Source organism: Rhinoraja longicauda, chromosome 11, assembly GCF_053455715.1.
Source record: "Rhinoraja longicauda isolate Sanriku21f chromosome 11, sRhiLon1.1, whole genome shotgun sequence".
In the NCBI taxonomy this organism is placed as follows: Eukaryota; Metazoa; Chordata; class Chondrichthyes; order Rajiformes; family Arhynchobatidae; genus Rhinoraja; species Rhinoraja longicauda.
In genome coordinates this window covers 34726883-34786731 of record NC_135963.1, presented here as the reverse complement: position 1 = coordinate 34786731, position 59849 = coordinate 34726883, and the positions used below count along the sequence as shown (strand labels likewise).

General features: G+C 43.1%; 1 protein-coding gene across 1 annotated transcript; it reads left to right on the top strand.

The window, feature by feature from the left end:
* Nucleotides 1–23021: 23021 nt before the first annotated feature.
* Nucleotides 23022–59535, top strand: il23r (interleukin 23 receptor). Its single transcript, XM_078407989.1, has 8 exons — nt 23022–23095; nt 29398–29628; nt 32995–33096; nt 35775–35930; nt 41787–41918; nt 42816–42915; nt 51745–51835; nt 58871–59535. The coding sequence occupies exons 2-8, from the start codon at nt 29403–29405 to the stop codon at nt 59489–59491; spliced, it is 1428 nt and encodes a 475-aa protein (XP_078264115.1). The 5' UTR covers nt 23022–23095; nt 29398–29402; the 3' UTR covers nt 59492–59535.
* The last annotated feature ends 314 nt before the right edge of the window (nt 59536–59849 follow it).

Here is a 59849-nt window from a genome sequence, read left to right as displayed (position 1 = left end):
ACAGACAATCCCCGTGGTCAGGATCAAACCCTAGTCACTGGTGCTGTAAGGCAGCAACTCTACCGCTGCGCCACCGTGCTACCCTGAGAACGCAGTGTCCGTTTGTTCACCTGCTGTTTCATTTTAAATTATTTTTCACTTTGTAGTTTCCCACCTTTTTAAAATATCTGTTTATATTCCTTTGTGTTTTCCCACATAATGATGCTTGTTAGCTGCATTGTGCTTCCAGTCTGCACTGTTTTATTTCAGATTTATGACATCTGCTGTTATTCATTTTTACTTTGGAACATAGTCCAATATAACATTTCTGTATTTCATACAACATATACAAAAACCTCATGCACACAGTTTCTTAACCGGTTCAATTTTGACACTAATCAGGATAATTTGTACTGTCATATTAATTAATTAATAATGGCATTGGAAGGAAGAAAAATGAGAACTTCTGAAGCTTGTTTATTAATAAACTGTGTATGTATTTAATATCATTAATTTGAAAAATCAAAACAACAAATCTATCTTAATTAAATGGCTGCTCTTAATTCAAAACAGCACAAACTATCGTTTGTAACAAAGTGGAAGCATTTTTTCTATTGTTACGAAGGTTGTGTAAATAATATACTCTTTTTTACAGGAAGGATTGATGGATTCACCATGGGTATAGCTAGTTTAATAAAGAAGGTATCTGCAATGATGTTATGTATTACATCAAATGGTGAGTCTTATGTTTCTAGTTCATGTTGTTTATTGAAATGTGAGTAAATAATGAATATATAAAAGACATCCAAAAGCATTTCAAAGACAATAATATTTAAAATGTATTGTTTAATTCAGGAAAATACTGTAACAAATTTTATTTAAATAGATCTCAACCTGTACATGGTCCATATCTCTCTTTTCCCTGCACAAAAGCCTCTTAAAAGCCACTAAAATATCTGCCTCTACCAGCACCCCTGGCAATGTGTTCCAGGCCCCCTACCACTCTCTGCATAAATACCTTGAACCATACATCTCTATTAAACTTTCCCCCACTCACCTTTTAGCTATGCCCGCTAGTGTTGGACATTTCCACCCTGGATAAAAGGTTATGACTGTCTACCCGATCTATGCCTCTCATAATTATATTAATTGATGTAGGTGTGTGGAAAATAAAATGGTTTAGGGTGAGATTGGTGTAAAGAAGCATGCTTAATGGTTGACATGGACTTGGTGGCCTCAGAGACTTGTTTCTATGTTGTATCTCTCTCTGAGACTTTAAGAGATGATTATTTTTCCACTTACCCTGGGAGATGGGAACTCCTCCCTCAAGGGGCTCTTACCTCTGGCTGGAAGTGCCTCTACGGGTTATAGAGTTATAGTCTCAGAGTCATACAGCATGAAAACAGGCCCTTCAGCCCTGCTTGCAAATGACAAGTAAGGTGCTCCATTTATACTAGTCCCACCTGCCTGCGTTTGGCCCATATCCTTCTAAACCTTTCTTATGAGCTGTTCAAATCTGTGGCTCTCTGTAACCATGGTCGATCTTTCATTTTAGTATCACCTTCCGGGACTAATCCTATAGCCTTAGTTTTCCTCAAGTCCTTAAACTCTCAGCTGTATCTCAAATATATTTAGTGACCGAACCGTGGTAATTTCCTTGTGTAAAGAATTCCAAAGATTCACAATCTTTCAGGTGAAGAAATTTCTCCTCATCTTCGTCCTGAAAGGCCACTCTATATTTTGGCATGGTGACCACTGATTCCAGGCTCCCTAGCCAGAGAAAACATCATCCTTGCTTCCACTCTACAGCCCCATAAAAAAATCTTATGTTTCAATCAGATCACCGTTCATTCTTCTCATCTCTAGAGTTTATGTCCATAGGTGGCGAATATGGGCAGCAACCCCACACTGTAAACAGTTAATGTTTCTGATGGATGATCTTCTCATCTCTGTTTTTTTTCATATCAGTTTCAGGTATTTCCCTTGTTCAATTTCCTGGTATAGTTGTGGTAAAACCAGCTCCAATCTTCTTGGTGGGTTCAAACATTTCGATCACCTATGTGTCCGGGAAACAGCATTGCAGTATTGCTGAATTTAAACTTGTTATTAATAAAGAGAAAGTACAAATGAAGCGCTTTAATAATACGGCAGCTCATTACTGGATAACTAACGTTACGACCCACGACCTCATAATACACTGCTATGTCGAATGCGTTGATGGGACCAATATGCTGGTGTGTCGAGAAAACCTTCAATCTGGTTGTAAGTATTTGTTATAAAATTGCTATCACCTAATGTGGTTACATAAAGTTGCAAAAGATGTTTCTCCCTCTACATTTTCCTTCCTTCATATTTTCATGTTCATAAGTGATAGTGGCAGAATTAGGCCATTCGGCCCATCAAGTCTACTCCGCCACTCAATCATGGTTGATTTAACTCTCCCCCTCAACCCCATTCTCCTGCCTTATCCCATAACCCCTGACACCCATACTAATCAAGAATCTATCTATCTTTGTCTTAAAAATATCCATTGACTTGGTCTCCACAGCCTTCCATGCCAATGAATTCCACAGATTCACCACCCTTGCACTGAAGAAGTTCCTCCTCATCTCCTTCCCAAAGGAATGTCCTTTTATTCTGAGGCTATGACCTCTGGTCCTAGACTCCCATTCATGGAAACATCATCTCCACATCCACTTCATCCAAGCCTTTATGGCAAGCACTATGTATCGACACAACAGAACGGCCATTTTAAGCCATCAGGCCCCGAATATGATAATGATGGCTGTCCTTGATTTAGGTAGATGTTAAAGAAGCCCAAGTAAAGTCCCAATCCAAGAGCCATTATATAATGTGGGAACAGGACAGCAAGTGATTGATTATAGCTCCAGGAATGCCGTGGCGAGGCAGCTGCTGGAATACGCCACTTTCCTGTTGGCAGGAAAGCTGGTCTGAGAAATGGGTTACATTTCCTTGCTGCCACAAAATGCACACTTTAGATTGGTGTTCCATTGCAACCTTCGTCTGCTGTACTATCAAGCAACAGAGTGCAAATCTCGACAAATGACAATCTTTAATAGAAGGAATCAAGTCCAGATCAGCAGCAGTCCACTTTGTATTTAGGAGCCATGGGGAGAATTCCTATTTCTTATAGTGTGACAGAATTAGTTATTTACCTACATTTACATTTTCTGTGCAGTTTAACCGACTGGAGCATACAGGGCAAAAAGTTCTGCCCAATTACCCAGGAAAGTAGCATGGAAATCGTATGTACATCACAGATTCCCATTTGTAGGAATCGAAGGTAGACACAAAATGCTGGAGTAACTCAGCAGGATAGGCAGCATCTCTGGAGAGAAGGAATGGGTGAATGGGTGACATTTCAGGTCAATTTGAGTCTGAAGAAGGGACTCGACCCGAAACGTCACCAATTCCTTCTCTCCAGAGATGCTGCCTAACCCACTGACTTAGTCCAGCATTTTGTGTCTATCACAGATACCATGTTTTGTCATTTAATGAAGTTCCATTAATTCAGGCAGGTTCTGAATTGCTCATCCAAAGACCCCAGCAAATGTGATGGCGTAATATTAATGGAACAGTACAGAAAAGTGTAGTGGTTTTCATTTGTCTACCCCATTTGTCACTGGTTTTGTTGTCTTATATGTTGCTCCCTTGTATTGTTGAATCAACACATATAGGATCCTGATGATAGAAAGCACTTTTTCAAGAGCTGTTTAAACATTTTTAAATATCTGTCACTATTTAGTAATTCTTGAGTAAAATTAGGCTCTATAGTTATTGATTTAAATTCTGGCAAATGCATTTTGATCCTTTTATTTGCAATCACATTGGCTACAATTAATTGTGTGTTGTGCATGAACTTCTGATCATAGCTTTTGTTTAAAGCTGAGCAATCCTGTCAAAGCTGAAGTCAATTCCTCAAGATAACCATTGTCAAAACTGTATTGTTTCAGAGTAGCCTCAGAAAACCATTCTGCTTCATTTATATTATAGAACTACCACTGAAATGACACCTGGATGCAAACTGCTAGAGCTCAAACTAAGCAAAAACCTTAACAATGCTGTGATTTACATTGTTAGACCCTCCAAGTCAGCCAAGTGATCCGAAGTGTGTATGGAGACATAACTGCATGCAATGCAGTTGGATAGCAGGGGAACAGACGTTTCTAGCGACACAATATACGCTTCATATCCAAAGGTGAGTGAATGCTTATAGTTTATGCATCTGAGAACTTGAATGTCAGCTATGTGGCTTCACGAGAATATTGAATGTGATTTTGTAGAAACAAGGCAGATGCTCGCTTACAAAAAAAGACAAAGTGCTGGAGTAACTCAGCGGGTCAGGCAGCATCCCTGAAGATCATGGATAGGTGACATCTCAGGTCGGGATCCTTCTTCAGACTGATTGTAGGGAAGGGAAAGGAAGCTTGAAGAAAGGGGGGACAGGACAAAGCATGGCAGGTAATAGGTGAACATGGGCAAGGGGAGGTTTTGATAAGCAGATGAATGGACAAAGGCCAGAGATGGGGAAAAAAGGTGTGAGACAAAAGTATTGAAGGGTTGTGAACTGTGAAGCCAGAAGAAGGAATGTAGGTAGAGGGGGAGGGGGAGGGGAGAAATAGGTGCAAGTCCGGGTGGGGCATGGGACAGGAGAGGGAAGAAAGGTGTGGGGGAGAAAGAGGAGGGGGTGGGCGGTTATTAGATGTTACCTAAAATTGGAGAATTAAATTGGGTCGTAAGATACCTAAGCAGAACATCCATGGAGGTAGAAACTCTCAGCACATTTCCCAAAGCTACAAACTGAACTGGAAATGGGACACGTTTTTTTTATAGCATTGATGTACTGAAATTAATGACCTCTCTTTGTGCCCTAACTTACTCATTCTGTTCCACACCAATGTTAGGTAATGTGCATGAGCATATATTTGGAGAATTGGAAGACTTTTCCTCTCACGAAATGCACATTGTGTGGGAATATTTCTAGACAAAATATGAGCATGAACAAACACTAACCACAAATTGCTTTTTGTGTAGGCAAACGCAGCCTCGGCGATCGTTTCGCTCAACACCTTCGCTCAGTCCACCTTAACCAACCTGATCTCCCGGTGGCTGAGCACTTCAACTCCCCCTCCCACTCCCAGTCTGACCTTTCTGTCATGGGCCTCCTCCAGTGCCATAGTGAGGCCCACCGGAAATTGGCAGCCTACAGCCCAGCGGTATGAACATTGACTTCTCCAACTTTAGATAGTTCCTCTGTCCCTCTCTTCCCCCCCTCCCCCTTCCCAGTTCTCCTGTCTTCCTGTCTCCATCTATATCCTCTCTTTGTCCCGCCCCCCCTGACATCAGTCTGAAGAAAGGTCTTGACCTGAAACGTCACCCATTCCCTCTCTCCTAGATGCTGCCTGACCTGCTGAGTTATTCCAGCATTTTGTGATACCTATAAATTGCTTTTTCATTATTATCCTTATTATTGTCACTTACTGTACAATGCTGTTCTGGAGAAAGATGCATTGTGCTCAGAGATGTTGTATCTGCAAAACACAAAGAATATTTTGTATACACAGCATTCTGAATGCTGTAGTGGTAATTTGATCATGGTAACTTTATTAGGTTCCTTTATTAATCTTTCTCTGGCATTTAATTGCCTCTTTTAAAACGGAATCTGTGGCCAGGACAATTCTAGCCACAAAACCAAGCTGTCATCGCACTTCAATTTTCATTTGAAGTTCTGATTTCAAGAGTAACTAATCAAGTGTTAAACCGTGAGTTCCTCTGGTAATTAACCTCAACTGCAGGCTTGCAAATGTGAAAGTGAAAGTCTCCAAATGGTAACTTGGATTTTTTAATCTATCTGCAAGTAATATTGAGTGAACATTTACAACCAAGATGTGTAAATGTTCATGGGATCAGGGGATAGATTCACATGGGGAATGGCGAAGGCAGACAGCCTCTCCATTGTCCAAGTACAAATCTCTGAGGCGGTGTACGGATTAAAAAAATGCAAATGTTGCAAGGGATGATGTTGAGGAGCTTCATGCAAAAAAAGGCAACAAAACTCTCTTCACCAAAATAAAAACTGTTGAGATTAAGTCAAATGAAAATTTCAAAACCGATTTACGAATTTTTCTTATGAAACCAAAAATGGTCCATTGAGTAAAATTAGGGGCATCATCTAAAAACCTGCATCAGTTTCTAACAACATGGGCATTACAGTGGCACAATGGTAAATCTGCCTCCTCACGGCACCACAGACACGGATTCGATCCTGGCTACATGTGCTGTCCGTGCGGAGTTTGTACGTTTTATATATGACCGCTTGGATTTTCTCCGAAAACTCCAGTTTGCTCCCTCATTCTAAAGATGTTCAGATTTGTGGGTTAATTAGCTTCTGTAAATTGCACCTAGTGCGTAAGGTTGCGAAGTGGGAAAACATGGAAATAGTGTACGGGTGAACGATGGTCTTCAATACCTTCTATACCTTTTTCCAAATGGAGAGGGGAGAAGAGGGAGTGGCCAGGGTGCGACTCTTCCTTGATTATGCTGGTGGTTTTGCCGAGGCAGCGTGAGATGTAAATAGAGACAATGGAATGCAGCTTAGTTTGTGTGATGGTCTGGGCTCCAGGGCCGTTTTTACAGCATTATGGGCCCCCGGGCAAAGCAGTGTACTGGGGCCCCTACCGTTACTTTCCCCCACCCCCCTTTCCCTACCAGCCGGCGAAAAGCACTTACCGAAAAGCACTTGGCGATGGACTTAGGGTGCTACATTGTTGCGAAAAGCACTTACAGAATCGCTGTGAGAAGCACTTAGTGACCGAAAATGTTGCGAAAAAAGCACTTATTGAACCTACATTTTTAAAGTAGTATTTATTTATTGCAAGTCACTTAACATACACAGATCAGCTTGGGGCCCCTATGCTCGTGGGCCCCCTGGCAAGTGCCCATCAGGCCCATGCGTTAAGACGGCCCTGCTAGGCTCCATCCACATATCTCTGTAATTTCTTGCAGTCTTGGATGCTGTCATTCATCCTGATAAAATGCTTTTTATGGCACATCTGTAGAAGTTGGTGAGAGTTGTTGGGGACATGCCGAACTTCAAGTCAAGTCAAGTCAAGTCAAATTTATTTTTCACATACACATACTCGATGTGCAGTGAAATGAAAGTGGCAATGCCTGCGGGTTGTGCACAAAAAGAATTACAGTTACAGCATATAAATAAAGTTAATAAGTTACTAAACATAACACAAAAAGTGTAGACAAAAATTTAGTCTCTGGGGTTATAAAAGTTGACAGTCCTGATGGCCTGTGGGAAGAAGCTCCGTCTCATCCTCTCCGTTTTCACAGCGTGACAGCGGAGGCGTTTGCCTGATCGTAGCATCTGGAACAGTCCGTTACTGGGGTGGCAGGGGTCCCTCATGATCTTGTTTGCTCTGGATCTGCACCTCCTGATGTATAGGTCCTGCAGGGGGACGAGTGTAGTTCCCATGGTGCGTTCTGCCGAACGCACTACTCTCTGCAGGGCCATCCTGTCCTGGGCAGAGCTGTTCCCAAACCAGACTGTAATGTTGCCGGACAGGATGCTCTCTACAGCCCCAGAGTAGAAGCAATGAAGGATCCTCCGCGACACTCTGAATTTCCTCAGTTGTCTAAGGTGGTAAAGGCGCTGCTTAGCCTTACCCACCAGTGCGGCAATGTGCGTTGCCCACGTCAGATCCTCTGCGATGCGGACTCCCAAGTATTTAAAACTGCTCACCCTATCCACAATAGATCCATTTATCTCCAGTGGCGTGTACGTCCTTGGATGTTTAGCCTTTCTGAAGTCCACAATCAGCTCCTTTGTTTTAGTGACATTCAAGAGGAGGCTATTGTCCTAACACCAGAGTGCCAGATCAGCCACCTCCTCCCGGTAGGCCTTCTCATCGTTGTTGGAGATCCGGCCCACCACCACAGTGTCATCAGCAAACTTGATGATGGAGTTTGAGCTGAACCTGGCCCCACAGTCATGTGTGTACAGGGAGTACAGTAGGGAGCTAAGGACGCAGCCCTGGGGGGATCCTATGTTCAGGGTGAGGGAGCTAGATGTGTGTTCCCCCATCCTGACCACTTGGGGCCTGGCAGTGAGAAAGTCCAGGACCCAGGCACACAGAGGAGTGCTAAGCCCCAGTTCCAGCAGCTTCTCAACCAGTCTGCTGGGGACTATTGTGTTGAATGCTGAACTAAAGTCAATGAACAGCATCCTCACATAGCCCCCCTGGCTGTCCAGATGAGAGAGAGCGGTGTGTAGAACCTGGGAGACCGCATCATCCGTGGACCTGTTCGGACGGTATGCGAACTGTAGTGGGTCCATGTTGCGAGGAAGGAGGGCGCAGATGTGCTTCTTGACTAGCCTCTCAAAGCATTTCATGACAACCGAGGTGAGGGCCACCGGTCGGTAGTCATTTAAACACCCTGGAGAGGCATTCTTTGGCACCGGTACAATGATGGATCTTTTGAAGCATGCAGGGACCACGGACTTTGCCAAGGAGAGATTGAATATTGTGGTGAGCACTGGAGCAAGCTGAGTAGCACAAGACTTTAGTACTCGCCCAGATATACCATCTGGGCCTCCAGCTTTCCTCGTGTTCACACGCGTCAGAGCCCACCTCACCTCATGCTCGGACACCGAGAATGTGTGCACATCCCCGGCGGTGGATCCCCCTCCAGCCTCGCTAGCCTCATATGTTCCTAAGCCTTCTTAAGAAAGTAGAGGCGTTGGTGTGCTTTCTTGGCTAGTGCTTCAATATGAGTGGTCCAGGAGAAGTTTTTGGTGATATTTACTCTTATGAATTTGAAACATTCAACCATCTCTACTTCGGCGCCATCAATGCAAACTGGGGTATGTGTCCACATCGCTTCCTGAATTCGATCACAATCTCCTTTGTCTTGCTGACTTTGAGAGAAAGGTTGTTGTCACGATACAAAGCCACGAGGTTCTCAATCCCCTTCATGTACTTCTTGTCATTATTTGATAATCGGCCCACAATGGTGATGTCGTCTGCGAATTTGTAAATTGAAATAGATTTGTCCATGGCTACACAATCGTGGATGACAAGGGGTAAAGAAGGGAGCTGAGAACACATCCTTGTGGAGCACAACCACATTGAATAATGATCTGAAGCCAATATACAAAGGCATATGATGTCACGTATTAAATATCAGCAGCTAACAAATTTTAAAGTAAGGATTGGACTTTCTTTGATACCAGTTGGGAGCCTTTCATCATAAGCCCATTGTCATGATATTGCAGAACTAGAAAAAATTTGAACTAAATCTTTGATATTTATGGATTATTTTTATGCTGATTCTAAGAAAGTTTGTGACCTTTTGGTTTCATGAAAGTGACTGAACAGTTGTTACACGGCATGAGATCTGTATTTATCTTGTATTACAGTGTGAAAACAGGTGAAGAACAGAGATTTTCAGCAGAATCCGGAACCAGCATTGTCACTGTCCCAGGACATCATCTTCAAGAAGCCTTGAAATACAAGGTTTGGGTGGAAGCTCTGAATGCATTAGGGATTGCAACATCCAAGGATTTAACTTTTGAGCTCAATGATATAGGTACAGCATTATAATTTATACAGTTACTAATGTATTTGACTTTCATTTCTAGGCTTGCACTACTCGCGTTCAGTAGTTTTACATTTAAGTAAACTGCTACTGAGCCACCTAGTTAGAAATGTGCTGTTTTCTCATCAATCTGTTGCACAACTCTCCTGATGGTAAACACATTTTGTGAATGTTAGGTGCGGACAAGATTAGAGTGAATCACAAAAGTGAACAAATAAAGGGGCTTAAACAGTATGGTGATCCCAACTTATTCTTGCTGTCACTTTGGCACATAAAATAAGTTAATTTTAGGGGAGGATGTATATAGGTCATAAGGTCATAAAGAATAGTAGAATTTGGCCATTCGGCCCATCACTACTCTCCCATTTAATCATGGCTGATCTATCTCTCCCACCTAACCCCTTTCTCCTGCATTCTCCCCATAACCTCCAACACAATACATACAGTTCTGGTCCAACGATGATTCTTTAGGGCTCACTCCTCCACCTACCCCAGACAGGCTATCAGCAGGGGAAAGTGAGGCCAGGTCGTAACCCTGTACATCAGGAGGCCAGGTCGTAACCCTGTACATCTGCGGACATCTGAAGAAACCACACATTTGGCCAAGTGACGGTCAGTGGATCAATTAGGAAACTAAGAGTCAAGCTTGACTTCCTGTTCACGAGCCAAGTGTTACTTTTCTAAAAATAACATTTATTTGAATATGCTGCCTTACAGCATATCAAGACATTTCCAAGCCAGTCCAAATGTCACCCTGATACAACACCCATGTCAACACTTGTTTCTAAATGTTGCAACTATATGTGCACCCACTGGTATGGGAATCTGCTCATTCTCTCCATTTCAAAGAACCCTCTGACTCCACAGATGTTAGTCCGGATTACTGATAGAACTTGCTCGTGGTTGTGATCTAGATGTAATTTCAGGATTTCAAGATTTCAAGATCAATTTATTGTCACATGTACCAATTAAGGTTGCCTAATTTTGCCTAAAATCAGCCTAATTTTGGGGCCTAATTCAATCAATTATCATATCATATCATATCATATATATACAGCGCGGAAACAGGCCTTTTCGGCCCACCAAGTCCGCGCCGCCCAGCGATCCCCACACATTAACACTATCCTACACCCACTAGGGACAATTTTTTACATTTACCCAGTCAATTAACCTACATACCTGTACGTCTTTGGACAAACATCATGGAGATAAATGCAAACAGCTGAAAACACATCCTACGCAAACCTCTGAAATGTCCCTGTAGCACTGCCAATAACTGTGGCAGAAGATTAAAAAGCCTGAAGCATTGTTCAAATCGATTTCTGCCCTGGTAACTAATCCAAAAGAAATTCCCCAAGGCCTTCTTCTATAGGGGAGGGGAGGAAGATGGGAAAATTATTCATCTAATTTTAATGCTAATTTGTAACAATGTCTTCTGTTCAAATAGCTATACCCGACACTCCGAAAATCCTAAAAGTTGAATTTATAAACAATTCTGCATCCAAGACCATTATTCACTGGAAAAATTCAACACCAAGTGCAAAGTATGATTTTGAAGCGAAATATAAAATAAAATCTGATCCAGATGTCAACTGGACTCTGGTAAGTTCCAGATTTGCTGCAGAGTCAATGTTTACGTTGCTTGCATTATTCCTCTTTGTCTTTCCAGACCTCCCTGGCCACTCTTGAGATCAGTTTGTATCAAGAGCCATATCTGGAGTCAGATAAGCTTTAGACGCACTTCCTCTGCCATCTTTCCAGCACAAATATCAGACCTCTTGCAAAGTCAGGCTGAAAAATGAAGTAATTGCTGAACACGTTACAAAGAAACAGCAAAATACTCTTGACACTCGAAACTTGAAATAAGAGTAGACCAAGCATATCTGAGCTGTTGAGTATTTCCAATGCTTTTTGTTGTAGTTCAACACAAAGGAAATATCCAGACACCAGGAGGAGAACACAAATTAACACCAATTAATACCAAAAAATTGTGTTCTTTGCAAAAGAGAAATAAGGTGTGTGCCAGAAGCAAAGGATTGTTGTGAATAAATAAATTATTCACTTCATTAGCATAAGAAGGAAACTGGGTCACACTGGACAATGGGAATACTGGCAAAGATTGTTTCAGTAATCATATCATATCATATCATATATATACAGCCGGAAACAGGCCTTTTCGGCCCACCAAGTCCGTGCCGCCCAGTGATCCCCGTATATTAACACTATCCTACACCCACTAGGGACAATTTTTTTTTACATTTACCCAGCCAATTAACCTACATACCTGCAAGTCTTTGGAGTGTGGGAGGAAACCGAAGATCTCGGAGAAAACCCACGCAGGTCACGGGGAGAACGTACAAACTCCTTACAGTGCAGCACCCGTAGTCAGGATCGAACCTGAGTCTCCGGCGCTGCATTCGCTGTAAAGCAGCAACTCTACCGCTGCGCTACCGTGCCGCCCATTGTAATGACAATGGTGTATTCCTAGACCTGGACTTTTGTGCAGTCTAAATGTTTGCATGGTTTAGAAAGCCATCAACAATTGCTCAGTCGCAATTCCTGATTCAATAATTTGTTTCTTCCTTTGTATCCATCCTTGGTGTTCAGCATAGAATCACAGAGATGTGGCTCAAAAACAAGCCTGTTGGCCCACTGAGTCTGTGCCAACCATCAACCATATGCTGCCAACGCATCACATCCCAATTTTGGCATTTTCCCCTCCATGCCTTGGAACTTCCTTTCCAAGAATGACTGGACAGTCCTGGTGCACTGAACTCTTTCACGATAAGAAATTTGTGGTTATTCCTAGATCAATCTACAGCAAATGGACTTCTGCCCTGTCGTACGTTGAAAGACTGGAGCGACTGGGCTTGTATACTGTAGAATTTAGAAGGATGAGAGGGGATCTTATTGAAACATATAAGATTATTAAGGGATTGGACACGCTAGAGGCAGGAAACATGGTCCCGATGTTGCGGGAGTCCCGAACCAGGAGCCACAGTTTAAGAATAAGGGGTAGGCCATTTAGAACGGAGATGAGGAAACACTTTTGAGTTGTGAAGCTGTGGTATTCTCTGCCTCAGAAGGCAGCGGAGGCCAATTCTCTGGATGCTTTCAAGAGAGAGCTAGATAGAGCTCTGAATGATAGCGGAGTCAAGGGATATGGGGAGAAGGCAGGAACGGGGTACTGATTGTGGATGATTAGCCATGATCACGGTGAATGGCGGTGCTGGCTCAAAGGGCTGAATGGCCTACTCCTACACCTATTGTCTATTGTCTATTGTCTAAATGCTGGAAATCTGAAAACAGACCGGAAACTTATGGTTATTTCCTGATATTAACTACACCTTGAATATTCAGGGAACTAATCCTTTCCTGGATGTAGATGAAGAATATTTTACATCAAAACAAGAGCCAGAGTAGGCTATTCAGCCCTTTGAGTCCTCTCCGACATTTAATGCAGTCATGGCTGATCTTAATGCAACATTCCTGCACTCCTTCTATAGTCCTTGATGCCATTTCAATAGTCGTTTATTTGTCACATACACATAAATGTGTAGTGAAATGAAACATTACCCGCAGTTGAACAATAAGACCAATAAGAATAATCAATAAAAATGCAATAACACATACAATCATAAACTAACACCAAACAAAAAGAAACATCCATCACAGTCAGTCTCCTCCAATCCCTCCTCACTGTGATGGAAGGCCAGAATGTCTTTTCTCTTCCCCTGCCGACTTCTCCCGCGGCCAGGCTGTTGAAGTTGCCACTTCGGGGCGGTCGGGGCGGTCGGGGCTCCCGACATTGAAGCCCCCGCCGGGTGGAGAAATTCCCGCGGTGAAAGGTCCGCGGCGGGCCGACCCAAGCCCCACGATTCGGGGCGGGCGAAGACGCTGTCGCTGCCGCTGCCGGAGCTCCCGATGTCGGCGCCCACCCTGGGTCCTGCGGGCTTCCGACGTCCACGCGGCCCGCGCCGGACCCTCCGGAGACGAGTCACAGCCGCTCCCGCAGCCTCCGCAGGCAGCCAGTGCCGCAGGTGGTGAGTCCGGGCCGCAGGCTCTGCGAACCAGAGCCCCAGGTGGTCCCAGGTGCATGGCCGGTGGTAGGCCGCAGCGGGAACGAAGACACGACACAGAAACAAAGGTCGGGTCTCCGTTTGGGAGAGACAATGTTACAGTTCCCGTTCCCTCCCACCCACCCCCCCACACTTAACATACAAACACTACACCATATTAAAACTACAATTCATACAATAACAACAAAAAAACACAAAAGACAGACGGACTGCAGGCAAGCCACAGCTGCGAGGGCAGCGCTGGTATACTTAATTCTGTATTCTGTATTCATATTCTGTATTCATCTGAATATAATCAGTGACTTGATCTGTACAGCCTTCTGCAAGAGTGAGTTCTACAGCTTCACCACCGAGTGAAGATGTTTCTTCCATTCTCAGTTCTGAATCTCTTGGACATGAACATGGGAATATAACGGTTATATTAGATTTAGCTCTTGGGGCTAACGGGATCAAGGAAGATGGGGAAAAAGCAGGAACGGGGTGCTGATTTTGGATGATCAGCCATGATCATATTGAATGGCGGTGGTGACTTGAAGGGCCGAATGACCTACTCCAATTTTCTATGTTTCTGTTTCTATGGTTCATATTGGAGGCCCCAACCAGGGGAAACGCCTTCCCCACATCATATTTGTCTAGCTCTGTTAGAATTCTTGATGAGATTCCCTCTCGTTCTTCTGAACGCTGATGCATACAAATCCAGTTTCCTTAAGGTGTCCTGATGTAGCAGCGCTGCCATGCCAGAAATCAGACTTTTGTACCTTAATTTAATTCACTTCATGACAAATATATCCATTCTTGGGTACAGAGACCAAAATGGCACAAAATGCCATTTTGTGGTCGCACCCCATATAAATGTCATAAGACATCCTTGCTCCTATACTTAAATCTTCATGTTATTAAGGCCAAGGTCAGGATTGAACCCAGGTCTCTGGTGCTGTGAGGTAGCAGCTCTACCAGCTGAGCCATGCTGCCTCCTTATTATGAATAGTTGGGACCTTTTGCTGAGCCTTGTGACATCCACTCGTTACCATTGGCCATCCTGAGAAAGATCTACGTGCTTCTAATCTCTGTTTCCTGTCAACCAATATTCAATCCGTGCCTGGGCATTACTCACATAATCATGCACTCTACCTTTATATCTTTACATAACCTTTATTTTCTGACTTTATCAAAATTCAAGTACATACTTTAATCAGATTTGCTTATCTATTCTACTAATTACAATGTTAAAAAAACTCACGTAGGTTTATCAAACATGATCTCCCTTTCAGAAATCCATCTTAATTTTGTCTATGTTTTAGTTTCGAGACGCAGCACGGAAACAGGCCCTTCGACGCACCAAGTCCGCACCGACATGCGATCCCCGCACATGAACACTATCCTACACACACTAGGGATCATCGACATTTTTCAAAATGACTTGCTATGTCGACCTTTATAGTAGCCTCTATCACTACTGATGTTCAACTAGAGAATCTGTAGACTCTTCCCCAGTCTTTTTAAATGTGGGGAGGTGGTGGGGGGGACATTTGCCACCTCCCATTCTTCCCATCTATGGAAAGTATTATATGATCTGTTGAATTCTGAGCCGATGCACCCATTATTTCCACAGCGACTCCTTCAATATGCTGGAATGAAAATTATAAGGCTTTGGAAATTAATTGCCTTTCCGTGTCATTAATTTTTCCACCACTATGTTCTTACTAATACTAATTTCCTTTAGTTCCGCATCTTCATTAGATTCCCTAACATTTTTGGAATGTTACTTAAGGTCTCTTCAGTGAGGACAGAACTCATGAATTGCTTTGACATCTCCCTGTTCCACATTATGAATACTTTCATTCTTGATAATTGACAATGTACCCCTTTCTTTCTTTTATATATATTCATCTAAGCTTTAGCAATTGTCTTTTATGTTCCCTCTAAATTTGCAGTCTATGTTTTGCTCTCTTAATCAATATCGTTGTCCCTCTGCTCTGAAATAGAAACTGCTCTCGACATCTAGGTTAATTAGCAAACACAGATCTCTGGAGGTGCTCAGCGGAATAGGCAACATCTGTGCAGGAAAATAGGCTGAAGATAATTTGATTGGGACCCGCCTTCAGATTTTATCTGGCAGTCTTATATGATTTCATATAAAACTATCCTTCACGTTTTGTTAGCCATGGTTACATCACTCTTTCTTTGTATATTCTTACTCTAGGCAGCAGAAGAACAGTTGCAGTTCTGAGTAGGAAGGAACGGCAGATGCTGGTTTAAACTGCAGATAAACACAAAATGCTGGAGTAACTCAGCGGGTCAGGCAGCATCTCTGGAGAGAAGGAATGGGTGACATTTCAGTTCTGAAGAAGGGTCTCAACCCGAAACGTCACCCATTCCTTCTCTCCAGTCTGTCCCTCTGCGTTACTTCAGCATTTTGTGTCTATTTCCATTTGTTGTTCTGTGTTTGTTTCTGGAATGTTAACCATTGTCTACCCTACCCTCAGGCCTTTTAACAAAGCTGTCTTATTTGTCATGGCCTATTCACTACTCATATCTTCATGGTTTCCTTTCTTTAGATTTATGATCCTACTTTCTTTTTGAATACTGCATTTTCCATCTTAATGAAGAATTCTATCATGTGAAGAGCACTCTTTCCTGGGACTGATAAATGCACAAACTACATACAAAATGTACTGCAAATGTTTTGCGTTTTTGTATGGAGATGATCATTTCTAATGATTTAAAATTATGCTTGTTAGACTTGCTGCAGGCTATTGCACTGGAGCGTGTGGTTACTTGAAATTCAAAGAGTACAAGAAATTATCTACAAAACAACTGAATAGGAAGCAGAAATTCTAAAGAGCAGAAATCCATGATCATAATTCTTAAGGAATAGGAGTAAAATTAGGCCATTTGGCCCATCAAGTCTACTCCGCCATTCAATCAGGGCTGACCTATCTCTCCTTCCTAACCCCATTCTCCTGCCTTCTCCCCATAGCCTCTGATATCTGTACTAATCAAGAATCTATCTCTCTCTAGCTTAAAAATATCCACTGGACAGCCTCCACAGTGGCAAAAAAATCCACAGATTCACCACCCTTTGATTAAAGAAATTTCTCCTCATCTCCTTCCTAAAAGAACATCCTTTAATTCTGAGGCTATGACCTCTAGTCCTAGACTCTCCCACTAGTGGAAACATCCTCTCCACATCCACTCTATCCAAGCCTTTCACTATTCTGTATATTTCAATGAGGTCCCCCCTCATTCTTCTAAACTCCAGCAAGTACAGGCCCAGTACCGACAAACGCTCATCATAGGTTAACCTACTCATTCCTGGGATCATTCTTGTAATCCTCCTCTGGACCCTCTCCAGAGCCAGCACATCCTTCCTCACATATGGTACCCAAAATTGCTCACAATATTCCAAATGCGGCCCTACCAGCACCTTATAGAGCCTCGACATTACATCCCTGTTTTTGTATACAAGCCCTCTTAAAATAAATGTTAGCATTGAGTTTGCTTTCTTTACTACCACTTCGACTTGCAGATTAACATTTTGGGAATCCTGCACCAGCACTCCCAAGTCCCTTTGCACCTCCGATTTCTGGATTCTCACCCCATTTAGAAAATAGTCTACGCCTTTATTCCTACTACCAAAATGCACGACTCCACACTTTGCTACACTATATTCCATCTGCCACTTCTCTGTCCACTCCCCAACCTGCCTAAGTCGTTCTGCAGAGGCCCTTCTTTCTCTACGCTACCTGCCCCTCCACCTATTTTCGAATCATCTGCAAACTTGGCCACAAAGCCTTCAATCCCCTCTTCCAAATCATTAATATACAACGTGGAGAGTAGTGGCCCCGAGCACTGACCCTTGCGGAACTCCACCAGTCACTGGTAGCCAACCAGAAAAAGCCCCCTTTATTGCCACCCTTCGTCTTCTGCCATGCAGCCAACCTGCTATCCATGCTAGTATCTGCCCTTTGATACCATGGATTCCCAATTTCCTAAGCTGTCTAACGTGTGGCACCTCATCAAAGGCTTTCTGAAAATCTAAGTAAACAACATCCACTGACTCTCCTTTGTCTGTCCTACTATTTCTTCAAAGAATTCCTGCAAATTTGTCAAGCAAGACCTCCCCTTCACAAAGCCATGCTGGCTTCGGCCTATTTTATCATGAACTTCTAAGTAACCTCATCCTTTATAATGAACTCTAAAATCATACCAACCAGCGAAGTCAGACTAAACAGCCTATAGTTCCCACTATTCTGCTTTGCTCCCATCTTGTGCAGCGGGGTAATATTGGCAATTTTCCAATCATCTGGGACCACTCCTGACTCTAGTGATTCCTGTAATATCACTAACAATGCCTCCACAATCTCTAAAGCCACCTCTTTCAGAACTAAGAATTTACAGAGATTCTATTTCCTTGCAAGTAATATTATAATAGGATGCAGATTTTATCATCTACATTTGTATTTTCAGAGGTATTTACCTGTTGTGTGAAAATTTAGTATCAGTACTTAAAATTGGTACCTTTTTCAAAACAAACCTACTTTTTTTTATAAGCAGAAAAGTGACACCAAACTGTTCAACTACTCACCATTCTGTTATGGGGTAGACTGACTGACTCCGCTTACAGTCAACAACCCCTGACAACTCCTCCCCCCCCCCCCCCTCCCCAATCTTTGCACATCCCCAATCCTTTCCACTCGTCACTTTAATTTCATATTTCACGTATTTTGTGTTTTTATGACTGTTGGCAGATCAATTTCTTCCATGACACACTGGTCATCCTGAGGAGTACCTTCAGCAACAGACTGGTTCCACCTAGATGTAGGACAGAACGTCACAGGAGATCCTTCTTCCCTGTGGCTATCAAACTGTACAACTCTCACTTCTGTCATGGGATAGACTGAGACTGACTCCCCCCCCATCTCCACTCCACAATCTTTGCACATCCCCAATCCTTTCCACTCATCACTTTAATTTCGTGTTTCATGTATTTTTATTTTTTTTTACTGTTGGCAGATCAATTTCTCTCCTGTGATAAATAAAGATCTATTGTATCGTACCGTATCGCGATGCACCTTTGAACAGATAACTAAATTACATGCATGCGTACTTTGCTAACCAAGGCACTGTTGCTGCAAGATTGAATTACGTGGCAAATGCTGTGGTATAAACTGTTTATATTTTTTAATATCTTAGATTTGAAATGTGTAACAACAGATGGTGTCAAATATTTTTTTCCTGTCACCAATTTTAGATAGCTAAAAATGACATCATTGGCAATTTATGCTATCTCAACCACTGTGAGCCCTTCAGGGAATATGAGTTTCGGATCCGCAACAAACATGTTCAAGGCAGTAAACAATGGAGTGAATGGAGCAGCTCATTTATCACCATATCCCCTGAGGCAGGTGAGTGAGTGAAATCCTGGCATGCATATAGTGGTGAGATAATAGAAATTCACATATACACAGCTGCGCCTTGTTGTAAATATGAACAGAACATTTGATCCTTGTGCAAATTTGTTGCTCCAAAATGTATGTGCGTGTGTGCGCTTGCTGCAAATGCTGGTTTATACCAAAAATAGGCATAAAACTGCTGACAGGAGAGGATGGGGAGATCAGATTTAGTCAGCAAATTTAATATTGTGCACAATAGTGCCAATTTCTTAAAAATGAATCTCTTAATACATTTGGTGGCATTAGATTACATACTTGGGCGACCTTTCCCTTCAGACTGTGAAAGGCTGCTATTTCTCACCCTTAATATTAATCCATAGCAATTTTTATACACCACCTCCCTTAATGACACACCATCATCCCTCCAAATCCTTCAGTTTTCTGTGGCACTCTCCTTCCCTTTCATCCCACTCTGCTCCACATTACCCCTTGCTATCTTTACAAGTGGAATCATTGTGCAGGAATCTTTCTGAGATGATGTGAGATCGGGTGCCTGGAATAGTTGCACCTATTCCGGGGGGGGGTGGGTAAAGAGCTGGAGGTGAGAAAAGACCAATACCAATGGCTCAAATGACCTCAGGCAGGGTGGTGCCCTGGTAGGTCCATTGTTGGCTGAGGAAGGTGTGATCTCAGGAGGGCAAGTCTGGGTTAAAGCATGGTTGTAGAGCCAGGGTGCAGTAGGAATCACAGAGGGGGAGCAGTGAGGGAGGGTCTTGCAGACATTCTGTTGGAGAGAGGAAGAGAACGTCTTTAATATAGGCATATCTTGATGAGATTTTGCAGTGGAGTAAGCCAAAATGCAGAAACAAAGAACTGCAAATGCTGGTTTATACGAAAGATAGACACAAAGTGTTGTAGTAACTCAGTGGGTCAGGCAGTATGTCTGGAGAAAAAGGCTTGACCTAGAGCTCTGCCAATGTTGATCTTCAGCTCGGAACTGCTGGGGTAAGAATGATAAGAACAACAAGTAAGTTCTGAGCTACTGAGCAGCAGTAGTTTCACAATAGACAATAGACAATAGGTGCAGGAGGAGGTCATTCGGCCCTTCGAGCCAGCACCGCCATTCAATGTCGGTGCTGGCTCGAAGGGCCGAATGACCTCCTCCTGCACCTATCATTCAATGTGGCTGATCATTCTCAATCAGTACCCCGTTCCTGCCTTCTCCCCATACCCCCTGACTCCGCTATCCTTAAGAGCTCTATCTAGCTCTCTCTTGAATGCATTCAGAGAATTGGCCTCCACTTCCTTCTGAGGCAGAGAATTCCACGGTCAAACTTTGGGAATTGGGTTATGAGGCAGTGGAATCCATTCCTGGGCAACTCCTTTCCACCCCGTGGTAAATATCTGCTTCAACTATGTCTGCCGGACAAAATGTACCTTGTTTGTTCATTAATCCCTCTCACTCAGAAACCACAGGGTAGTTGAAGTAGAATTGGAAACATTTCACGTGCAGAAAAGGAGAGGCTGAGACTTGTATACGGGATGGTTTTTTAAACCAATGTGTAGAAGAACCGATTAGAGGACAGGGTATTGTGTAATGAGGAAGGGTTAGTTAGTGATCTTGTTGTGCAACGCCCCTTGGGAAACAGTGACCATAATATGGTGGAATTCTGCATTAAGATGGAAAGTGACACTGTTAATTCAGAGACTAGGGTCCTGAAAAAGAAAGGAGACTTTGAAGGTATAAGATGGGAATTGGCTCGGGCAGACTGGCAAATTATACTTAAAGGGTTGACAGTGGAGATGCAATGGCAAAGATTTAAAGACTGCATGGATTTAAAAACTCCAAAAATTGTTCATCCCTGTCTGGCAAAAAAATAAAATGTGGAAGGCTGCTCAACCGTGGCTAACGAGGGAAATCAAGGATAGTGTTAAATCCAAGGAAAAGGGGAAAAAATTGGCCAGAGGAAGCAGCAAACCAGAGGACTGGGAGAAATTTAGAACAACAGAGAAGGACAAAGGGGTTAATTAAGAGGGGGAAAAAAAAGAGCATGAAAGAAAGCTTGCGGGGAATATAAAAACTGACTCTAAAAGTTTCTTTAGATATGTAAAAAGGAAAAGATTAGTGAAGACAAATGTAGGTCTCTTACAATCAGAGACAGGTGAATTTATAATGGGGAAAAAAGAAATGGCAGAACAGTTAAACGAGTACTTTGGTTCTGTCCTCACTAAGGAAAACACACACAATCTCCTAGAAATATTAGGGGACTGAGGATCTAGTGGGAACGAGGAACTGGAATCCACATTAGTCAGGAAATGGCGTTAGGTAAACTGTTGGGACGGAAGGCAGTTAAATCCCTAGGGCCAGATGGTCTGCATCCCAGAGTACTCAAAGAGGTGGCCCTAGAAATCGTGGATGCATTGGTGATCATTTTCCAATGTTCTCTTGACTATGGATCCGTTCCTGTGGTCAGGAGGGTAACCAATGTAACCCCACTTTTTAAGAAAGGAGGGAGAGAGAAAATGGGGAATTATCGACCAGTTAGCCTTACATCGGTAGTAGGGAAGATGCTTGAGGCGATTGTTAAAGATGTAATAGCAGCGCATTTGGAAAGCAGTGACAAGATCGGTCAAAATCAGCATGGATTTATGAAGGAGAAATCATGCTTGTCTAATCTTCTGGAATTTTTTTGAGGGTGTACCAAGTAGAATGGATAAAGGAGAGCCAGTGGATGTGGTGTATCTAGACTTTCAAAAAGCCTTTGACAAGGTCCCACACAAGATGTGAGCAAAATTAGGTATTGGGGGGTAGGGTATTGACATGGATAGAGAACTGGTTGGCAGACAGGAAGCAAAGAATAGGAATTAACGGGTCCTTTTCAGAATGGCAGGCAGTGACAAGTGGGGTGCTGCAAGGCTTGGTGCTGGGACCACAGTTATTTACAATATAAATTAACAATTTAGACAAGGGAATTAAATGTGACATCTCCAAGTTTGCGGATGACACAAAGCTGGGTGGCAGTGTGAGCTGCAATTAGGATGCTATGAGGCTGCAGGGTGACTTGGATAGATTGGGTGAGTGGGCAGATGCATGGCAGATGCAGTATAATGCCCTCCAATTTTCCCATATGGGCTGAGCTTTGAAGGATTCTGACAACATTTATGGGCTCACACCCTTATGGTACAACCAGCTAGCAGTGTTATTATCCTTCCAGGCATTATACCTCATGGACTCCCATCCCTTTACCATTAAGCAAAAATGCTTGGTAATTAATGTTACCCTCTCACCCCCCCCCCCCCCCCCGCCCAAGGCTTGCTGTCCTCCACCTCCCATTTTCACAACATTTTCAAGACATTAAGAGCTATTTTGGGTATAGTTACAATATTGTACCATTACCAAACTTGATGATATTTGTTGGTCCAGGTGTCAGAGGTCATGGGGAGAAGGCAGGAGAATGGGGTTAGGAGGGAGAGATAGATCAGCAATGATTGAATGGCGGAGTAGACTTGATGGGCCGAATGGCCTAATTCTACTATTCCTTATGCCCTTATGACCTTCTACTCATTAATGACTCTTTTTTCTATCAAAAGATAGTGCTCATAGTTTGCTTAACATCATAACATCAAGATTTACAAATCCACCCAAATTGGGGGCAATTCATCCTTTCCATTACGAATAATGATCTCTGTCCAACAACCCAAATATGTAAATAGACCTTGGGCAAAGATAATGAATGTCCATGCATCTACATTCACTGCCTGTTTAACCTGCTAGAGGGCATATGGGAAGAAGTGTATTGTGGCATGGAAGGCAAGGAAAGGTAACATTTAAAATGCATTGTGTAGTTGTGCAATTAATAAATTGTGTTTTTGTTAAAAGCCAATATTCTAGCAAGAAACATCATTTTTCATTTGCAATGATTCTTTGCAGAACCAGTGGGAGTTTTGGATGCATGGAGTTTACGTGAGTCAGTTGATCTGAACAAACATGGAAGAATAATCATCTACTGGAAGGTTTGTGGAACATATCATACCTACTGTAGAGTGTTAGAATCATAGAGCATGGAAACAGGCTGTGCGGCTTAATGCATCCATGACAACCAAGATGCCCCATCCAAGCTGGCCCCATTTGCTCACATTTGGCCCCTCTCTCTTTAAACCTGTCCTCTCCAGGTACCTGTCCAAGTGTATTTTAAGTGCTGTTATAGTAAGTGCTTCAACTACCTCTTCTGCAGCTCATTCCATATACCCATCACCCTTTGTGTAAAAAGGTTACCCCTCAGTTTCTTATTAAATCTTTCCCCCCTCATGATAATCCTATGTCCTCTGACAAAAGACTGTGCATTTACCCAATCTATTCTTCGCATGATCTTGTACACCTCTATAAGATCACCCCTCATCCTCCTGCACTCTAAGGAATAAAATCCTAGCCTGCTCAATCTAACTTTATAGCTCAGGCCCTCGAGTACAGGCAACATCCTCGTAAATCTTCTCTGTACTTTTTCCAGCTTGACAACATCATTCCTATAACATGGTGATCAAAACTGAACACGGTACTCTAAAAGTACTGTAGCTCCACCAGTGTCTTATACAACTTTAATATGATCTCCCAACTTCTATCCTCAATACTCTGACTGATGAAGGCAAATGTGCCAAAATCCTATCTATACCTGTGTTACCTCTTTCAAGGAACTATGTTTAGTTTAGTTTATTGTCATATAGTGAAAAGCTGTACTTGCACTCCTAGATCCCTCTGCAACACTCCCCAGACCCCTGCCATTTACTGTGTACGTCCTGCCCTTATTAGATTTCCCACAATGCAACACCTTGCATTTCTCTGTATTAAATTCCATGAACCATTCCTCAGCCCACCTGCCCAACTGATCAAGATCCTGCTACAATATTTGACCACCCACTTCACTATCTACAATACCTCCCGCTTTTGTGTAATCTGCAAACTTGCTAATCATGTCTTGTACATTCTCATCCAAATCCATTGATATGGATGACAAACAGCAATGGGCCACACTGTACCCTGTGGCACACCACTAGTCACAGGCCTCCAGTCCGAAAAGCAATCTTCCACCATCACCCTCGGCTTCCTTCCATGAAGCCAAATTTCTATCCATTCAGCTATCTCTCCTTGGTTTATACCAAAGATAGACACAGAAAGCTGGAGTAACTCAACAGGTCAGGCAGAATCTCTGGAGAAAAGGAATAGGTGATGTTTCAGGTCGGAACCCTTCTTCAGATTGAAAGGGTGGAGATCACCCTTCCTGAGATCATCTGTTGCTGACCCCAATTTTGGTCCGGCCTTCCCTATCTTTCAATCTGAAGCAGGGTTCCGACCCAAAATGTCACCTATTCCTTTTCCCCAGAGATGCTGCCTGACCCGCTGGGTTACTCCAGCATTTTGAATCACGCAAATTAGGTTAATTTCAGTTAGGTTCCTTCGCGGTTCCTTGTGGACTCGAACGTCCGGTTTGCAATGGTCAGAGAAAGCAGTCCTGCTCCAGGTCCTGCCCTTTTTGTAACCAGGTGAACCTTCAGCAGCATTTGAAGGTAATATTTTGCAGCGGTGTTTTATTTTTGAAGAGCAGCTCAGTTTCTGGTATCCAATTACTATCCAACCTGAACACTTTGTGCACACAAATTGATTGGCTTAACACACCCACACTAATTAACACGAATTGACTAGAGGAAAAATCAATTCTCCATGGTACTATTCCAAAATGGGTCCATAGAGTGTGATCTCACTGACACGTCTATCTTTAGCCCCTGTTCTGTCTGCCGGCCACTTTTACAGGCATTTCTCCATGCACAGAATCTGGAGAAAAAGGATCGGTGATATCTCGAGGGGGAAAAAGGATAGGTGATTTTTTATGTGGGGACCCTCCTTTGGACTGACTTCAAACAAAGTTTTTCTGCGGCTGGATTGGAAGGATGTTGAGGGGATGGGGACAGTACCATTTCAGTAGGATAGGAGTATCGCAGAAAAATGATCTCTTGTGGACCAAAGGTAATTTCACATAGATGGCTGATTTTAAGAGGTCTCCCTCTTGTGACAAGTTGTGTGATTACATTATAACAGTTTCAGATCGAACTTTATTTTTGACTTCTGCCAACCCTTTTTCAGTTTCACTGTGAAGGCAGAGAGCTCATCATTTTGTGCAACTCTATAGAGGGTGGAAATTATGATGAGTCATGTCTTCCACGAGGCCAATTTTAATGCAAGCATAAGATATGCACAGGGCTTGCTGCTGTCCCCACTCCAACCCATAATCTCCTTTTGTGCTTTTTCATTTGTGGCTTTGAAAGGGAGTTGTTTGAGTACTTGAGTACAGAAACATACAAGATCCTCACTAATGTATGCCCCCTGACTTCAGCAGGCCCCTGTTGTAACATTGAAACAGCAATGGGTGGAGTAGGAGCCATGGTCATTCTGGCCATTGACAGTTTTTGTTTACTTTCCAGAACATTGCTGACCAGATCAGCCTTTATTGCCCGTCCTTAGAAGTGACAGCAGTAAGTTGTTGCTTTGAACCATTGGAGTCCTTCAGTAACATTGGAGTGGATGTTCTATGAAGGAATAATGAATGAACAATAATGTTTACAAGTCAGGCTAGTTTTTGGCCCGGGAGGAAAATTAGTGTCTAATGTGTGTTGGTTGCTCAGAAAAAGGGAAAAAGCCTTCTCCTGTTTATTTTTACATTGTTATAAACCACATAACAATGAGGTTCTGCAAAGGCCAATACTCCAATGTTGTTCTCAGAATAGATTCTGACTGGCTATGTTCTGTGCTGAGCCCTTGTGTCCTTCATCACTGAACCACCAGATGGCATGATCTGCTCCAGATGGCATAATTTGAGGCTAAAGAACAAACATTGTTTACGTCTTGACTCCAACTTCCCTATAGCCCCAGAAAATTAAAGTTTAAAATCCACTCCACCCCTTTTTAAAACATGCAGGTAATCCTAAGTCTTCCCTTCCACAATTCATTTTATAAGTGCACCAGTCAAAGCTCAAATTTGAAGGAAAACCTTGAATGTGGAAACCTGAAATTCACAGTCATAAATTAACTTTGTTTCAACTCTCCACGGATGTCGCCTGACCTGTTGAGTATTTCCAGCATTTTTGTTTCAAGCGTCAATACTCAGTCATTTTTTAGCAAATGCAATAATAGGATTCTTTGTCTTTTCCCCTCTCATGCAGAAGCTGATAATTTACAGGAGTACCTATATTCCTATACTGGTTTACTCAATTAAACTGCTAATAGCAATGATTAAATTACAGTGCAAACTACAGCAAACCCACTAGTGTTCTACAAATGTAACCCTTGGTTAAGGAAGCTCTAAGATACTTTTTTGCTAAGATTTTTCTGTTGTCTATTTATATATATTTTTCCTATTCCTAGCCTCTCCACCACCCTCAGGAAACCAGGGGAATTATTCTCGGTTATCATATTTATTATGAACAAAATGGACAGAAAACGATCATCCAGTTGTGTAATGCATCAGCAACCCGGTACATCTGGCGAACACCATGGGTACCAGACACTATCTTTGTGACTGCATTTAACTCCAAGGGAAACTCTCCACCCACTGTGCTCCACATAGGAGAAGCAAGTAATTCTTATTATTTACAGGGTGTCTTTCCCTACAGCCAAGCACATCATTTATGTTTTTTATTTACACATAAAACCTTTTCAGGACTGTTATTTCTTGCCACAGGTTGGAATCTGATATCGATTCTCCTCCCACTCAGTTCACAGTGTACCCCATATTGAACAGGAAGGTGTTGATTTTAATCTGTTCCAAAGCAAGGGAAATAGTCATACTTGAACATCCTGTAACCTTTATTTGTAGATAATTACAGAATGACAGTGGCAGATATTAGATCCTGCACCTGTTCCCTGAGAGTAAGGCCAGAGTCACTAACAATTGTTATTGCCCAGAAAATGATTTTAAAAATCAGCATGCTTGGCACTGTTATTGAATTAACTCTCAGTTATTAGAAATTTCAAATGCAGCATTGACTGTAAGTCTGTTTCATTGATCACTTATGTGGGAATCATCTTTTATTCTTGTCTTTCAATGACCAAAAATAACACACCTATTGTATTTCCAAGAGAGCGCACCAAACAGGTCAAACCCACACTTTGAGAAACTACAGCAGAGAAACCAAAGGCTAATTGTAGTAAATTTCCTGATGTGAAACACAATTGTATTTGGTGCTGCGTAGAGTATGCACGTAACAGATTAGAAGGAACATTTCTCTGCAGCCGAAGATAGACGCAAAAAGCTGGAGTAACTCAGCGGGACAGGCAGCATCTCTGGAGAGAAGGAATGGGTGACGTTTCGGGTCGAGACCCTTCTTCAGACTTGACCCGACCCGAAATCACAATCAGAATCACAATCACAATCATACTTTATTAGCCAAGTATGTTTTGTAACATGCGAGGAATTTCATTTGCCATACAGTCACAAAATACATTTTAACATGAACATCCACCATAGCGACTCCTCCACATTCCTCACTGTGATGGAAGGCAAAAAAAAGTTCAATCTCTCCCTTCTTTGTCCTCCAGCGATCGGGGGCCTCTAACCTTCTGTTGACGGGACGACCTTGACTCCCGTAGCCGGTGGCGGGCCTTCCTCATCGGGGCGTTCAAGCTCCTGCAAGGGGGGGGGGGGATCTCAGCTCCCCCGCGCCGGGCGATCTACCCCATGTTGGGGCTTGTCAAACGTCATGCAGCTTGGTGCTCCCGACTTCGGTCTCAACCTGAAATTGCGAGCTCCTTGATGTTAAAGTCCACAGGCCGTGGTTGGAGCGTCGATCCAGGCAAGGGATCGCATGCTCAGATGGTACGTCCATGCCCCGGGGGGGCTCAGAGTCAGTCCCAGGCAAGGCCTCCAGCTCCACAATGTTAGGCCGCAGAGCGACCGGAGATACGATCCAGAAAACAATCGCATCTCCGGCAAGGTAAGAGACTGAAAAAAAGTTTCTCCCGACCCCCTCCCCATCCCCCACATAAAACAAACCAGGGAACATTAACACAGATTTTAAAACTCACCAAAAATAACAAAAAAAGGACGAAAAGGACAGACTGTAGGCGAGGCTGTCATCATGGCGCCACCCGGTGGTGAAGAGGTGTTGAAAACGCCACCCATTCCTTCTCTCCAGAGATGCTGCCTGTTCCGCTGAGTTACTCCAGCTTTTTGTGTCTATCTTTGGTTTAAACCAGCACCTGCAGTTCCTTCTTACACATTTCTCTGCAGCCGTCTGAGCTGAAGAAAGCCTGAGAGTGTTAACTTCTAATAAAGATTTTCTCTGCAACTCTTTCACCATCCCATCCATTCACAGGTAAGAAAGCGTCTATAATAAAAGACTTATTTTTGTAGATTCTAACTCCTGCACCGTATGATACCCGCATCAAACAGATACCTGATTCATTAAGGGAGTTTAGTTTGGATAAGTGTGAGGTGTTGCATTTTGTAAAGTCAAATCAGAGTTGGATTTTCACAGTGAATGGTAAGGCCCTGGGGAGTGTTGTAGAGTAGAGGGAGTACAAGTACATAGTTCCCTGAAAGTGGTGTCACAGATAAATAAGACGGTGAAGAAAGCTTTTGGCACACTGGCCTTCGTCATTTAGGGAATTAGGTGTAGAAGTTGGGACATTATGTTACAGTCGTACAAGACATTGGTGAGGCCGCACTTGGAGTATTGGATTCAGTTTTAGTCACCCTGCTTTGGAAAAGGTGCTATTAAGCTGGAAACACTATAGAGTAGATTTATGAGGATGTGAGCAGGACTCAAGAGTTAAGTATTGGGAGAGGTTGGGTAGGAGAGGACTTTGTTTCATGGAGTGCAGAGAACTGAGGGATGATCTAGATGTGTATAAAATCACAAGGGGAATAAATAGGCTGAATCCTCAGTTCTTATTTTACACAGTTTAGGGGAATCAAGAACTGGAGACCATCGGTTTAACGTAAGAGGGGAAAATGTAATAGGACCCTGAGGGGCTTCTTTTCCACACAGAGGATGGTGTACATATAGAACAAGCTGCCAGAGGGTGTAGATGAGACAAGTACAATAACATCATTTAAAATATATTTGGACAACTACAGGTATAGGAAAGGTTTAGAGGGATATGGACCAAATGTGGGTAAGTGGGACTAGCTTAGATGGGGCATCTTGCTGGTCATGGCAAGTTGGTCCAAGGGGCCTTTGTGCGTACTGTGACTCTATGACTCTAACATGGATGGAGACTAGTTTAATTTGAACAATACTGTTGTACTTTTTCTATCACCAAACAGAACTAATGGCTCCCAAAAACCTGAAGGTGTTACCTGCTGGAGCCTCTGGAATATTTGTCAAATGGGAACCGCCGGATGAAACCAGTGAACCAGTGCTTGCTTATGTAGTCGACTGGATCAAGGTAGCTGAGAGCAACAAGGAGCTGCTTGATTGGAAAAGGCTGCCTTGGGAAAATCATTCTTTATTTACGGGACAAACCTCCTCACCTCAAGAATTTCTAATAGCAGGAAGTAAGTTTACAATAAACTGCATTGTAGAATTTCATGAATAACTAGATGGGTGTGCACCCATTGGGTGCAAAACACTGCTGCAGGCGGTCCAGCGAGCGCGGCAACCCCCGTTGGATGGAAACCTCTCCTGCAACCCTACCGATCCGTGGACCCATTGCTGGGCAGGGTGTGTCCCCCGGGGCCATGGGCGGGTGAGGGGGGACAGGAAATGGGAGAGGAAGCCACTCACAACGGCCCCGTGTTGGCCAGAGCGAGCCGTGGACCCGAAAGCTCTCCTGCAGCGAACGGCAGCGACGGCCATCTTGTTGGACCCTGTTGGACCCTCTGCCGCCGCGCTGCACCACGAGAGGAAGGTCAGGCGCAGGGCATGCCAGGATGGCCTCCGGGGTGGGGGGGGGGGAGCGCATTTGTTAACGTTTATGGTAAATTGTTTTTAAAAAGTAACAAAAGTCAATCTATTGAGACCACGGGGGAATGGTGAGAAGGGTGGGCCTAAAATTGTCGCGCTATCGGGTACCGTTTTTTTTCTGGATGAAAACCGCACAAAGAAACATACGGGACAAGGACAAACAAACATACGGGGGAACAAACAAGATGAGAGTTTTGTTAATATATCGATGTATGTATAATTTATTTTAAAATTATGTTTTTGGTTGTTTGTCTAAGTGATACAGCTGCAAGCAAGATTTTCATTGCAACAGTATCGCATGGTTATTACTCGACAACATGACTATTGAATGCCATTTTCCAAAACACAGCGGCACAGTGGTACAATGCCAGGATCAATCCTGACTAGGATGCTGTCTGTACGGAGTTTGTACTTTCTCCCCATGACTGCATGGGTTTTTTCTGGGTACTCCTGTTAACATATACCATAGAGCAGGACTGCAAAGGCCCACAATATATGTGCCAAACATAATGTTTAGCTGAACTGGTCCAATCTGCCGACACATGACCTATATCCCACTATTCTCTGCATTTCCATGTGCCTATCTGAATGCCTCTTAAATACCACTATCATATATGCCTCCACCACCACCCCAGTTAATGTTATCCAGGCCCCCAATCACTTACGGTGTAAAAAAAATTGCCCCGCACATCGTTATTAAACCTTCCCCCTCTTACCTTAAAGCTATATCCTCTACCGTTGGACATTTCCTCCCTGAACAAAAAGATTTTGATTGTTTACCCTATCTATGTCTCCCATATTTTTATACAGTTCTATCTAGTCTCCCCTCAAACTCCGACGCTCCTGAGAAAACAATCCAAATCTATCCAACCTCAATGCACATCAATGCTGTTCAGGGTCTTGCTACTAACTGTATACTCTCTTCATACCTTCAACTTTCCAAAGTGCAATAACTCGCACTTTTCGGGTTAAACCTCAGCTGCCATTTCTCTGCTCAATCACATTAGTGAGATTCGACCTGCCACGTACAAAGCCATGCTGGCTATCCCTAATTAGCTCATTCGCTTCCAAATTGGTGTAAAACCTATCGCGAAGTATTCTCTCCAATAGTTTCTCTACCATTGGTGTGAGCTTCAGTGGTCTATAGCTTCCTGGATTTTCTCAACTTCCTTTATTGAACAAAGGAACAACATTGGCCACTCTCCAGTCTTCCGGGACCTTGCCTGTGGCTGAAGAAGCAACAAAGATTCTTGTCAAGGCGCCCGCAATCTCCTCTCTTGCCTCCCTCAAAAACCTGGGATAGATCCCATCAGGTCCTGGGGACTTATCCACCTTCATGTTCACCAAGATTTGCTCCCACATTCCAATCATGTGCAGGTTTATAGGCTATTGGCTAATGTAAATTGTCCCTTCTGTGTAAGATAGAACTAGTGTCTGAATGATTGTTGGTCGGCGTGGACTCTGTGGGCCAAATGCTCTGTTTCCATGCTGTATCTCTAAGCTAATAAGAAAGGAATTTGTGATGTCCCTGAATAAAATTGGATTGATGAGAATTGTAGGGATTGGTCTTGGCAGATTGGGTTGGATTCTATCATAGAAATATCATTGACGCAGAATAATGAAGATGTGAAAGTGGGTAAATTCCAAATCCAAAAATCCAAATCCAAAATAGCTTTATTTGTCATTCGTACAGAACGAGATTACTTAGCCAGCAGTACAAAAAAACCCCACAAGATACAACCCCAACACAAACATCCATCACAGTGACTGCAAACACCCCCTCACTGTGATGGAGGCATAAAAACTTCCCCTCTCTCTTCCCCCATGCCCCTCCCACGTACAGACAACTCAACCCCTACCGAGACGACCGACCCGCACTGCCCCCGCAAGGAGATGGATAGTCCCCGCGGCCGAGCCGCACCGGGCGCTGTTCAGTCCCGTGGCCAAGCCGCACCGGGCGGTGGAAGGCCCCGCGGCCGCACCGGGCGCTGTTCAGTCCCGCGGCCAAGCCGCGCCAGGCGGTGGAAGGCCCCGCGGCCGCACCGGGCGCTGTTCAGTCCCGCGGCCGAGCCGCGCCGGGCGATGGAAGGCCCCGCGGTCGCACCGGGCGCTGTTCAGTCCCGCGGCCAAGCCGCGCCGGGCGATGGAAGGCCCCGCGGCCGAGCCGCACCGGGCGCTGTTCAGTCCCGCGGCCAAGCCGCGCCGGGCGATGGAAGGCCCCGCGGCCGCACCGGGCGCTGTTCAGTCCCGTGGCCGAGCCGCACCGGGCGATGGAAGGCCCCGTGGCCGAACCGCACCGGGCACTGTTCAGTCCCGCGGCCGAGCCGCGCCGGGCGATGGAAGGCCCCGCGGCCGCACCGGGCGCTGTTCAGTCCCGTGGCCGAGCCGCACCGGGCGATGGAAGGCCCCGTGGCCGAACCGCACCGGGCGCTGTTCAGTCCCGTGGCCGAGCCGCACCGGGCGATGGAAGGCCCCGTGGCCGAACAGCACCGGGCACTGTTCAGTCCCGCGGCCGAGCCACGCCGGGCGATGGAAGGCCCTGCGGCCGAGCCGCACCAGGCGATGGAAGGCCCCGCGGCCAAGCCTCGCCCCGAGGAAGAGACCTAAAAAAATTAAGATTTCCCCCACCCCCCCCCCACATACCCCCCCCCCCACACATACACCCCCCCCCCCCACACATACACAACCAAAACAAAACACCCCAACACTAACACACAAACAAAAAGGACAAAGGACAAACAGACTGCCAGCGAGCCGCAGCCGTTAGGCTCCGCCACACGCCACCACAATTGGCATCAAATTTTCTTTTTAGGTAGAAGTCATTCTGGGGTCGATTGTACCTGTTTTGTTTTTAGTGTAGATTTGTATGGAATGTTTATTTTATGCGCTCCTGCATGTTCTGTTGGTCATAAAGCAGATTGGTTTAATGTGACAAATTATCTTTATCATTTCTTTAGAAAGCATTATGCCAAGGAAACGCTACAATATATCTGTTACTGCAGTTTACCAGAATGAACGAGGAAGATCGTGTTTAGCCCAGGGATATTCCGTTGAAGGAAGTAAGTAGTCAGTATAATAACCATCCTTTCCTTCTATTCCTTCTACTTTTTCAATTATCTTTCAGTTTTCCTAAAGAAAGTAGAGATTGACCGATTTTCAGACTTTATTCCCTTGTCTTCTAAGTTATGGATTCATATAATAATATATTTTGGAAACATACCCTTCACTACCCTGAGCAACCAACCATAAACCATCCATTTACACTAAGCCTGCATTAATCTCACTATTTTTTTGTTTTCTCTATATTGCAATCATCATCTCCAGATTCTACCACTCACTTATACACTGGAGACATTTTACCGTGGTCAGTTAATCTACCAAACCACACATCGCTGCAATGTGGGAGGAAACTGGAGCACCTGGAGGAAACCCATGCAGTCACAGAGAGAACAATAAAAGTCCACACAGACAGCACCCAAGGTCAGGATTGAATCTGGGTCTCTGGCACTGAGGTTGCCGTTCTATTAGCTGTGCCTGTGTGCTGCCCTCTGGTGTCCAGGAACAGCACAATCAGTCCAATCATCCTCACACACTAGGATTCCAGTTGTTTATCTGTATGAATATCTCAGCAACCTGCAGAACTCCAACTGTTAAACTGGCTGGCACAGGTAAGGTTCAAATGTGGAAACTGTCTGCATGACTCAGTATTAGCCACATAGTGCACTGACAAGCCCAGTGCTTGCCTAAACACTCCTCTGTGCCATTGGGAGGAAACTGGCCTTCCATCACAGTGAGGAGAGGACTGGAGGAGACTCACTGTGATGGATGTTTCTTTTTTTGTGTGTTTTGGGGTTGTGTAATTTGCCTATTTTAATGCTTTATTGTGTAATCTGCCTATTTTAATGCTTTTATTGTTGGACTGTGGGTCGTCCACATTTCGTCCAAAAAACTTGTTTTTTGGATGACAAATAAAGCTATCTTGAATCTTGTTCCTTCATTTCACTCATTTCCCAGAACCAGGTCTCAACTTGACCAGGAGGACAGGATGTTTCTGCAGCTATGGTTAATACCTGCCTTGCCAATTATAGGCGGTGTATTTCACAACATGAACACGTTCTCCTTTGTGATTTTCAAAAGTATTCTCAGTGTTAAGAACAGAGTATATTCTCAGCAGTCTGTAGTGAATATGAAGCTTCTTGACAGGTTTTTTTTAGTTTGTTTGTTGTCAAGTTACTTGAAGGAAACATAGAAACATAATTGAAATAACATGTTTTCTGGGGAAAATCGACAGATTCAAGGAAATACTGAAAGTAAGAAAAGTAAGAATGTTTGTTGGCCACCAAGTGTTTGTCTTAAATATATACCTGCATAGGCCTGTGTCACAAAGGTGTACTTTAACCCTTGCCCCTCCAATTACTAACCTGGAGTACATTAAATTGGCAATCTATGAAACCTGCCTGGTTCCGTTTTAACTCAGGAACATGAATAATCTGCTCTGTGTGGGAGGCCATAATCATAATGTTCAATTCAGGCTCTGTTCTAATATTTTGGCTCGTTTAAATTTAATGTTTCCTACTTGGCATTTCTAGGCTATGGGAATCCTTGACAGCTGAAAAGAGATGTCAGCTGGAACTAGCAAATAGGGGGTTTGCTGGCACTGTTTGTGAACAATGTAAAGCATGTGCGCACCCATTGCTGTTGGGTAAATACATTACACCACCACTCCCTCCAAGCTCTACCTGTCCTGGTTTTCATTACATCACAACCCAGCCTACTCAGCTCCTCCAAAGACACAACTTATCCTCATTCATATGTATGCCCTCTTGTGTGAGAAGGTTCCCAGTTATTGCGGACTCTTGCTCCCACCGGCCAGTCTGTCAACTAATCTATTAAATTTGTCAGGACTTGATTTGTCCACATTTCCCTCACAAACATGCTCACCTATGCAAACACCTATGCACACACCTATGCACACTCCCCGCATCCCCATTATATTGCAGTCAGGATGATTAATAAAAAATGGGGAAAAGAAAGGAAAGCCTGAAAAGAATCTCTTATAGGAAAAAGAGGATTGATCAAGCCCATTGCTAAGTTACAAAATGAACAACTGTCTCAAAAGTCTAAAGAAAATCCAATCTATCTGAAGCTAGAAGTTTTGATATAAATCCCAAGGAGTATAAGAACCCAGAGAAATATTACATTGAAATTAGGTATCGTAGCGGTTTTGATGGTTGAAAATAGAGAACGTGGAAGTTCTACTTCAGCCCAGAATATTTGTGTCGTTCATGATGCCTAGTTAAAATGATCACATTGGGCACCTCGTATGGGCCGAACAATGATTCATAAATCTCATCTAGGGCTCCTGAAATTTCTTCTCTAGCTTCCCACAGTGGCCTCAGATATATCTGATCAGGCCTGGGAGATTTATCACCCTAAGGACGTGTAGTACCTTTTCCAGCCTAATAAAGATTTTCCTCAAGCTATCAACTGTCCCATGTTCCCTAACCTTCATGTTTTTCTTCACAGTAAAAACTGAGGAGAAATCTTCATTGAAGACCTTGCTATCTTCTGTGGCTCCACACTTAGATGACCACTTGGGTTTCTGAGGTGCCCATTTCTCGCTCTAGTTGCTCTCTTTCCCCAAATGTATCTGTAAAATCTTTTTTAATTCTCCTTCATTTTATCTGCCATAACTATCTCCTGCCCCTATTTTGATTTTATGTCCTTCTTCTTTCAGAACCTACAGCAGGACCAGATGTGTTACTGATGAAATTTGATGGAACCAAAATGCAAGTAAAATGGGAGGAGATTCCACTTAAAAGCCGGCAAGGGTTTATCACCAGTTATACCATCTACGTAGAGAAGGGGTCCGATGGATCCAGCCTTGTTCTGTGTAAGTGTGTTTCCTTGAAACATTTTTATATAGCTTCTGTATTTTATTTTTCTGCTCTTTCTGTCTTGAGAAAATAAAAGGTTATAGCTCAGTTCCTGCTGCTACAAAGCTTCTCTTTGCAGGTTCCATAACAGGAGTGGGGTCATTTTTAAACTCTTCCCTGTGGGAGAATAGTTTATAAATGGCCCCAGTCTGGAAGATTCACTCTGGGACATAGTTCTGTATGGTAGAACCGTTTAAAAATGACCACGGTCTTGGAAATTCACACTGGGACATAACACCGTCGTCTTCTGTACTCCTGTGGTGAATGTACTTGTGTATGAAGTTACTTCAACTCCATCGGCAGCAACTCTTTAATAACAATCTTACACGTCATATTGATTACTGGTGTAAACGGTATGTGAGGCTAATTAATCCAAAGCAACAAAGTAGTATCACAAGTGCACTAATTCTTTGTGTAAACTGCCACAACAGGAAATGACCCTTATTGTCAATTCCCTAGTGAAATATACATTCTGTATAGATCATTCTCAAACAAGTGCTCAGAATTATTAGATTAGGAGGCAGTTATGTAAAATTAAGTTTCTTAGGAATCTCCAAAATATTTAATACTGGAGGGTTGTGGAGGCTAATCTTTGGGTGTACTTAAAGTGGAAGTAGATAAGTTATTAAAAGATCGACCGCCCCGACGTGGGAGATTCGATCGCAAGTTGCGGGAGGTTTGATCGCCCCGACTGCGGATGGTTCAACTGCCCCGACCTCGGGAGAATAAAGAGGAAGAAGTTTGGAATTTACTGCCTTCCATCACAGTGAGGAATGTGGGGAATCCGCTGTGGTGGATGTTTACGTTAACTTTTATGTAGTTGTGTGTCGGTGCTTTTGTTTATTATGGCTGTATGGTTATTCGAGTCTCACTGTACCTTAATTGGCACATGCGACAATAAACTGACCTCTGAACCTTTGAAAAGATGACGGAATTGATGGCTGGGAAACCAGCATAGAAGAGCAGACGAGGACTGGGGAGGATCAGCCATGATCATATTGTTTGGCAGAACAGGCTTGAAGGGACACGTGACCTACCTGCACTTGTTTTCTTGTTTTAACACAACCAGGTTGCTGTTACAAAATGTAAATTGTTTGCATAGAAGCCAATGCAGATCACCTCCTTTCAGCTGAGTTCCCTTAGCAACAAGCAAAACTGGTTTTCTATCATATCTTCTGAGAATCGGGCGAGAACAAAATAAATGTGAAAGTGCAAAGAGCACTGCTGAGTATTTCAGATTCTCCACTTCTGGCTTGTAAAATGGTATTTATACGAATGAATATTTTTCTCTGTTCACCCGGATATTTCTGTCAATGCAACGGAGGCCTCCAGTTTGTTACACGATTTGTTGCAGCAGTTGCATTCTGCAACATCATCCTCCAGGCAAAGAAAAAGCAACATTAACGCATTCGTTTTCTGCCAGCTGGCCAAGACCTTTGTGGTGCCTATGTCAGACTACTCAAAGAGCAACTCATCTATTTGCATGCATGAGCAACATTTACCAGACAGTGATATCAACATGGGTTAAAGCTCAAGTGTTAATTTCCACTCACGTCCGAAATGTCAAGAGTCACCAATACCATCAATGGTAAAAAGCGGTAATCCGCAACTGGCTACATATTGCAAGTGACAGTAGTGCCTTGTAAGGTGGCCTCCCTATTTAATCATGTGCTGTTCACGCCCAAAGTGATGCAATCCTGATTCTGCTCTGGGCGATTGCAGGATTGTGGGCCAGAAATTGAGTCATAGAACCGTGCAGCGTAGAAACAGGCCCTTCAGCCCATCTTGCCCATGCCGACCAAGTTGGCATATTGGGTTAGCCCCATTTGCCTGCCTTGGCCCAATGTCCATCTTAATCCTTCCTATCTATATATCTGTCCAAAGGACTTTTTAAACATTTGTAATTATGTCCTCTTCAATACCTTTCTTTGGCAATTCATTCCAGATATGGAATACGCTGCCCCTGTGGTCCCTCTTAAACATCTCCCCTTTAATAAGCTTATACTCTCTAGTTTTTTAATCCTCTACCCAGAGAAAAAGAATGCATGTGTTCAATTTCTCTATGCCCCTCACAATCTTGTACATCTCAATAAGGTCACCCCTCAGCCTCCTAAGAAAAAGCCCCAGAATATTAAAACTCTCCCTGTAAACCCAGGCAACATACTGGTGAATCTTTCTGCACTCTTTCTGACTTTATGACATCCTTCCTAAAGCTGGGCCACCAGAAATGCACACACAGCTCCAAATGGGCTCTCACCAACAACTTGTAATGCTGCATCATGATGTCCCAACTTTTATACTCAATACCCCTCTCAATGAAGCAAGCGTTTAAAATGCCTTCTTCACCATATTGTTCACCTGACTCGCTACTTTTAAGAACCATGCTCCTGGACTCCCAGATCTCTCCTTTATGCAACATTCTCCAGGGCTCTACAAATTTACTGGATAAGTCCTGCCCGGGTTTGACATACCAAAGTGCAACACCTCACATTTGTCAGAGTTAAATTCCAACTGCCATTCTTTGACCCACCTTCCCAACTGAACTAGATCTTGTTGTAAACAAAGACAACATTCCTCCATGTCTACTATATCGCCAATTTTGGTGGTATCTGCAGTTTTGCTAGCATTAACCACATTGTCATCCAAATCATTAATGTTTATAACAAACATCCGCGTAGGCAGCATCAACCATTGCAGCACTCCAGTGGTCACTTTCTCTGAGGGATAGGATGGCAGTGAAGCAGGCCACAGTTGGAGTGAAATGTTGGCAGTGGGAATGGCAATCCAGATGCAGTTGTAGAAGTAGTAGGCAATAGGATGAAACAGTACTATGAATGTGGGACTCATATAATGCAAGTAAGATATCAAGGCTTGAGTATGTGAAATTAAAAAGGATTTATCTCCTCTTGGAAGAACAATCCATTCTGTTCAATATTGGATCCGTTCTAACCTGGTGCAGCAATGTCACATTCATGGTAAACTGAATTTCTTGTAATGCCTCATCACACCAGCTTTTAATTAGGCTAAGAGATTCCTTGCATGGACACAGATTTTGCATTTATATAGTGCCTTTCCCAAGAGGGAGCATGACTGGAAATGGCCAGTGGCCATAGTTTAGAACCAGCGGCTGAGAAGTTTATATGGTGGGGGGGGTGGGGGGGGGGGGGTGGTGATGAAAGAAAGACATAATAGGCAGGTGAAAGTTAGGGAGCGAGGAAGGAATGTTGGTTTGAATTGCACATATTTTAATGCAAGAAGCCTGACGGGTAAGGCAGATGAACATAGGGCATGGATAGGTACGCGCGACTGGGACATTGTAACTATTACATTGTAGCTCTCTGGTTAAGAGAGGGGCTGCACCGCAGCTCATAGTTCCAGGCTACAGGTGCTTCAGGTGGGGGTAAAAGAGGAGGGGGTGTTGCATTATTGGTGAATTGTCACGGCAGTGGTCAGAGGTGATATTACAGATGGTTCGTCTGGTGAGGCTAGATGGGTGGATTTGAGGAACAAGAAAGGGATGATCACCCAGAAAGGGAAATAGAGGCTCTGGTCAAGAGTAAGAAGGAGGCATGGGGCAGGTATAAGCAACTGGGATTAAGTGTATCTCTGGAGGAATTCCGGGAACTAAGAAGCAAGCTAAAAAAGGAAATCAGAAGGGCAAAAAAAGGAACAGATATTTTTGAAAATCAGTCGTGATGCATGTCTAAGTACTGCATGATTGAATTATAGTCTAAAATTAACTGCTAATTGTATTTGATACCTAATAAAAATAAAATGCACAATATATTAAATGAATTAATTGAATGGCAGTGCTGGCTCAAAGGGCAGAATGGCCTACTCCTGCACTTATTTTCTATGTTTCTATGTTTAATACAGCTATCAACTGCATGGTTTCTTGCTTACATAAGTATGTGAGGGGTATCATCAGTCCTCTTTAGACACAAGGAGAATCCAACTCACTAGCTCACAAACACAGAGAAAGGTTAACTATAGCCAAATACAACAAAACCTCAGTGTCATTTAGATGAGACATTGGGGTCATTAAACTTTATTCAGCACAGCTTAATGACAGCCCTTGATGGCTTCCTAGATCCTTGATATACAGGACCTCTCTCTTTGACCAGGACATCAATGAAGCACAGTGCCCAGGTAGACACAAAATGCTGGAGTAACTCAGCGGGACGGGCAGCATCTCTGGAGAGAAGGAATGGGTGACATTTCGGGTCGAGACCCTTCTTCAGACTGATCTCGACCCGAAAGGTCACCCATTCCTTCTCTCCAGAGATGCTGCCCGTCCCGCTGAGTTACTCCAGCATTTTGTGTCTACCTTCGATTTAAAGCAGTATCTGCAGTTCTTTCCTAAGCACAGTGCCCACTCTGATGTGAACGTTGCCATCCTCCTTGCCAGTTTTTCAAGATGCAGAATGACTTCCGGCAATAATTAAATTTGTTGCTCACCTCCCATGAAAAGATGAAGGGATGATGTCAATTGGCTGGCTTTTGTTCCTGAACCTATATGTGCATGAAGACACATTTGTGATGGGCATTTTTTAACTGTTCAAGTACTTGTACAGAGCTGTCACAAAATCATGTTCCACAGGTAATGGGACAAATTGGCATGAATGCTATGCAAATTACCATTTTAGCACATGTTTAATGGACTTATGGATTTTAGCGAAGGTTTAATGGCCCCTGTAAATGTTCAGACTTTGGAGAAGTACGCATTTATTTCCTCTGAATTGTTCTGAGCATTTCTGTTCTGGATACACAGGAATGCACTGACTGAAAGGGTGTGGAAGCAGATTTAGTGATAACTAGACCAAGTGGACTCGTTGGGCCCAACCCTCTTCTGCATTGGTGCAGCACCCTCTCCTCCCGCTCTCCCCACTCTCCTCTCCCCCCCTCCAACCCCTCCCTCCTCCCCTACCCCTCCCTCCTCCCAACTCCCTATCTCCTCCTCCCCTCTCCTTCTCCCTCCTCCCCCTCCCCCTCCCGATCCCCACTCCCCCTTCCCTCCCCTCTCCCCGTCCTCCCAACTCCTTCCCTCCCCCTCCCCCTCCCCTCCCCCTCCCTCCTCTCCCTCCCTCCTCCCTCCCTCCTCTCTTCCTCCCTCTTCCCTCCTCCCCTCCCCATCCCCTCCCCCTTCCCTCCTCCCCTCCCTCCTCCCTTCCCCCTCTTCCCTCCCTCCTCCCCCCTCCCCCTCCCCCCCTCCTCCCTCCTCCCCCTCCCTTCCCCGCCCCCTTCCCCTGCCCCCCCCCACTCCATCCCCCTCAACCTCCCTTGTCGTACCCCCTCCCTCCCTCCCCCCCCGATCCCTCCACCCCCTCACTCCGTCCCCCTTCCCACCCTAGGAGATAGATTTAATCTTTAAAATGTGAATAACTAAAAATATAACACCGATTTCAATGAAACTTCTTCCATTAGCACCAAAGGGACGACGGTGAGAAAAGGTGGGCCTAAAATTTTTGCGCTATCGTCTAGCGTTTTGGCTGTCGTTCAGGAACAAACAAACAAACAAACGAGAGTTTTAGTGTATAGATTTACAAAATGGGAATTGAATAAATACTTTAAAGGAACTCATGTGCTCAGCTCTGGAGAACGAGTAGCGGAGTGAGAATAATAGAGATGGCGATTTTGCTTTGCTCCTGATGAATTTTATAGCAGGACCCGATTAATCATTTTTTGATTCTATCTCCTGATATTTGCTCCATTTACCGTATCATGAGAAAATTAAGTCAGAAACTTTAACAGAGTTATATTTAAAAACCTCAGTGGCATTCTTAGGACATTAAGGATTCATTTTACCTTTATAGATAATGTCACCAATGTTGCTGCAAGGAGCTACGGGCTGACACTGGAATTGGACACAGTTTACACCATTCATATGACTGCCACAACTGCGGCAGGAGAAGGGGAGATGGGAGCAAGGACACCCATCAAACTTGGTGAGTAAAAATGGAGGGGTTTGTAACCCACAAGAATTAAACACACCAGGATTTGTGAGGACAGGTTAAAAATTAAAATGTTAATTTTATCATCACAATAAGCCAGCTCCAATCTGCCTGTAAATAACTTAGGTGACAAATCACACTCTATGATAATCCTCAACACTGGTGCCCCGCAAGTATATGTGTTCCCAACCCGTATCTATACTCCATGACTATGCAGCCAAATGCCAATCCAACTCAATTTGCAAGTTTGCAGGCAACACCACCGTAGAGGGCAAGTATCAAAAAATGACAAGAAGGAATATGGGAAGGAGATTGAGAACCTTGTAACGTGGTGCTAAGACAAGAACCTCTCCCTCAATGTCCTCATTGAAACATACAGAATAGTGAAAGGGTTGGACAGAGTGGATGTGGTGAGGATGTTTCCACTAGTGGGAGAGTCTAGGACTAGAGGTTATAGCCTCAGAATTAAAAGACGTTCTTTTAGGAAGGAGATGAAGAGAAATTTCTTTAGGCAGAGGGTGATGAATCTGTGGAATTCTTTGCCACATAAGGTTGTGGAGGCTGTCAGTGGATATTTTTAAGGCAGAGATAGATAGATTCTTGATTAGTACAGATGTCAGAGGTTATGGGGAGAAGGCAGGAGAATGGGGTAAGGAGGGAGATATAGATCAGCCATGATTGAATGGCGGAGTCGACTTGATGGGCCGAATGGCCTAATTCTACTCCTTTTACTTACGACCTGATGACATTTCGGCTTGTGTCTTTAAATCCCTAATACTATGAAAAACTTGTTTGTTTCTACTTGTATGTTCTTTTTAAATAATCAAAATGTATTCAAGGAAAGGTGAAAACGATTTTATATATAATTAACTTTATTATTGGTATTTTTAGACTATCATGGCATCGCCCTTCCACTGCAGGTCAGCCTGGGAATAAGCATTCCATTAGCCTTCCTTTTAGCTCTGACACTTGCAAAATCTGTCAGGCAAAGGTGAGTACTTCACTTGATCAACAATATCTTCAAACAAATTATTAAATAGAAAATATTATTGTTAAAATAAATGCTTCCCTTAAAGTAAATATTGGTGTGGGAGAAGTGGGTTTGGATTTGTGGTACATTGGCATTTGTATTGGGGAAGGAGGAAGCTGTTCTGATAGGACAGACTCCACTTGAACCGGGCTGGGACTAGGGTCCTGGCAAATTGCATAACTATGGGCATGGATAGGGGGATGGGGGATCAACAAATTGGAAATGTATGGATGAAGTTAAAGGTAAGCAGAGTGCAGGAGAGGTTACTGAAGTCTCTAAATGGCGAGAGGAATCAGAAATCAGAGATGCAAAGGGAATTGGGAGTGCAGGTGCAGGATTCCCAAAAGGTTCATTTGCAAGTTTACAATAGACAATAGGCAATAGGTGCAGGAGTAGGCCATTCGGCCCTACGAGCCAGCACCGCCATTCAATGTGATCATGGCTGATCATCCACAATCAGTACCCCGTTCCTGCCTTCTCCCCATACTTTTTGTGCACAACCCGCAGGCATTGCCACTTTCATTTCACTGCACATCGTGTATGTGTATGTGACAAATAAATTTGACTTGACTTGACCCCATGACTCCGCTATCCTTAAGAGCTCTATCTAGCTCTCTCTTGAAAACATCCAGAGAATTGGCCTCCACTGCCTTCTGAGGCAGAGAATTCCACAGATTTACAACTCTCTTTATTGAAAAAGTTTTTCCTCATCTCCATTCTAAATGGCCTACCCCTTATTCTTAAACTGTGGCCCCTAGTTCTGGACTCCCATAACATTGGGAACTTGTTTCCTGCCTCTAATGTGTCCAATCCCTTAATAATCTTATATGTTTCAATAAGATCCCCTCTCATCCTTCTAAATTCCAGTGTATACAAGCCTAGTCGCTCCAGACTTTCAACATACGACAGTCCCGCCATTCCGGGACTATGCTGCACGCCCTCATTAGCAAGAATATCCTTCCTCAAATTTGGAGAACAAAACTGCACACAGTACTCCAGGTGCGGTCTTACTAGGGCCCTATACAAATGCAGAAGGACCTCTTTGCTCCTATACACAACTCCTCTTGTTACGAAGGCCAGCATTCCATTGGCTTTCTTCACTGCCTGCTGTACCTGCATGCTTCCTTTCAGTGACTGATGCACTAGGACACCCAGATCTCGTTGTACGTCCCCTTTTCCTAACTTGACACCATTCAGATAATAATCTGCCTTCCTATTCTTACCACCAAAGTGGATAACCTCACATCTATACACATTAAACTGCATCTGCCATGCATTCGCCCACTCACACAACCTGTCCAAGAAACCCTGCAACCTCATAGCATCTTCCTCACAGTTCACACTGACTGCCACCCAGTTTTGTGTCATCTGCAAAATTGCTAATGTTACTTTTAATCCCTTCATCCAAGTCATTAATGTATATTGTAAATAGCTGCGGTCCCAGCACCGAGCCTTGCGGTACCCCACTAGTCACTGCCTGCCATTCTGAAAGGGACCCATTTATCCCCACTCTTTGCTTTCTGTCTGCCAACCAGTTTTCTATCCATGTCAGTACCCTACCCCCAATACCATGTGCTCTAATTTTGCCCACTAATCTCCTATGTGGAATCTTGTCGAAGGCTTTCTGAAAGTCAAGGTACACTACATCCACTGGCTCTCCCCTGTCCATTTTCCTAGTTACATCCTCAAAGAAATTCCAGAAGATTAGTCAAGCATGATTTCCCCTTTATAAATCCATGCTGACTCGGAACGATCCTGTTACTGCTATCCAAATGCTCCGCAATTTCATCTTTTATAATTGACTCCAGCATCTTCCCCACCACTGATGTCAGACTAACTGGTCTATAATTTCCTGTTTTCTCTCTCCCTCCTTTCTTAAAAAGTGGGATAACATTAGCTACCCTCCAATCCACAGGAACTGATTCTGAATTTATAGAACATTGGAAAATGATCATCAATGTGTCCACGATTTCTAGAGCCATCTCCTTAAGTACCCTGGGATGCAGACCATCAGGCCCTGGGGATTTATCAGCCTTCAGTCCCATCAGTCTACCCAACACCATTTCCTGCCTAATGTGAATTTCCTTCAGTTCCTCCGTCACCCTAGGATCTCTGGCTACTAGAACATCTGGGAAATACTTTGTATCTTCATTAGTGAAGACAGATCCAAAGTACCGGTTCAACTCATCTGCCATTTCCTTGTTCCCCATAATAAATTCACCTGCTTCTGTCTTCAAGGGACCCACATTTGCCTTAACTATTTTTTCCCTCTTCACCTACCTAAAGAAGCTTTTACTATCCTCCTTTATATTATTGGCTAGCTTACCTTCGTACCTCATCTTTTCTCCCCGTATTGCCTTTTTAATTATCTTCTGTTGCTCTTTAAAAGAGCCCGAATCCTCTGGCTTCCTGCTCTTCTTTGCTATGTTGTACTTCTTCTCTTCTATTTTAATGCTGTCCTTGACTTCCCTTGTCAGCCACGGGTGCCTCTTACTCCCCCTAGAATCTTTCCTCCTCTTTGGGATGAATTGATCCTGCACCTTCTGCATTGTTCCCAGGAATACCTGCCATTGCTGTTCCACCGTCTTCCCTGCTAGGGTCTCCTTCCAGTCAAATCTGGCCAGCTCCTGCCTCATGCCTCTGTAATCCCCTTTGCTATACCGTAATACTGACACTTCTGATTTTCCCTTCTCCCTCTCAATTTGTAGATTAAAACTTATCATATTATGATCACTGCCTCCTAATGGCTCTTTTACCTTGAGTTCCCTTATCAAATCAGGTTCATTACACAACACTAAATCCAGAATTGCCTTCTCCCTGGTAGGCTCCAGTACAAGCTGTTCTAAGAATCCGTCTCGGAGATACTCCACAAACTCCCATTCCTGGGGAAATACTTAATTGATAGTATGGAAGGCAAATGCACTGTTAGCAGTTATTTTGAGAGAACTAGATTATAAAAAACAGGGATGTAATGCTGAGGCTTTATAAAGCACTGGTCAGACCACATTTGGATTATTGTGAGCAGTTTTGGGGCCCATATCAAGAAGAATGTGCTGGTGTTGGAAATTTACGAGAGTGATCCCGGGGATGAATAAGTTAATGTCAGATGAGAGTTTTATGGCACTGGGCCTGTACTCGCTGGAGTTTAGAAGGATGAGGGGGACCTCATTGAAACTACCGAATAGTCAAAGGCTATGGATAGAGTGTCTATGGAAGAATGTTTCCACGAGTGGGTCTAGAACCGAAAGGCACAGCCTCAGAATAAAAGGACGTACCTTTAGAAAGTAGATAAGAAGGAATTTCTTTAGTGAGAGAGTGGTGAATCTGTGGTAATCATTGCCACAGACGTCTGTGGAGGCTGTCATTGGATATTTTTAAGGCAGAGATTGACAGATGCTTGATTGGTAAGGGTGTCAAAGGTTACGGGGAGAAGGCAAGAGAATGGGGTTGAGAGAGAAAGATAGATCAGCCATGATTGAATCACAGAATAGACTCGATGTGTCGAATGGCCTAATTCTGCTCCTATGACGTATGAACTAATGACTTTGCCAAAGTTGAAACTGAGCCTTGGGGACTGAGAAACAAAGGCACCATTATCCATTCTATGTCAATATGGCTGACTTCAGCCGAGCTGTTCAGCCGAACTTCAAATCCAATGTCCAAACGATAAACCAGGACACAGATCTTTGTTCCGTAATTTTGTTCAATTCAATTCAATTCAATTCATTTCCAGCCGAACTCACCACTGAAACTGAGTTGAGAGGGTGGTTTTGACTTAATTCAGTCTGCGGGCAAGAAAGTCTGATTAACTGCCTATTTTGCAATTCAAATCTTGATGGATTTTAATTTTCACCTCCTCTCAGAATTTGTTGTTACTGCTAGAATTATGTGTTTTCCTTGTCAACCACTCAAGTTCCCAAAAACTAGGCATAGTTGTAATTGCCCAAGTAGAATCTCCAAACTTTGTTATTCAGTTTCACCCATTGAAAATGGCCATTAAATGGGAGGCACGGTGGCGCAGCGGTAGAATTGCTGCCTTACAGCGAATGCAGCGCCGGAGACTCAGGTTCGATCCTGACTACGGGCGCTGTCTATACAGAGTTTGTACGTTCTCCCCGTGACCTGTGTGGGTTTTCTCCGAGATCTTCGGTTTCCTCCCACACTCCAAAGAAGTACAGGTTTGTAAGTTAATTGACTGGGTAAATATTTTTAAAAATTGTCCCTAGTGTGTGTAGGATAGTGTTAATGTGCGGGGATCGCTGGGCGGCACGGACTCGGTGGGCCGAAGGGCCTGTTTCTGCGCTGTACCTCTAAATCTAAAAAAAATCTAAATCTAAATCTAAAAAATTAATGCAATGAATAAACACCCATGTATCAAGAGTTCACACCTGGAAAGGGAAAGGGAATGTTGATAGAGAAACAACTTTTTGTGTTGATGAATATTAAGTTAAAAATACACAATATGGCTGTAGAATCCTCCTAGATTCATAAATTAAAAGTAAGTAAAGATCCACAAAGGGCTCCAGTAATACTTTGCTAGGATATAGCTGAAAGGTAACTCAAAATTAATCATCAGTATTGGAGTCACACAGTACGTTATTAGTGGTGTAATGGAAAATATGTTAAACATTTGGTTGATTTGCCCCTGAAAATGTATCCTTGATGGCTTTGACTACATAGAATTATTGACTTTTTGATATTTCAAAATATCTATTTTTTCATCTCCAACTATTGCACTCAATTTTACTGAACGAACAATAATTCATTAAACCCCCAGGAAAATGAAATGTACGTCTAAACACCAGCTTGTTTATTGTGGGTTCCCCTCTTGTAAGCATAGACCACTCCTTCTGGGAACAGGAAGTTCAACAGGAAATAAGACACATACAACAACACGAATTAGCAGTTCTGAACTTGATTCTTGGTATTTTGTTTTCCTCGTCAACATGAAAGATGTTTGTAAGAAATAGAAATGTTCACTTATTCCACATCCAATATTCACAAATGGATATAGTGACACTTTAAAAGCCAGCATTTATTGCAGATTCCTAATTACCACTGAGAAGGTGATATTGAACTAACTTCATGAGACTTTGAAGTATGTTTGGTGAAGCCACCCCCACAGTTGTTGGCTAAGGACTTCTTGGCTTTAGACCTGCAATCCAAGTGACTTTTATTTTTTAGCGTTTTGAGACCCAGTCATTACTCACAGGGCCACCATTTATTACCCATCTCTAATTGCTCATGAGAAGATGTTTGTGAGCCATACCCTGAACGCTGATGAAGATATTCACACAGTGTGTTTGGGGGGGAAATTCAAAGATTTGGACCCAGCAATAATGAAGGGCCAACAGGGGAGAAAATGTAGGCGGTAGTGTCCCCGTGTGCCTAAAGCTCCTATCCTTCTTAGTGGTAGAGGCTGTGGATTTGGATGGTGCTGTTGGGGTAGCCTAGATTTGTAATTGCAGTGCATTTTGTAAATTGTGTGCTGCAGTCACTATGTGCTGATACCATTAGGCAGGAGCCATTCAGCCCGTTGAGTCTGCTTTGTCATTCAATCATGGCTGATCTATTTTTCCCTCTCAACCAGTCAAAATGGACATTTTATTTTTCCAACATCATGCTCCATTTCCCACTCTTTGTCTCTTTACATATCCATTTGCAGCCTCGTTATTTCTTCTTCACAACCTACTTTCCCACCTGTCTTCATGTTAGCAGCAAATTTAGCAAATGCACTTTTGGTGGCTTCATCCGGGTCATATATAAAAATTGAGGCCCGAGCATCAGTTCCTGTGGCGCACCACTTGTCACTGTTTCCTGTTGGCCAGGCAACCTTCTATCCATGACACATATTACCTTTCATAGTTAACCGTTGATATGCCACCTTACCAAATGGTTTCTGAAAGTCAAATATAGTAAATGTGTCAGTTCTTTAACTCTTAGGGGAGGCACAGTGGTGCAGCGGTAGAGTTGTTGCCCTACAGTACCAGAGATTGTCTGTGGGTGCTGTCCGTATGGAGTTTTCACGTTCTCCCTGTGATCGTGTGGGTTTTCTCCAGACCCGCCGGTTTCCTGGGTTAATTGCCTTCCGTAAATTGTCCCTAGTGTGTAGGATAGAACTAGTGTATGGGTGATTGCCAGTCGGTGCAGACTTGGTGGTCTGAAGGGTTTGTTTCCACACTGTATCACTAAACTAAAGTAAACTAAACTAAATTCGGGAGTTTCTGTAACTTCTTCAAAAGAAGTGCAATAAATTGGTCAAACATGATTTCCCTTTCCCAAACCATTCTGACTCTACCCAATTAAAATACTAAATTGGGGCAAAACCAACTTTGGGGGTATGATCCAGGAACTTGCACAAGTTGATTGGAGTAGGTTGTTTGAAGGAAAAGGAACGTCAGGAAAGTGGGATGTTTTTAAGAGTGTGCTGACAAGAGTTCAGGACATGCACATCCCTGCTTGAGTGAACGGCAAGACAGGCAAATAGAAGGAACCTTGAATGACTAATGAAATTGAGGCTTTGGTCAAGAGTAAGCAGGAGGCCTAGGCCAGGTATAGGCAGCTGGGGTCAAGTGTAACCCTGGAGGAGTTTCAAAAACTAAGGAACAAGCTATTAAAAGAAATTAGAAAGGCATAAAAGGGGACAGGTGATAGCTCTTGCAGATAGCATTAAGGATAATCCCAAGGGATTTCATAAGTACATAAAGGGAAAGATTGTGGAGAAAGACAGGAATACTGAGAAACTTGGGGAAGTCACTGGAAGAGACTTGGGAGCAGTCACTATTACGGTCGAAGAGGTGGTGAAGGTCCAGAAGCGGATGAAAGTAGACAAATCTGAGGGGTGATCTTATAGAGATATACAAAATCATGAAAGGATAGATTGTTTACACGCACAGAGCCTCTTGCCCAAAGTAGGAGAATCAAGAACCAGAGGACATATGTTTAAGGTAAAGAGGAAAGATTTAATAGGAACCTGAGGGGTAAATTTTTCCACGCAAAGGGTGGTGGGTTTATAGAATTGGTAACTGAGACAGGTACTAATGCAATGTTTAAGAAACATTTAGACAGGTACATGGATTGGGCAAGGTTAGAGGGATATAAGATAAATGCAGGCTGATAGGATTAGTCTAGATGGACATGTAAGGGCGGCACGGTAGCGCAGCGGTAGAGTTGCTGCTTTACAGCGAATGCAGCGCCGGAGACTCAGGTTCGATCCTGACTACGGGTGCTGCACTGTAAGGAGTTTGTACGTTCTCCCCGTGACCTGCGTGGGTTTTCTCCGAGATCTTCGGTTTCCTCCCACACTCCAAAGACGTACAGGTATGTAGGTTAATTGGCTGGGTAAATGTAAAAATTGTCCCTAGTGGGTGTAGGATAGTGTTAATGTACGCGGATCGCTGGGCGGCACGGACTTGGTGGGCCGAAAAGGCCTGTTTCCGGCTGTATATATATGATATGATATGATGATATGATATGTTGGCTGGTGTGGACAAGTTGGGCTGAAGGGCCTGTTTCCATGCTGTATGACTCTATGACTATAATTATCTTGCTTTTGTACCCTACTGTAATGTCTTTAACAATACCTGTCACCATTTTCCCTATAACAGAAGTACACTTGTAGACATTTGGTCCACATGCTCTGGATATAAGAATGAAAGCATTTTTCTAATATATTGAGTTCCTGAAGAGGGTAGAATAATTATTTTAAAGTTTAATTCTCCTGGGAAATGTAATCAGCTACAGAACAATCAATTCTCTTTCCAATGTGCAGCTACAATGATTTTTCATCTCATTGTTGTGGGGATTGCCATCAGTTGTCACTTTGTCTCTCTTCCTCATTCAGAGGTAAATTCCTCAATGCAAGCTGGAGGCTAGAAGCCCACGCGTGTGACTTCAGCATATTTGATGATTGGTGGGGTGTCGTGGCTCACTCCATTGAAGTTGTATATAGTTTTGACAGAAGCAGAGATTCCCATTTAGCTTGAGACAGTTTCAGTCTCAGTGACAATGCCTTGCATAAGATCATAAGGAAGAGGAGTAGAATCAGGCCATTCGGCCCATCGTTTACTCCGCCATTCAATCATGACTGATCTATCTTTCCCTCCTAACCCCATTCTCCTGCCATCTCCCCATAACCTCTGACACCTGACGCATGTTTGAACAGCATATCAAAACCAATGGTAAGCTCACATCTAAAATATTAAAATGTAAGCAGAGCAAGAGAGGACTGCTGTGCTTCTTAGGGCCATTATTCTTGTGTCTCCGCAAGAGGAAGGTACAAGAACACACAACCGTGAATAGCTTCTACACAAATGAATACATTACTCTCTGATTTGGGAAGCTATGCTTGTGTCCCCGCGGTTATGATAATTCCTTGGTAGGCAAAAGATGTCAAAACGATTATCACTGAGAAAAACAAAAAGAAAATTAAAGGGAAGGAGAACTCAAGTTTGTTAAGTAGCGATGTACAGTCTGGCTGGTGTGCTCAACTAAATGAAGACACAACCTGCACTTCTCTTGCCTGCTGGCATATGTAATCAACAACTGCCAACTGCACTTGATATAGTTTGAATATTTTAAAAGTGTTTTTAAGGTTTCAGATACAAATAATTGCACGATAGAGGAAACAAGATAAGATGAATAGGCTTTGTTCATTGGAGTTTTATTACATAACAAATTAGGTCACAATATTCAGTTAATGATGATTTTAAAAAGTACAATTTTCTGTATTGTAATTTCCTGTATTATAAGGTTTTATATTTCAATACAAATGATCTGTTTATCTTTTAGAATTAAAACAATGTGCAAAATGCTCTTGCCTGGCTGGGTTCAGGAAGAATTTCCAGACGTGGAGAACAGCAAAGTGGCTAAAGAACTCGAGGTAAACTATTAAGGGACAAATGTTCTTTGTAATTTATGTTAGTACAATAACATTCCACAACGGTTACATGAACACTGAAACTGGAAGGCCAGGGCAAATTGCTGTCAAGGAAAATTATACATGGGCTAGAAATTAAGTGCGTTACTCCAGCACTTGGTGTATTTTTTTTAAAGAAGTAATCAACATTGGAACATAACCGTAGAACAGAAAAACGTACAACACAAGAACCGGCCCATTGGCCCACAAAATCTGTGCCGTACATTATGCCAAGCTAAATTGATCCCATCTGCCTGCACATAATCCATACCCCTCCATTCCCAGCATATCCACGTGCCTACATAGGCTTGTTAAACACCACTATCGTATCTGCCTCCACCAACACCTAATTTGGATGAGAATGTACAAAGCATGATTAACAGGTTCGCAGATGAAATTAATATGGGAGGTATCGTGGATAGTGAAGCTGGTTATCAACAATTACAGCAAGATTATGATCAGCTAGGCAAGTGAGCTGAGTTTAATGGAGTTTAATGTGAATAAGTGTATGGTGTTGCATTTTGGAAAATCAAACCAGGGCAGGACCTTCATGGTGAATGGCAGGGCCCTGGGGAGTTTTATAGAGCAGAAGGAGTACAAGCACATAGTTCCCCGAAAGTAGTATCACAGGTAAATATGGTGGTTAAGAATGCTTTTGATACATTAGCCGTCATCAGTCAGGATACTGAATATGGAAGTTGAGATGTTATATTACAGTTGTGGGCCTGCATCTGGATTATTGTGTTCAGCTTTGGTCACCCTGCTATAGGAAGGATGTCTTTAAGCTGTGAAGAGTACAGAGGAGATTTATGAGAATATTGCCAGGACTTGAGTGCCTCAGCTATAGGGAGAGGTATGACTTTATTCCTTGGAGGGCAGGAGGCTGAAGGGTGGTCTTATAGAGGTATATAAAATCATGAGGGGAATAAATATGGTAAATGCACCTCCTTTACCCAGAGTTGGGGAATCAAGAATCAGAGGACATAGGTTTAAGGTGAGAGGGGAATGATTTAATAGGAACTTGAGGGGCAACATTTTCACATACGGTGGGCATAAGGAATGAACTGCCAAAGGAGGTGGTTGAGGCAGATACTATAAAATTTAAAAGACATTTGGACAGGTACATGGATAGGAAAGCCTTGAATGGATATGGGTCAAACGCAGGCAGGAGGGACTAGTGTAGATGGGGTATCTTGGTCGGCATGCACAAGTTGGGTCGAAAGGCCTGTTTCTGAGCTGTATGACTGTATAACCGTCTGCGGAAGGTGTACATCAAAGGGGATGAATGAGTTCAGAGGAGAGTGTTTAAAAACGAATCAATAGATTGTTTCCTTCTTTATTCTTTAACATATAACTTGATTTTTTAAAAAGCTGCATAGTTAGGCTTGACTCTCAATAGCACCAGACTCCTGCAAGAATCAAACTCTCCTTCCTTAAACATATTTCTTCAAGGGCGACGTCCTCATTTGTATTCAGCCTCTTGTCAATTTATCCCTGGCCTCTTAGATTTATTGGTATCTTGATACCTGTTCTTAAGTCTGATATGTGTAAGTAGGAACTGCAGATGCTGGTTTAAACCGAAGATAGACTCAAAATGCCGGAGTAACTCAGCAGGGCAGGCAGCATCTCTGGAGAGAAGGAATGGGCGACTTTTCGGGTCCAGACCCTTCTTCAGACTGGTTAGGGATAAGGGAAACGAGAGATATAGACGGTGATGTGGAGAGATAAAGAACAATGAATGAAAGAAATGAATGAATGAAAGATATGCCAAAAAGTAACGATGATAACGGAAACAGGTCATTGTAAGGTGTTTGCAGGGTGAAAATGAGAAGCTAGTGCAACTTGGGTGGGGAGGGATAGAGAGAGAGGGAATGCCGGGGTTACTTGAAGTGAGAAAAATCAATATTCATACCATTGGGCTGCAAGCTGCCCAAGCGAAATATGAGATGCTGTTCCTCCAATTTGCATTTAGCCTCACTCTGACAATAGAGGAGACCGAGGACAGAAAGGTCTGTGTAAGAATGGGAAGAAGAATTAAAGTGACCAGCAACCGGGAGATCAGGTTGGTTCAGGCGTTCCCCGAAGGTGTTCCCCGAAACGATCGCCCAGTCTGCGTTTGGTATCGCCGATGTTCACATCTTGAATAATGGATACAGTAGATGAGGTTGGAGGAGGTGCATGTCTGATATATTCATTTCAGCATGTTCACTGTTGCTCTTTACTGACAAGACTAACTGAATACTAGCTTTAGTAATTGATCTTGTTTACTCCTACTGGAGCATATTTGCTATGTTGATTTATGAAACTCATTTATTCTTCCTGTGCAAGTTTCAAATGACCAATTATTATATCACTGCATCTTCTCTAATGATTGAACATGGCCAAGAATGTGCAAACAAAGTTGTACGTGTGCAGTATTGCACACATTCACCCTCTTTGTAACCTGAGGTGCAACATTTTCATACAGAGGGTGATGGAATATGGAATGAACTACCAGAGGAGATAGTTGAGGCAGACACTATAACATTTAAAAGACATTTGGACAGGTACATGGATAGCAAAGGTTTAAAGCGATATGGACCAAATGCCAGCAGATGGGACTAGCATAGATTGGGCATCTTGATTGGCATAGGCAAGTTGGGCCGAAGAGCTTCTTTTCCTTGCTGTTTGACTTTGTCTCTCTGGCCCCACTAGGTAGTCCATTCCAGGCACCCACCACCATCTCAGTAACAAAGCCCCTGCCCTGCACATCTCCTTTAAACATTACCCCTTTCACTTTAAAGCTATATCCTATAAACATTGACATTTCCACGCTGGAAAAAAAGTTCTGATCATCTCTGCCCTGTTTATTCTCTCGTAATTTTATATACTTCTTTCACGTCTCCCCTCAACCTTCAGCATTCCAGAATAAACAATCCAAGTAAATTATACTGAAGGTGTGTGGTGGTACAGATCTTAGTCTTCTGGTAAAATAGGGTGTGAGCTTTTGCCAAGATCAACTGGAGAGGCAAATTTTGGTCAGCCACTGGGAGTCCCTTGTCAGCCAAGGTGCAGTATGGCAATATGTTCATTAGATGAGTCATACATGGCAGGCAATTTGTCGCTTTTGGTATCACAGAGATGGTAGCAAAATACTGCACATTGTTATGAGGTTGCTTATTTCTTCCCAGATACAAAGGCAATAAATAGCACCTCTATTGATTGGTGAAATTTGTACACAAACCCCTGAATCGCATAAGAGGCAAAGGCTGAGAGAGGCAGAGGCTGAGGTCTGGGCTATGTCCACAATTATCTGCAATTTCTTGTGGTCTTGGAAGGAACTGTTCCCAAACCAGGCCGTGATGCATGCTGATAAAATGCTTTCTCTGGTGCATCTGCAGACTTTGGTGAGAGTTGTCGGGGATACGCTGAACTTCCTAAACCTTCTAAGGAAGTAGAGGTGTTGGTATGCTTTCTTGGCCGTAGCTTTAATGTAGCTGGTCCAGGACAAATTGCTGGTGATATTTATTCCAAAGAACTTGAAGCTGTCGACCATCTCTCCTTCGGCACCATCAGTGTAGATGGGGTACTCTACTTCCTGAAGTCAATCACAATCTCCTTTGTCTCTGACATTGAGGGAGGGATTGTTGGCTTGGCACCAAGTTACAAGGTTCTCAATCTCCATTCTGTACTCTGTCTCATCATTATTCGATACTGGCCAACTACATCTGCAAACTTATAGATTGAGTTGGATTGGTATTTGGTTGCCCTGTCCAAAGTGTATAAGGAGAATATAGTAAGGGGTTGAGAATGCATCTCCGTGGGGCACCAGTATTGAGAATTATCGTAGAGGATGATATGCCACATATCCTCACTGATTGTGGCCTGTTGCTCAGGAAGTCAAGGATCCAGTTTCAGAACAAAATCCTCATATATCCTCAAATCTTCTCTGCATCCTTTCCAGCTGAATGGTATCTTTCCTATAATTTGATAACCAGAACCCAATACTCCACCTGTGGTCTCACCAATGTCTTGTACAAGTGTAGATTGGGTGGACAGGAGGTGTGGGGAGGGGATAGTATTTGGATGGGATTGGGAGGAGGCTGGCTTGCGTGATGGGCTGCACTGCATCCACAACTCTCTGCCGTTTCCTGTGGCCATGCATCGGGCAGTTGCCATACCAAGCTGTGTGGCAACGCAACAGGATGCTTTCAGTGGTGCTTCTGTGGAAATTGGTAAGAGACAATTTAGGGACATGCCAAATCTCCTGAGTTTCTTTATATCGGCTATCTTCCATCTCCACACACAGTCTTGATGCAGGGTTTTGACCTGAAATGTCGACCAATCCTTTCCTTCCACAGATGTACGTGACCCACTGAGTTCCTCCAGCAGGTTGTTGCTCCAGATTCAAGCATCTGCACTATCTTGCATCCCTGTTTCTCCTGTCTAACTTTTTCTAATCTCAACATTTATTCATTTCATTTCAACAGCCTTCTTGTTTCTATATCAAAAGCCACAAATGTGCTTTCCTTTGCTCCTGTGGTGAAATACTGGCCAGTTAGTACTTAAGAGCTTAATTATTGCTGTGCTTAGTTGTTTTTACACGAGAATGTTGTTTGTAAAACATTTAATTTAGGAATTTAATACAAGCACCTTTGGCTATCTCATGAGTTTCACTTTACTGTTCACACTTTGGTGGAATGAGCAACTGATAATGCTCTCTTAGGGGAAATGAAACCTGTTTTTTGCAAACAATAGTTGCAAAATGCAATGAGTTATATTTATCTTCCCATTACATCAACTAGTATGCTAAATAAATTGAGAAAGAAACTGAATCCAAACTTTTTTTCCACATTAATCATTATGCTCATACTTTGTCTAAAACAAAAAATAAATCTGTTACAGCAGTATTTGTGCCAGTATTTACTAAAGTCAGGGGGTATGGGGAGAGGGCAGGAACGGGGTACTGATTGAGAATGATCAGCCATGATCACATTGAATGGCGGTGCTGGCTCGAAGGGCCGAATGGCCTACTCCTGTCTATTCTTTAAACATTATGTCTCAGAAGTGAGATGTATAATGAATTAGATAATGACTACTAACCTCAAGTGCAAGGTACTGAATTTAAACCAATGAACAGATATCAGATGGATTCCACACCATTGTATGATCCTCTCAATTTATTTTCATCATTGTACTTCCAAGAAATCTTGTAGAATAGGGCGGCACGGTGGCATAGAGGTAGAGCTACTGCCTTACAGCACCAGAGACCCGGGTTCGATCCTGACTACAGGTGCTTGTCTGTACGGAGTTTGTACGTTCTCCCTGTGGCCTGCATGGGTTTTCCCCATGATCTTCGGTTTCCTCCCACATTCCAAAGACGTACAGGTTTGTAAATTTATTGGCTTGGTGTAAATGTAAAATTGTCCAAAGTGTATGTAGGGTAGTGTTAATGTGCAAGGATTGCTGGTTGGTGCGGCTTGGTGGGCCAAAGGGCCTGTTTCCGCACTATCTTTAAAGTAAACGAAACTAAAAATTAGCCCTTGGCCCAACTAATTTAATTTGAAACCCCTTTCATGTTCTGCAATGCACCCTGTGTACTATGATCTACCAACGGCATACATGCATGAAAATTTGCCCACAACTTGCAAGAAAATTATAAGCAAAGGCTAAACAGGCTAAACAGACCAAATGTTAGAAACCCCAGAAGTTCAGAATTCTGAAAACGAGAATCCTGAAACCTTTGATTATAAGCCTAAAATAATTAGGTAAATCAATTCTAAAGAATGTTAAGAATCATGTAAATGAAGCCAAACGCTGCAGCATTCCAGCATTTAGTCATAGTCATGCAGCATTGAAACAGGTCCTTCAGCCCAGCTTGCACATACTGACCAAGGTGCCCCATCTATACTAGTCTCACCTGCCTGCGTTTGACCCATATCCCTCTAAACCTGTCCTATTCATGTACCTGTCTAAATGTTTCTAAAACGTTGTGACAGTACCTGCCTCAACTACCTCCTCTGACAGCTTGTTCCAAACATCCACCACCCTTTGTGTGAAAAGGTTACCCCTCAGGTTCTTATTAAATCTTTTCCCCCCTCATCTTAAAGCTACGTCCTCTGGTTCTCGATCTCCCTACTCTGAGCAAGAGACTCTATATGTGTCCACCCAATCAATTCCTCTCATCATTTTGTACACCTCTATAAGATCACCCCTCATCCTCCTGTGCTCCAAGAAATAGAGTCCTAGCCTGTTGAACCTCTCCCTATAGCTCAAGCTCTCAAGTCCTGGCAACATCCTTGTACATCTTCTCTGCACCCTTTCCAGCTTTGCAACATCTTTCCTATAATATGGTGTGGTGCCCAGAACTGAACACAATACTCAAAATGCAGGCTCACCAAAGTCTTGTCATCCCAACTTCTGTACTCAATAATCTGACTGATGACAGCAAATGTGCCAAAAGCCCTTTTGACCACCCTATGTGTCTGTGATACCACTTTCAACGAACTATGTACCTGTACTCGTAGATCCCTCTGCTCAACAACACTCCCCTGAGCCCTACTCGTTGCAATGACAATAAATGAATATTATTATTATTATTATTATTCAGTGTAGGTCCTGCCCATGTTAGTCTTCCCAAAATGCAACATCTCACATTTCTATTTTAAAATTCCATCAACCATTCCTCAGCCCACCTGCCCAACTGATCAAGGTCCTGCTGCAATGTTTGGCAAAAATCTTCACTACTTGCAATACCACCCACTTTTGTGTCATCTGCAAACTTGCTAATCATGCCATGTATGTTCTCATCCATGACAAAGCCCATCACATTGCCTAAAATTCTGAAATGACAGTGAAACCACTGACTTTACATTCACTGAATAAAACATTGTGCCCGCTAATTGCAGCTGAACCACACGGCAGGTATACCAAAGGGTTTGTAATTTTATTCAGCAAATCTTTGAAATGCCAATGATATTTTCTTGATATTCATGCATTTTCTACTTATTTCCATTGCAGAAGAAAGATGATTTCCCCTTTCTATATTCTCCAATGTATCCGATGTACAACGATCCACCAATCATAGAGGTGCAGGAAGCTTTGTTACCAAATATCAACAAAAACTCAATTCAGATCTTGCATGAAACTTCGAAGCAACAAATAGACCAAGGAAGTTTGGATAATCAAGTACTGGACACTCCAGATGTTCAAAATGTTGATCAATGTCAAGTAAATGAGGAGGAAATTGAAACTGTTGGGTACAAGCCTCAAATCTCTGTATGTCAGGTGCCAACTTTATCACATAATGGAAACCAACCAATTCAAAAGGATGAGAGAAATCAAGTAAAGGAATACAAAGGCTTCAACATACCAGTGTTTCACAGACTAGCTGATATTTCCACCAATGGGAATATGAACATCGATTTGAACTCAAGCCAAAATGTTGCACAAGACAATTTAAAGTACTTGCTTAAGATGGAAGAGGCTCACTTTGGCGAGCATCACAGAATATACGTCACTGAAGGCTTATTTCAAGAGCAAACTCTACTACCGGATGAATTTATTGATTGTTTACTGCACCTGGAAGAAACCTCCACTGACATCAAGTCTTACTTCCCCCAGATTGTGGCTATTCAGTGACACTCCTTAAACGCATCAAATTCCACTCCTTACCTCAAGACCCTAGAAGCTAGATTAGTTTTGTAAATTGTTGAAATATGTATGAGCCAATAACTTGAGTTGTACTCATAGAAATTGAAATATAAAAGTATAAAACTTCAAATAAAAGGAAATAATGTATCTTTTGTTCTCAACGGAATGAATGTGGAAATGAGCTGCTGGAAAACATAACTAATTTAACATTAACCCCCTTTTCTGCATGGAAAATATATGAGAATGAACAAAGCTGACTGTTTTAGGGTTAAGATTTTTTCAGAGATAGGTCATCAAGTTTGCAAAGACACCATTCTGCAAAACCACCTCTGCACCCAATCCAAAG

Excerpts from the sequence above, each read along its gene's own strand:
- il23r (XM_078407989.1), top strand. The coding sequence starts at position 29,403 with ATGGCTCCCAAAAACCTGAAGGTGTTACCTGCTGGAGCCTCTGGAATA. Across the intron at positions 41,919-42,815 it reads AAGGACACCCATCAAACTTG|ACTATCATGGCATCGCCCTT; the intron begins GTGAGTAAAAAT and ends TGGTATTTTTAG. Across the intron at positions 51,836-58,870 it reads AAGTGGCTAAAGAACTCGAG|AAGAAAGATGATTTCCCCTT; the intron begins GTAAACTATTAA and ends TTTCCATTGCAG.